Raw genomic sequence first — 72,089 nt, forward strand, 5'->3', positions numbered from 1 at the left:
CTTGTAGTCTCATCAGTGTGATGAACTTTTGAAACTAATTATAACTTGAACGGTGGTAGTTCAAGTAGTATTTGGAAAAGATATAAGTATATTGGAGTATCTTGTAACTTCATCTTTTAAACTTATATCTAGTAAATGATTATCTTATGCATGACAAAGATTTTCAGAAAAATGTTGAGACAAGGTTAGATATATGAGATCACCTTGCAACGGTTTTTTTATACAGTTATACACTGGAACTCTGTGTGTATTATGCATGGAAGAGGACTTCCTATATTTTGAAAAGTATATATGTATATATATATACTGAATATTTTGCGACTTCATCGCATTAAGATATCAACTTGGTTCATTTCTTCTTGACCAAGACTTTCATGAGTACTATGAGAATGCTCATATATTGTAAATCACTATACATATTATTTTGGTGGGCTTGTTGCTCACCCTTGCTTTCTTCTTTCATCACACAACATCAGATAGACAAGATGAACAGGACCAAGCTCCCAATTCGCGAGCGGATAGGAAACGTTCCGCAGTTTACTATAGGCGTTGATGTCGCTGTAGCTGAGGTAGAAACTACCAATAGGCTAGGCTTTCAACTTTTGATGTACCAGATTATGTATATTTATGAATTGTAATAATGACAAAGAAATGTAAATTTATTCAGAAACCTTTTTAAGGTGTATTGACATATAATTGTGGAATAAAATGACTTGTGATTATTTTTGGATATTCATCTCTGAGACTATAACTTGTGGTGTATGTATTTATTGTGGGGTCATAGTACAGATTAGTTGATTGTGTATTAAGATTGGGTGTTATTAAGGGAAATGGAACTCGTGACAACCCGGATCCCCGACCCCGGATTTGGGGGTGTTACAGTCGTCTGATAATATTTTACAATCAGCAGAATTTACTATTCATCAGAGTTTCAAATATTTACAAAAATTGGGGTTATTACAATATTCCTCTCAGCTAGTTCTAAGAACATGCTTCTTCATTTCTCTGTCCAATGCAATTCAAGTTAGATACAACATCTTTGAATGAGCTTGTTTTTCATATAAATGTAAATGCTTTATTTAATCTAAAACTTGTAATCAGGCTGTCACATTCCTTTTGTGCACTATCAACTCATGTGACTCTGTCAGCTTATGTCAAGTCACTGTCAATTGCTATCTTATTGATTATCCGTTGGAGCTTCATAGATGTTATCCGTTGACACTATATTGGTGTCATCCGTTGAAACTTTCTTGATAGCATCCGTTGACAGCTTTATCTGATATCCGTTAAAGGCTTCTTGACTAGTTTATCTGTTGAAGGCATATTGAGTTATTCGTTAAAGCTTGTAGAGTCATCCGTTGAAGCTTGTAGTTTAGCAGTTGAAGATGTTTTCATAGTAATTGATACTCTTTCAGTTATACAAAATTACAATGCATTTTATATTTAAACTTTGCCCGCCTATTTTGTACATCTTGTTAGTAGTCAATATGACTTAGACACTACAATAACTACCAAATCCCCTAGCTATCATAGTGTACAGAATGTGCTACATACTTATTAATATAAGCTACTTCTTCAATGGATAGATAACTGTGGTTATCCGTTGAAGGCTACAAATTGATACTTAATAAATCTACTTAAGGTGTTTTGGTGAATTATCATCAACACTACAACATATTACTAACATTCACGAAACTTGATGTTTTTCAAAACATACTTCAACCGTGATGCTTCAAAGAAATGATCATGAATAAATGTTTCTCTATCCATTTTTAGGTTGCCTCTGTTCACTATATCCCTCAGATATCATAAACATTTGGATCTCAGGCTAATATTTGAATTTCTAAAATAAACTTTTTTCTTAGTGGCCTCAAGTATCTCATGCTAATATTTGACTGAGGAGAGTTCTATATTTAATTTTAGTTTCTTATAGTCATATTTCGGTGATTGGCTATGTAGGACAGGGCCACGCTAATGGACTTGCGAACATACTCAAAAGTGGAACACAGATGTACTGGAGCTGCCAGGATTGTAACAATCAAAGTTGCATATTGTTGTAGTAAGTTATTTTTCATTATATATGTGAAACTAGCTTAGTTTCGTATTATTGTTAGTTAATTTGGATACAGTTTTAGGTTTTGCTGTAGGTGAATACTTATTTTATTTCGATAGAGTTTCAGAAAAAGGATAAGACGACATCTTGGCTCAAAATATCAATATAGCTCTCACACCAAATGAATTTTTAGGACACGGTGAACCATTTGTAAGGAGAGCTCTATTATGCTAATCCTTTCAGTTCCACATCTACCTTTAATATTACTTGCATTCAACGTTGATTTTGAGCTTATTAGTTTGCTAATGTACTTAATATTTAAGCTGGTCGATAGCTATTTACTTTGGTTTATTGGTTGGCTACGTAAGAATAATTGATACTTAATATTTATGTTGGTTAATATAAGTGTAGTGCTAGTTCATTTTCTACTTATTATTTTGGTTTGGTGCTTGCTGGGTTTAAATACATCATACTTTTTAAGCAAAATTTATGTATAAATACTATATATATATACACTTACATACATATCACCTTTTCTAGATAAAAACTGATATCTGAAAACTATTAAAAACATCAATTTTACTGGTTAAGAACTGATGTTTAAAATTAAAAAAATGATTTCCAAGCGGGTCATATATATCGGTAATTAAGTTTAAAATCGATGTGTAAGAACCGATATATGTAATAGACATCACACACAAAAAAATTATTTGACAAATAATATAGACATCGGTAAAAAACTGATGCCTATTAACATTTTTCTTGTAGTGATCATTTCTTTAAGTTTTTAAGTGTAAGGAATAGTTTGTATGTGGATTCCCCTTTGCCATTCCCGACGAGACAGCTATAACTTTGGCTGGATAGAGTGAAAGTGAAAGTCTACAGTAATAATTGTACAGCGTGAAAGGGGAAAAATATATAAACATGAGAAAGAGATAGGAAAATGGAAGGAAAAGGAGAAATAAACGAAGCTAACCACAACTTAACAGAACCACACATTTTACACACTAATCGCTAATTCAGTTACATATAATGCAGTTTACATGATCCAGCCACACAAATTATATATTTGTGATATTTGAGCCACACCCATTATATTTTACTCTTTTTTCAATCTTGTAATAGGCGTGTAAAGGTCAAGATAAGTGCCCATGCCCGTTTCATATATGTGAGCTCAAGGTTTCGCATTATTTGAATATGTGTACTAAAATGATTTTAATTAATTTAAGAAATACCGATACAAATATAGGAGGACTTCACATCAAATTGATGCAAGCACTGATGCTACTAATAGGATTTTGCATTCCAGGAAAAGATCAAATCAAAATAAGATTCTATTTATATTATATAGTCACTTACATTATCTCCAACCCACATGACTTATTAGTTATATTATATACGTGGCAGGAAAATATAATTATCCACTATAAAAATGTAACTCCAACTATCAACCCGTGTTAGTTATAATTATAGCTATCATGTTTTGCTCTTCCAAATATGTTGAATGATGGATGAAATATAAATATTCTCTAAAACACATACAACTCATCATTCCTCTTTATCTTCCTCTTTCTTTCTTTCTCCAAATACAAATATATAATTTCATCACCCATTTTATTTTCATAATAATAATAAAAATTATTATTTTTAATGTATATTTAACCATTATAGCTAACACGGTTGGAATACAACAACTTACAGATTTAAGTTACAAATGTGGTGGCAAAATGGTTCCAAAATTACCAAACGTGTTTTTACGAATATTTTAAAAATAAAATTTTTGTAAAAAAATAAAATACTCCGATATTTATGAAAAAAATCCCTATACTGCTTGACAGTTCAGAGACGTTTTGCGAAACATTTTGAGTAGAGTTGCCAATAAACATAGCCGTTTGTGAACAAAACTCGGGATCGGTTCGTTTAAGTGAACTTGGATTGGCTTGTTTTCTTCAATGAGCCGATTGCGAACATAAAAATAAGCACGGATAATTAAATGAGGCGAGCCGAGTTTTTTGTATGTTCGGCTCGGACTCAGCTCGAACTCGGTAACTCGACTCGGCGCGGATAAATTTTTTATACATAACAAATAATAAATATTTACTAATCACTTGTATAAAGATTTTAAAATTTTCAATTAAAATTTAGTACCTATTTTAAAATAAAATGATTAATTTAATTAAAATTCAATACATATTTTAATAATAAATAAAATAATTTTAATTAATTTAATACATATCACTAGAGATTGATTACTTTAACAGGAGTTGCGTCCGGCCTACAGCTGGTAAGAAGAAAATAATTTCTAATTAAATTTAACCCAAAAATTCACCTCACATTTTTATTAGATGAGTTTATGATAAAATGGACCAAAATTACGATTTTAAATATTAAATAGTGAGTTGTTAAAATAAATTATAATATTATAATATTTTTAAGAAAAATATATAATAATTTTTAATAATTATATTTCTCGACCACTTAAAGGGGCTTGCTTTCTTTATTTTATTTTATATGTCTTTTCTAATCGAAACCAATTTAACTGAAATATCAAAAATTACTAAATCTTTGACAATCGACGTCAATAATTTAAAAGTAATGTACGATTTCTAAAGTTATGAATGTCTCAATAATTTAAAATAAAATTGATTTTGTTGTTAAAACTCGACTTGTGAAATAAACTGATAAAATTATATGGATTAAGAAATAAGTGTAAAGTGTGAGTGTGCGTATATAATTGTAAGATGAAACTAGTATTTTTTATCGTAGGTAACCCACAGTCGCCCTTCGGGTGCGCACTGGGTAAACCCTACGGGCTCACACAATGGCCTGGAAACCACGTGAACCATGGTAAACCGCATTTAAGCGATAGGCTCTGTCTCAGGAGACATAATCATAAATTCTCCTCCCGTGGGATCAGATGAAATTAGTATTTGATCTCCACTAACTTACAAAATTATAAATTATACCTTAAACTTTGTCGATTAAAAAAATATGTGAAATATTAGTGGATAACTCGACTCGACTCGAGTTCGGCTCGACTCGGTTGTTCGTGAGAAAACTCGTGTTCGGCTCGGCTCATTAATAAACGAGCCGATCGCGAACATTTTTTTCGGCTCAGGTTTTAAACTCGGCTCGGCTCGTTTTAAAAAAAATTATACTCGACTCGGACAGAACTCGGCTCGGTTCTGGTTGGGTGCAGCTCTAATTGTGAGGTGTTGACGAAGGAATTTGCTAACAAAATTTGAGCTTCGTAGCCGGAATCAAGATCTACAATGGTGGTTTTTCGCCTGAAAAGTGAGCCGAGTGTGGTGGTTGTGATGAATTGGGGGCTTAGATTGCTTGGGGTTGGTGGTGGCTCCTTAAGGCTCTCGCTTCCAACCCCTTGCAATTTGCCTACGTATCCCTATTTATAGGGAATCAAATCAACATAGTTCTTGGGGAACAAGAAACCTAATGGGCTTAGATTTCTAGTCCCGAGGTCCAGTAGGAAACCTACTGGAAACCGTCTTCTACTAGCTTTAGGAAATTTCGCCGATGAGGCCCAACCACAAAGGCCCAAGGCTCGTCCACAGCTTCGAGACTTCACGGATAAGGCATCTCTCTGGCCAAGGATAACCCTCCGCTACCAGCTGTTTCTCTAGTCCGTGGACGTAGGTATAGCCGTGGTTCACCCCAAATATTGGACGCATTCTTGTCCCCCGGATAAGGAGCCCCTACCATATTGCAGGACAAGTGATCCCAAGCTTTTGGGTGCAAAGTGCAGGATACTCCGAAATCTCCTAACGAGGACACCCGTTGACTACGAAGACAGAGCTCCCAAAACACATAACAGAATTTACCCCACATATCCAATGAGGACACTCATTGACTACAGAAGGAGGCCTTCCGTCCAGGCATAATCCTAGAGGTCTTTGACAATGGACACCGCCTTTCTGTGGTTGCATTACAAAAAGGAGTTCTTCAATAGAGTACCTACAACAAATAGGTTTGTAATAATAATCTCCCTCTTCCTTGAATCATCCAAAGAACCCGTCCAAGTAACCATGTTGAAGTCCCATCCAAGCTATCTTTCTCACTTAGGGCGTGCCCTAATACCTTAGGGGATAACTCCAAGAATCAGTTGAATTTCTTTCTTCATATATCAATAGGGCGTGCCTCCTTCACCAATGAGGGCACGCCTTGATTATGTAAGGCGTCAGCATTATTCTTCTCGTATGCATAAGGGCGCGTCTCCCCATATCTGTGGGGCGCGCCTTCTTCCTTCATGATAAAATAGATGCCTTATCTTTTCCTTAATTTTAGGCACCAAAATCCCAATTCTGACCAATTGACCCGATTTTGACTCGAACAAGGTTTATACCAAATTTTGGGCATAACAACTACCCCCAAAATTCCATATGTTATTGAAAATGGTATTGGAATTTTCAACCCCCTAGAAATCTTGAAAAATATGTATGAGCGTCTATCAATTTGAGGGTGTACCCTTACGAACTTGTTCATTCCCTTTTATTCATCCTGCTCTATTTCTTCTTTAAACATTATAGGGCGTACCCTCGATGAAGGCGCATTTCATGAATCTATACAACAAATTCACACCACACAACATAACATATGTCCTTCTCTACCGCTTCTCTTCTGAGTGACTTTAACCTTTTATTTTTCTAGGGAGGTTTACCACTTATGCACCACATCTCTAAGCTTACATGAGCTAACTCGGCGTAAGAAACAAGATAAATCGTACAAAATAGTGCACCTCGCGTACCTTGGGAAAGAATAATCCATTTAACAAAGGTTTGAGGGTTTCTTCCAACTTTTTCATCCTAATATTGGTCTCTTATAGGCGCGCCTTAAACTGAAAGGGTCATTATAGGAGGGCGTGCTCTAAGGGAAGGCGCGACCAGAATAAAAGAATGGCTATTTGATCTTTAAGTAATAAATAATCTTTGATGCAAGGAGGACTTGCCTTGTTGATGAGAGTGATTTTTTCACCAATGTCACAATACCATTCCATATTTTGATTTCTTGCTTCTTGCCAAATTATAACTCCAAACCGCTGATCTCACCTTTTCCATAAATAGTGTGATTCATTTATTCAAATCAAAATCCAAAACTTTTATGACCTTCTACACTCATCTATTTTTAGAGGGTGCGCCCTTTATAGTGGCGGCTCCTTCCTCAAATAATTAACATTATTTGAGGGCGCATCCTTCTTACGAGGAGCGTCTTTCTCAACAAAATAACTTTTTTGGAGAGTGCGTCCTCTGTGAGAGGAGTGTCTACCTCGACAATTTTTCGTCCTTCGAGGGTGCGTCCTCTTTACGAGGAGCGTTTTGCTCAAAAAAGTTGTTCATCCTTGGAAGGCGCGTCCTTTATATAAGGTGCGTCTACCTTGGCAATAAAAATTCTTTGGAGGGTGCGTCCTCTATAAGTGGAGCATCCACCTCCACAAGGTGAATCATCCTTGGAGGGAGCTTCATTATAGATGATCATCTACCTCGACAAGGGTCATCTTCCTTGGAGGGCGCGTCCTCTGTACGAGGAGCAACTACCTCGACAAGGGTATTCGTCCTTGGAGGGCACATCCTCTATAAAAGGAGCATCTACCTCGACAAGGATATTCATCCTTGGAGGGCGCGTCCTCTGTAAGAGTAGCATCTACCTCGACAAGGGGAATTATCCTTGGAGGGAGCTTCCTTACAGAGAAGCATCTACGTCGACAAGGGTATTCAGCCTTGGAGGGTGCGTCCTCTGTAGGAGGAGCATCTACCTCGACAAAGGGAATCATCCTTGGAGGGCGCGTCCTTTGTAAGAGGAGCATCTACCTCGATAAGGATCTTCTGCAGAACCTTCATGTAACAAAACCAAATCAAAGATAAATATTCTTAGAAGGCTTCTATCTTCTACGAAGCTCAATGGATGCATAAACTATCTCATGTAGAAACATCTCTTAGGCATCTCACGAAGTGGCATCCGATAAAGGGCATCTCACTCTCGAAGACATTTTCTTGAAGTTGAGCATTTTCTTAAACATGGGTGTTTTTTCTGACCTTAAGCATCTCCCTTATTTTTAGGAAATGCCATGTATCTTACTCATGTGGCAATATGTAACACCATAGAACTAATGAAAGGTGACCTACCCCCCGAGCGTGCACCCTGTCAGAAGTACTTTGTAGCTTCATCTGTTTCTAATGCAACTACCATATTTCCTTTTTGCTAAAGACAACCAGATGACCTTGGTAATCAAATCGAAAAAAGAAGCATTAACATATGAATCAGATATGCTTAGGGCGCGTCCTGAAAAATCACTCAGATTGTTGAGGATGTGAGGGCGCGTTCACTGAAACTAAACTCTCGACATACTAGGAAGATCATTGTACTTCATTTTCTTCTTTCTAGATCATGTCTTTAATGTTGAGGAAGATGACATGGGTATTTCAATAAAGGCGTGCCTTAAGAGAGATAGCCTTGGAAAGTTTACTTAAAACTGTTGAGGATATAAAATTACATCCACAGACGGAGGAGCTCATTCATGTCCTGGGGCCTCACCTTGAAAGTCAAGGGGTGCATCCTGAGATTCATGGTATCTCTACTCTAATAGCTTCTTTTCTTTTGAAGTCTCATTTTTAAGATTCTTCTTGTAGTCAGTAAAGTTCATCTCACCATCAATAATTTTTTTAAGGGCGCGCCTTGAGGAAAAGGCGCATCTTGAAAGACGAGGAATTGGTTCCAGACGAGCCATTCTTCAAGTACTGACTATAACTCATCTGATCATCAAGACATCTTCATTGAAAATTTCCATAGACTTTTTCTTCTGAGGGCATGCCCTGGGAGGGCAATTCTCCACTAAATGTCTCACATGCAGAGGGCGCGTCTTAATAGATTGTGACACAACTCTTGGTAACTCATGAGATTTTTTCCAGATAAGATTTCCTACCTGCAAGAAATACAATTAATATGGAACTTTAAATATTACCTGGAGGACGCGTCCTAAAGGGACAGACGTGTCCAATCAGCTAATTCTCCTGAAATTTGTTGGAAGTCTTCTGGGCCTCAGATGTCTTAATAAAGGTGCGTCCTAAGATTTTGTGGGGATCTCCTCCGTGCCAAATCTCTTTCACAATCTTCTTCCTGCACAAGTCCCAGAAATAATTAATAGAAAACACAACAAAACTAGTTGAGTGTTACTTTGAGGGATCGTCTTAAAGGCGATGACTAGCTCATGATAGTAATGCCTTCTTCCTGGAGTGTTTTCCTCCTGATCGTCCTTATATTTGCTCCTGGTTAAGTTCTCTGAACTGAATAGTGTTCTCAAATCTTCTAAATCAAATAGGATTATTTTGTCTTCTAGTTGTAATAGGATTCTCCAATCTCCTAAATAGAATAGGATTCTTCAATCTTCTAATTATAATAGGATTCCCCAATTTTCTATATCGGATAGGATTTTTTAATATTTAAATTAATATAGGATACTCCAATATTCAATACCAAATAGGTTTCTCCCAATATTCTAAAACAAATAGGTTTCTCCCAATCTTTTAAACCAAATAGGATTTTTTGGTAAAAATTCACAGCTGCTGTTTTTCTCTATTTTTGGGCTGCTCAACTTGGATTCTCGTAACTATATCATCCTGAATTAAAGAGAATTCAATAAGCTTCACGTATGTTGTAAGATCGTCCAAATATGATTTACAGAACTCGAGATAAGGCCCAAATAGTGTAAGCAAGTCGCTTAACCCACCAAATCCAAATTTTGCATCCAACTTCGCTCCTTCGTGGCCATGGCTGTAAAATTCAACCCCAATGGCTGGAAATCATCATCCATGGATCTCCCTCATAACCGCAGATACTGCATTTAAATCTCCTTCGACCCCTTGGCCGAATATAGTTATTCACGAATCTCTTTCGTGGTCGTTGTTTGCGACCTCCTATGTGGTTTTTCTTCAATTCTTGCGTTAAAGAACCTTCATCATGATGAGACATCTCTTCCTCCTGAGATTATGATCTTGATCAGCCCCTCTTTCTAGCACCAATTTGTTGACGGAGGAATTTGGTAACAACAAAATTTGAGGTTCATAGCCGGAATCAAGATCTACGATGGTGGTTCTTCGCCTGAAAAGTGAGCGGAGTGTGGTGGTTGTGATGAATTGGGGGCTGATATTGCTTTTGGTTAGTGGTGGCCCCTTAAGGCTCTCGCTTTTGACCCCTTGCAATTTTCTTACGTATCCCTATTTATAGGGAATCAAGCCAATGTAGTTCTCGAGGAACAAGAAATATAACAGGCTTAGATTTCTTATCCCGAGGCCGAGTAGAAAACCTACTGGAAACCTTCTACTAGCTTTAGGAATGTCCACCGATGGGGCCCAACCACAAAGGCCCAAGTCTCGTCCATGGCTTCGAGACTTCACGGATAAGGCATCTCTCTGGCCAAGGATAACCCTCCGCTACCAGCTATTTCTCTAGTCCGTGGACGCAGGTATAGTCGTGGTTCACCCCAAATATTGGACGCATTCTTATCCCCCGGATAAGGAGCCTCTACCAGATTGCAGGAAAAGTGATCCCAAGCTTTTGGGTGCAAAGTGCAGGATACTCCGAAGTCTCCCAACGAGGACACCCGTTGATTACAGAGACTGAGCTCCCCAAGCACACACCAGAATTTACCCCACATCCCCAATGAGGACACTCATTGACTACAAGAGGAGGCCTTCCATCCTGGAATACCCGTGGAGGTCTCTGACTACATACACCGCCATTTTGTGGTTGTATTACAGAAAGGAGTTCTTCAATAGAGTATTTGCAACAAATAGGTTAGTAATAATAATCTCCCTCTTCCTTGAATCATCCAAAGTTTCCGTCCAAGTAACAATGTTGAAGTCCCATCCAAGATATCTTTCTCATTTTTGGCGCGCCCTAATACCTTAGGGGATAGCTCTAAGAATCAGTTGAATTCCTTTATTCATATATCAATAGAGAGTGCCTCCTTCACCAATGAAGGCGTGCCTTGATTATGTAAGGCGTCAGCATTACTCTTCTCGTATGCATAAGGGCGCGCCTCCCCATATTTGTAGGGCACGCCTTCTTCTTTCATGATAAAATAGATGCCTTATCTTTTCCCTAATTTTAGGCACCAAAATCCCAATTCTGACCAATTGACCCGAACAAGGTTTATACCAAAATTTGGGCATAACATGAGGGTAACATCAATGTTATCCGTTTCTAGGATAACATCCTTATAGTTATCTCCAAACCCTTTTAAGGCCATTTTGAATGACATTGAGCTTATTTTCTCAGTGAGAGTTTGCTGGAAGGATGTTAGTAGAGAGTTTAACAGCTCTCCTTCTGCATTCCGCAAAACCATGATAATGACATCAGTGTTGCCATTGAGGAAAGGGGCAAAAAGAGATGTTCCATGAACACTGATCGATGGTTAGGGGTTGGATTTTTAAGAACAAAAAGGAGTTTAACTGAGAAATGGATAATGGAGTGTAATGAGGAAAGAGAGTATTAATAGAAGGGGAAGCTGAATCGATGGGAGTATAATTTGGAATAAATAACATAATAATGACAAGAGAAAATAATCTAATAAAATTTGTAATGCAGAAGGATTGTGATGTCCCATCCGGTAGGGATGGCAAATTAATCTGATCCGATGGATATCCGATCCGAAACCCGAAGTTTTGGATATACCGAACCTGAAATTTTGGATTTGGATTTCAACTATACCGAACTGATACCCGATCCGAAATCCGAAATTCAGTCCAAACCCGAAACACGATTAAAATCCGACACATTTATTATAGATTATATGTAATATTTTAGATGTAATACATATAATTTACATATTTTTCTTGTATTATTTGAGTAATAATAAATTATTATCAAGATTGTCAACACTTATTTACTGAATTATAACTTTTATTTCAAAATCAGCTTTTATTATGTAAGATGTACTTTGTATATATATATATATATAATAATTTGTGATGAAACACTAAATATTATGTTATCAACATATCTTAGATATTACTCATCGTGCCAGCCCGTGCAATATAATGTGTTTAACTACTTATTAGTTGATGTATTTTATTTTAGCTATCATATAAATGTGATTAATAGTGTTTGTATGTATAAGTAATATTAAATTTGACTACATTAGTCATAATTTTTGGATACCCGAAAAATACCCTATCCGATCCGAAACCCGGCGGATTTAGATTTGGATAACCCGAAAATATTTAGATTTGAATTTGGATTTTACAATACCCGATCCGAATCCGACCCGTTGCCATCCCTACCGTCTGGAGGCGTAATAACTTTTCAACTATTAAGCTTGTTTTTTAATAACTAAGTTGAATCATTTTGCAATAATAACTCTATAAATACATTTAAATTAAAAAATGGTATCAAGTGATAATAACATAACAATCTCAAGCGAGCGCGATGAGAATATTAATTGATTAAAATCCCATCTCTTGTAATACCAGATTTTTGGTTCAATTTGGCTCACTCCGAGATCGAGATTTGTTATACAATTAATTTTACGACATATAAGTCTAATTAGTTTAAAAAATAAAACAACCTTAAGTAGAAATCATGGTGCAGAGAAATGAAATTGTGAGACAAAAATAATTAATTAAAGATAAACGAATGTTAAGTACTAATGAAACAAGTCAAACAACTAGATTGTCATATCAATTTCTAATCGGTACTTTCTTGGAAAGACTGAGAGAATGAGATTAGTTTAAATAGATATATGATGTTAAAATTTCATTTTATTTTATAGGTCATAAGTTCAAAATAATATAAATATCATAATATAGCATAATTAAAATTATAGTAAAGATAAAAAAATGAAAAAAACACATTACATCTTTATTAGGAGTGATGTCTTAAATGACTCTACATAATTTAAAAAGCGATGCTTAGTAGCATAAGGTGTCTATTTTTCTCATTCCATACAAAAATATCGCTTGAAAATTAAAAAAAAATCACTTTTTTTTCTCATTCCATACAAAGATATCGCTTGAAAATTAAAAAAAAATGACTTATTAGCCGATTTTTAGTACAGTTTTTCCGTGGTATTATTTGACAATACAAAATATATATTCATAATTAACTTTTTTTTAAAAGCCATTCATTTAAATAACCTCTGCTTATAGTTGGGGGCAGGGTAGATTACATAACTAAGCTATTCATTGAAATAACCTCCACTTATACATTTGAAATAACTTATGTTCAGGATCTCTAATCGAGGCTTGACACTGCTAGCAATCTGGTATAGAGCATAGGGATAGAATTTAATAATTCTATAAACACATAATTCTCTAAAATAGATATAAGGACCGTAATCATCATATTTAATTATCGAGATTAAACCGAAGGTGGAAGCGTACCTGAATTCATAAGGCTATAATTGTAACGATATCTGAATCTGAATAATATTCTTGATTATTGTCTTCCTCAACCAAGTACTCCTTAGGGTTTCTCAATAGCTCTCTCTGATGGGTAGAAGATAAGCCGTTACGTGTACTTGATATATTGGGGACTATAACCCTTTTTATATACCACCTAATTAAATGTCCCATTATAATTTAATTGGGCCTGGTATTATGTATCCACTTATTAGGTCCATACAATAAATTAAAATCTAATTGAGTTTCTTATTCGATCACTTAATTTAACCCAATACAATAAATAGCAAATATAATTGATATATTTATATGTAGCCCATAAAATAATAATTATTATTAAAAATAATAATAACAATCTCCCACCTAGGCTTCATATGAATCCAGAATCAATTATACAAAACTTTAGTGCGCAACTTTATACTATTTATCGTCTTTAGTTTTACCAAAATAATTCGGTCCGTCTACGATATATGTATGAGATTCTGGCAGCATTTGTCATTAACTTTACGTGACTAAACCTTCCAGGGTCACCACACAAATATATTCAACGACATAAATCAATGCATGGATAAGTGGCATGAAAATTACATGTAATGTGTTCTATATAATGTCTATTTCCAACTAGTCCTTAGGCAATCTCTAACGAGATTGATTCCAATTTTCTCAACTCAATGTTAAACCGCAATAAGAAAATTGAACAAAAGTAGAGTGACATTTAATAAAATTTCATCAACTGTATTCTGCAGAACATAAACAACTCAATGTTTATTACATAAAAAACCAAAATACAAACTCTCACTAAACCAAAGTATCACATAAGGTAACACCCATATGAGCAGTATGCTCGTGAAAGACCTTAGGCATTAACGCCTTAGTGAGCGGATCCGCAATCATGGAGTTAGTGCCAATGTGTTTTATCGAAATCTGTCCACTCTGAATCTTTTCTTTAACAACTAGGAACTTAATATTTATATGTTTTGCATCTGTAGTGCTCCTATTGATGTTTGAATACTCCACTGCTGATTTATTATCACAAAATATCTTTAATGGTCTTTCAACACCATCAAGGATACATAAACCAATGACAAAGTTTCGCAGCCATAAAGCTTGATTGGATGCCACAAAACATGTTATATATTCTGCAGCCATGGTGGATGAAGCTATGAGCGTCTGTTTGGCAGACCTCCATGAAATTGCTCCACCAGCCAGTAGATAAACATAGCCCGAAGTAGATTTCTTTCATCTTTGCATCCTCCAATGTCAGAATCTGAATATCCAATGATTTCTAGATGATCTGATTTCCTGTTTGTGAGCATATAGTCTTTTGTTTTCTTCAAATACCGTAAGACTCATTTCACTGCTTTCCATTGCTCCATTCCGGATTACTCAAATATCTTCTTAACATTCCAACAATGAATGCTATGTCAGGACGAGTACAAACTTGAGCATACATTAGGCTTCCTACTGCCGATGCATATCATATCCTTTACATTTCCCTTATCTCAAGTTCATTCTTGGGACATTGTTTGAGACTAAATTTGTCTCCCCAAGACACAAGTGTATCCATTGGTGCACAATCTTTCATGCCATACCTTTCCAGGATCTTTTCGATATAGCTCTTTTGTGACAATCTAATAATACCTCGAGAGCGATCTCGATGTATCTGAATTCCTAATATAAAAGAGGCGTTACCAAGATCCTTCATCTCAAATTGATTAGTGAGAAATTTCTTGGTATCGTGTAATAAGCCTATATCATTAGTAGCAAGTAAGATGTCATCAATGTATAAGAGAAGAAAGATAAATTTGCTCCCACTCAACTTGTGATATACACAATGTTCCATAATGTTCACTTCGAAACCATATGATGTGATTACATGAAGAAATTTGTGATACCATTCATGAGAAGCCTGCCTGAGACCATAGATGGACTTCTTTAATTTGCAAACCACAGTCTTTGGATCTCCAATGACAAAGTTTTCTGGTTGCACCATATAAATTATCTCGCCAATGTTTCCATTGAGAAATGCCGTCTTTACGTCCATCTGATGTAGCTCTAGATCATAATGAGCCACAAGTTCCATAAAAATTCTAAATAAGTCTTTCGTGGAAATCGGAGAGAATGTCTCATTATAGTCGATACCTTTCTTTTTAGTGAATCCTTTAGCGACTAGACGGGCCTTATATCTTTCGATGTTACCACTCGAATCCCTTTTGGTTTTAAATACCCATTTGCAACCAATAGGTTTTGAGCCTTTAGGCAACTCGACAAGATCCCAAACGTCATTGTCTTTCATAGATTGCATCTCTTCATTCATGGCATCAATCCACTTTTGAGAGTTAGGACTCTGCATGGCTTGTTGGATATTTATAGGATCATCTTCCCCAATGCCAATTCCATCTTCATGTTCTTGTAGAAAAATAACATAATCATCTGGACATGCGCTCTTTCGCTCTCTAGTGGATCTTCTTAGTGGCACTTCTTGTGATTCATGAGGTTGTTGAGTTTGTTCAATTGGTTCCTCATGGGGAATTTCAGTGTTGTCTTGAACCGGAGGGCCTTGAACAATGATAGGTATCATAATCTAATCATTGTTCTCGGTAGAGTCATAAATAGGATCATGACTATCTTTTTCAAAGACAATACTTTGACCTATATCTTCCCTCCCAAAATCAACATCCTCAAAAAATCTTGCATTATCAGTCTAAAAAAAGGATCTAGTAGCGGGATCATAAAATTTAAATCCACGAGTACGTTCCGGATACCCAACAAAATAGCAACTGACCGTCCTAGAGTCCAGTTTCTTTTCATTCGGCCTATATGGCCTTGCGTCAGCTAGACAACCCCAAACATGTAAATGCTTAATACTAAGTGTTTTCTTAGTTCAAAGTTTGTAAGGAGTTTCGGCCACTGCTTTAGTTGGAACCCAGTTAAGGATATAAAATTGCAGTCTTTAGTGCATCTCCCCAAAGTGATTCAGGCAAGGAAGAATGACTTATCATACTTCTCACCATATCTTTAAGAGTACGGTTTCGCCTCTCAGCAACACCATTCATATTTGGTTTTCCTGGCATAGTGTACTGAGGGACAATTCTACACTCCTTTAGGAAGTTAGCAAAGGGTCCTGGATGTTGGTCACCTGATCCATCATATCTACCGTAGTATTCACCACCACGATCAGATCTGACAACTTTAATACTACTGTTTAGTTGAAGTTCAACTTCAGCTTTATACTCTTTAAATACGTCCAGAGCTTGTGACTTTTCATATATCAAGTATAGGTAACCATACCTAGAGTAATCATCTATGAACGTGATAAAATACCGTTGACCGTTCCAAGAGGCCATAGGAAATGGTCCACATATATCGTATGAATCAGTTCCAAGACACTCGTAGCTCTATTGGCACCTAACTTTCTCGAGTTTGTTTGTTTTCCCTTAATACATTCAACACAGACTTGAAAGTCACTTAAATCTAAGGGATCAAGAATTCTATCATTCACAAGCCTCTGAATTCTCTGTTTAGAGAATATGACCTAATCGCTTGTGCCACAACATAGCAGAATTCTTAGGTAACTTACGCTTTGTACCTCTTGCACTTGAGTACAAAATTTCAATTATTAAAAGCAACAATATCAAGCATATAAAGATTATCAATCAAAGAACCAGTGGCAACCACATTTGAATTTAAAGAGAAACATACTTTATTATTTCCAAAGGAACAAGTGTAGCCTTATTTGTCCAAACAGGAAATAGAAATAAGATTCCGTCTAAAAGACGGTGTAACAAATGTCTCAAACAAATTCAAATAAACACCAGTTTTTAATAATAATCTAAATGTTCCAACAGCTTCAACTGAAACTTTATTGCCATCACCTACATAGATGAATCTTTCGGCATCAATTGGCGGTCGGCTCCACAGGTAACCGTGCATATTTACACTTATGTGAGTAGTAGCACCAGAATCTACCCACCAAGTATCCTTAGGTACAGAAGTCAAATTAACTTCAGAACAAACAAAGACAGAAGTCTTACCCTTCTTCACACGCCAAGAAGCATATTTGGAACACTCTTTCTTCATGTGTCCAGCCTTCTTACAAAAGTAGCATGTTGTTCCATTATCCTGCTTCTCTTGCAACTGATGCTTGGATTTTCCACTTGCAATATCCTTACCTCTCTTTCTCTTCTTATCATGAGAGCTTGATGCCAAGTGAGCACTCTCAGTCTTCTCTCGCAAAAACCTCTCTTCCTCTTGTACACAGTGTGAAATGAGCTCATTAAGAGTCCATTTTTCCTTTTGAGTATTATAACTCACCACAATGTGTCCGAACTGAGGAGGCGGAGATATAAGAACCAAGTGAACAAGTAACTGATCCGAAAGTTCTAACTTGAGTTCCTTGAGTTTGCCAGCAAGATTAGACATCCCAATCATATACTCCCTTATGTTGCCCTTTCCTTTATACTTCATGGTCACGAGTTTTGACAGAAGATTACTCATTTCCGCTTTCTCATTCTTAGCAAAATATTGCTCAATCACGGAGAGGAACTTCTTGGCACTTGTGTTGTCAGCAATAGAGCCCCGAAAGCCAGTTGGTATCGTTCGCTTTATGATCTTCAGACACATGCGATTAGAGCGTTCCCAATTCTCAATTTGATCCGTCTTGGGATCATCCGTAGTGGGAACTGGTTGCTCTTTCCTTAGCACAAGGTCAAGATCCATATAACCAAGAACGATCTCAACATTCTCTTTCCATGTGACATAGTTTGTCCCATTCAACATTGGAATCATGCTCAACTGAGCGGAAGCAGAATTAACAGAAGCAGTAACTGTAATAGAAAATAAATACACAACATAATGCTTAAAATTAATATATACAATAATGTGATAAATTTTAAATATTGGCCACACCATCCCAAGATACCTAGCGCAACATTAAATTTTAGACTTTGGACAGAAAATTTAATTTACAATTGGCACTCTCCATGCAATAATCAAGTATTAGCAATTAATTTCTATCAAATAATAGGCCTTTCTTTGGACCGACTTTTATTCACATGAAAACCTTAATATTGCTACACACTTATTATCACAAGAATATTTTAATTTTGGCAAAATATTACCTTCCTTAGGGCCGATAAATTTGCATAAAATTAAATATTCTATCGTCATAATAATAATTTTAAATTAATTAATATACACAAAAGAGGTCACTTTGACGATATACTGTTTCAATCAATTAAATTAAAAATATTCGACCACTTAAATAAATAAGTTAATATTAATTTGCCAATAATAAAATTAACTCACAAATATAATATATTCTTTATATATAACTTACTAACCAAATTATGTAAGAACTTGGTCCCATGGTACATCTAAATTGATGTGACTAACCAGAAAATAATATGATCTTTTTCTCTCTGTCTACTATGACAGCTTTAGTCTTTCTTTCATAATCATTAGCATTTATCCATTTTGTTATTAAGTAAAATCATTTATCATTATCAGATCACATCACTAGTTTTCAAAAAGATCAAGTATTATGGCAAGAAATGAGGATTCACTAGAGGATATGTATGCAAAGCTTGTTATCGAGGCGGATGATGAGGGAGGGTTTATAGTGCCGAACGAGGATATTGTGGTACAACAGCAGTCTTATATGTTGGTTGATAGATTCTTAATAGAGAGAAATATTAATTTTAATGCCATGCAAAATGTAATGGCATCCCTATGGAGGTCAAAGGAGGGGATGGAGGTGCATGACATTGGTGGATTACGATACTCCTTCACGTTCTTTCATCCGATGGATATTTAGAAAGTTATTGATGAAGGTCCTTGGTCATTTGAACAAGCAACACTAGTATTGCATAAACTTGCAGAGGGTGAGGATCCGTGTACGGTTAAAATGCAGAGTGTGGAGATTTGGGTGCAAGCCTATGACATTCCAAGGGGATTCATATCAGAGAATAAACTGAAGAGTGTGGGTACATCATTGGGAACATTCATTCGGGTGGATTCAAATACGTTTGATGGAACCTGTAAACCATTTGTACGTATTAGAGTAGCAATCAATATAGAAAAACCTCTGAAAAGAAGAATGAAGATTAAGAAAGAAGGGGGGATTGGAGTTGGATTAGTTTTAAATATGAACGTTTGGGAACGTTTTGTTTTGTTTTGTTTGTGGTGTTCTGGTCCATTCTGATAGATATTGTGATATTGTGTATAGGAACCCAGACAAGGTGATTAAAAAAACATATGGTGTGTGGATGCGAGCTCCGTCAAAGAATGCTGCTAAAGTTAATACGGGGGAGAAATGGTTACGTAACATGAATGATGGGAATAACCCATTGAAAAAAAAGACTGGGCAGAGCACATCGTCAACGATGGTGGACGGTGACAGAACGGAGCTGGAATGATTCATGGAGGTGGATGGAGTGATTAGAGAAATTCACGGGGATTCTGGTGGAGTCCAAATCAGATTCCATGATTTTAGCAAGCAGGAAAGGACGGATAAGATAATGCCATCAAATTTTCAAAAACAAACAACCATGGAAATAGGGGAGAAAATATGCAAAGGGATCAAATTGTGATTGACTCGAAAAGGAAACGTATAGAAGATAAGGAGAAGGAAAGTGTGGAGGGAATTGAGGATGGTTTAAATTTTGTAAATCAAACAGCTGAGCCAAAAAACGTGCAAGTGGCGGGTCCTGGGGTCCAGGCCCGCCTAGAATTATGAGTCTCCTTGCTTGGAACTGTCGTGGGCTGGCCAACCCAGAGACAGTTCGATTCCTAAGGGAATTAAATAATCAGTATAGGCCCAGTATTATTTTTTTTAAGTGAAACATTAGCCAAAAAGAATAAAGTAGAAAAAATAAAGAAGCAATTAGGTTTCAAGTGCTGCTTTGTTGTAGATCCTATTGGACATGAGGGAGGGGTTGCTTTATTTTGGAGGAATAAGGGGGGTTACAGTGGTTAATATCTGCTCTAATTTTATTGACTATGAGGTTATGCATGATCAAGTTGGAAGGTGGCGTTACACGGGTTACTATGGATTTCCGGAGAGAAGTAAACGAAGTGAAGCTTGGAGAATGTTAAAGTAATTGGCTATAGACTCTGCATTACCTTGGTGCATTATAGGAGACTTCAATGATATGATGACAGAAGATGAAAAGAAAGGAGGTCGTTGTCATCCTCGTGCATTATTGCATGGCTTTTCAGAAACAACAATGAAGTGTGGCTTACTTGATTTGGGCTTTACTGGAGATAAGTTTACTTGGGAAAGATGTAGAGGTACTGAACGATGGATTTCTGAAAGATTGGATAGAGGCCTGGCAATATCAGAATGAAGGAGTCTATTCCCAGAAGCAGAGATTAAAGTTCATGCACTGTCCACTTCAGACCACTTGCCTCTATGTTTACATTTAAATAGACAAATTTATGCCCCTAAGAGTAAACGATTTCGATTTGAGAATATATGGGTAAGGGAGAATGAGTGTCGTAATATTATTCAAAGTTGTTGGAATGGGGGGAATAGTAACGATATTTTGGATAAAATGGCTCTTTCTTGTGCTCGTCTCGAGGAGTGAGGTGGGGGATAGATAAAGGAGTTGAAATATCAAATGCGTCAGTATAGCAAAGATATGCAGAGGTTCAGGTCTAGACGTGATGATGATAGAGTTCATTTGTATCGAGAAGCTCGGTGGAATTATCTAATATTTCTTGAGAAATAAGAAGTGTTTTGGCGTTAAAGAGCTAAACAGTATTGGCTTAGGGATGGTGACAAAAACATGAAATTCTTCCATAAGTTTGCGTCTATGAGGAAGGAACATAATAAAATCAAGAAGCTAAGGAATGAGGCTGGAGAATGGCAAGAAATAGATGATGCAATACAGGACATTATTGTGAAATATTTTGAGAACATATTCACTGCTACAACAACGGAGGAGAGAATGTCGGATAGAATCATGTTTAAACAAATTACTGAGGATCAAAGTTGTGCACTTACTCGGAGGTAACTGAAGAGGAGATTAAAGCTGCCATTTTTGCAATACACCCTAAGAAATCACCGGGGATTGATGGGCTTAATCCTTGTTTCTTTCAGACTTATTGGCAAATTGTGAAGCAGGATGTTGTCGAGTTTTGTAGAGATTTTTTTGAAAGTGGCAACCTACCTGATCATGTGAATCAAACTCTTGTGTGTCTCATTCCTAAAGTGAAACAACCCAAGAAAGTATCTGACCTGAGACATATATCACTCTGTAATGTGCTAATGCACATTCTTTCAAAAGTAATGGCCAATCGACTAAAACCTTGTTTGGGTTCAATTATATATGAAGCACATAGTGCATTTACTGAAGAGCGTCTTCTTACAGATAATGCGTTAATAGCATTTGAAATTAACCATTATATTCACAGAAAAACTCAGGGGCAGTATGGGGTGGCAGGGTTGAAGTTAGATGTGGCTAGGCATATGATCGATTGGAATGGAAGTATATCGAGTTGATGATGAGTAAGTTTCGTTTTCCTCAGACTTGGATTAATTGAGTTATGGAATTTGTTAGGACTGTCTCGTACACTTTTTTAAGGGATGGAAAATTCTTTGGAGATGTGAGACCTCAAAGGGGGATTCGTCAGGGAGATCCTATCTCCCCCTACCTATACATTCTCTGTGCAGAAGGGTTGACTGGAATTATCCGTAAATATGAGGATAGTGGACTGATTCATGGATGTCGAGTGGCTAGGGGAGCACCAAGTATATCTCATCTGCTCTTTGCAGATGATTGTTATCTCTTTTTTAGAGCCACGCATATGGAGACTGGCATTGTGCGGGATATTTTAAATAAATATGAATTGCTCTCTGGACAAATGGTAAACTATAATAAGTCTTGTTTTTAGTCCTAATACAGGAGTTGAGGAGCGAGTAAGGGTGTGTGATTGTTTGGGCGTGCAAGAAAAAGCTAAACCAGGGAAGTACTTGGGTATGCCCATGAGTATTGGCAAGAGCAAAATGGAGGTGTTTGGTTTTCTCAGCGACAAAATCCAGTATAAACTCCAGTCATGGTGTAATAAGGCATTGTCTAAAGCTGGTAAATTGACGCTGATCAAATCATCTGCACAAACAACACCTAATTTCAGGATGAGCTTATTTTTAATCCCGGAGACAATTTGCGATGAAATTGAGAGGAAGATGAATGCATTCTTATGGGGGAGCGAATGGAAAAGGAGTGAAATGGTTGTCTTGGAAGAGATTATGTGCCCCTAAAGAATTTGGAGGGTTGGGTCTGAAGAAATTAAAAAGTTCAATATGGCCATGCTTGCGAAACAAGGCTGGAGGTTACTGACTGAAGCAAATCAGTTGGTTAGTGCGGTGATGAAAGCAAGATATTATTCAGATTTGAGTGTTCTAAATGCTCAAATGGGTTCTAATCCTAGTTATGTGTGGCGTGGGATTTACCAAGCATTGGAGATAGTAAGAGCTGGTGCACGTAGAAAAATTAGTGACGGTGAGGATACGATGGTGTGGAAGGTGCTTTGGTTACTAGATGATTTGCATGGTTTTATTACTACGGATGAATATACTCAGCTGGAGAATATTAAGGTTAGCAATTTAATGTCTGCTGACAAAAGTTGGGATGTTGAGTTACTTAATGATTTGTTCTGTGCTAGAGATGTTGATTTAATTAGGAGAATCCCAATTCCTATGAGAGGGACCAGAGATTCGTGGTACTGGCTTTTAGACAAGAAGGGAGCATTTACGGTCAGGAGCAGCTATAGGTGGCTTCATGGGGAGTGTACTGATACTTATACAACTCTGTGGAAGAAACTATGGCATTTGAGACTTCCTAATAAGGTCTCTAATCTGTTATGGAGGTTGTGCAAGGGGTGTCTGCCTACTGCTATGGCACTGCCATCAAAACATGTTGACATAGATGTCCGATGTCCATGGTGTCACTTTGAGATTGAAACAGATGTGCATGTTATGTTTTTGTGCGATTTTGTGAAGACAGTCTGGTTAACATCTGGTGTATGCCACCTGGTGCAGTATACAACGTCTGACTTACCTTGTCAAATATTTACAAGAGTATTTGAGAATGGTACGAGAGATCAGTGGGTTGAAATTGCTATGATTTGTTGGATCTTGTGGAATAGGAGGAATAGATGGGTCTGGGACCGTGTTAATGGATCAGTATTTGGTGTTCGTCATAGTGCAATCAATCTTCTCGCTGAGTGGAAGGAAGCCCAGGTGAAGGATGAGGATCGAAGGCTTAGAGGAGAGTTGGGTCGTAGGGTTCGGTGTCCACCGAAGGAGGGATGGATGAAGATAAACATCGATGCTGCAATATTCCTCGATGACAGTATTGGTGTTGGTGTAGTCATTAGAGATAGTCAGGCTAAATTTGTGGGAGCCAGATGTCGAAAAATTGCAGGAGCTTGGAAACCAAGGGAGGCCGAAGTTATGGCTTTGAAGGAAGCCTTGTCTTGGGTTATGGCGGAAGGATATAATCATTGCGTGTTTGAGAAAGATACGTATGAATTAGCTACTGCTTGCAATGGTAGACCGGGAGAGGCGTACTTCGAAACTATTGTAATGGATTGTATCCATATGTTAAAGCACGTTTGTCCTGTGCTAGTTGGTTTTGCTTATCATTCTGCGAATAGTGTAGTTCTTGCACGAGCTGTCTATTCTATGTCAGATATAGAAGAGTGGGGTGTCACTCCACCTGATTTTCTTACTCATGCACTTGATTTGGATTTGAATTAATGCAAGTACGATTTACTTCAAAATAAAAAACTCGGAAATAATATGTACCCGTAAAATTTAGGCTATTAAAATTACGTAATCATGCATTGATTTACATAAATAACAGGAATAGCTGGCCAACTTAATATATTTGACTAATGGACATTACCTAACTTGCGTCAAGTGCCATAGTCCGTATAATACTTTCTTTGAATTATTATACTCAAGTAATGAATGTACAAGACCCAGAATCCAGATACATGATTGAGCAATTGTTATAAAATTAAGAAACAAAAAAGCTCTATCGTATCCATTAAAAATAGTATAATAATCATGTAGTAAAAATTTAATATTCATGCCATCATTACCAGAAATCTTAGTTCACGGACACATCAAACAAGTAAAAGAAAGTGAACCAGTACATATAATCCGCAGACATGAAAATATACAACCGAATAAAAATTAAGAAAAAAATTACGAATCAATTTCGCATAAATCAATTATCGATAATCAGATGCCAATTGATAGAATTTAATAATTCTATAAACACATAATTCTCTAAAATAGAGATTAAGGACTGTAATCATCATATCTAATTATCGAGATTAAACTAAATGTAGAAGCGTACCTGAATCCATAAGAGTATAATTGTAACTAGGGCTGTCAAACAGATTATTTGAATACAGATATACCTATATATGTATCTGCATCCGCAATCATTGGATTCGAATACGGATAATATCCGCTTTATTTCGGATACGGATAATATCCACTTTTTTCGGATACGAATGCGGATATTTCGGACGAATATCGAATTTTTTGAATTTTTTTGTTGCCTCTACCATTTTGACGATGATTATAGAACATTTTCTACGATTAAATACATATAATATATTTATATATGTATAAAGTATGTGTACAACTATATAAAATTTGTATAAACGTATTATTTAATACTTTTACACACACTATAAACTAAAAAATAAATTATAAATTATATATAATTATATATTTATATAATCTAAATATCATATATGTTTTTAGTTTCAGATTCGAATATCCCGAATTCGGATACGGATAATATCCGCCTTTTCTCGGATACGGATAATATCCGTTTTTTTCTCGGATAAGGATGCGGATTTTTCGGACGAATATCGGATTTTTTGAATTTTTTGACAGTCCTAATTGTAACGATATCTTAATCTGAATAATATTCTTGATTATTGTCTTCCTCAACCAAGTACTCCTTAGGGTTTCTCAATAGCTCTAGAAGATAAGCCGTTACGTGTACCTGATATATTGGAGACTATAACCCTTTTTACATACCACCTAATTAAATTTTTCGTTATAATTTAATTGGGCCTGGTATTAGGTATACACTTATTAGGTCCATACAATAAATTAAAATCTAATTGGGTTTCTTATTTGATCACTTAATTATTATTTTTTTGCCAACAATGAAATAAACTTTCATTAAATCAAATCATTTTCGAGTACATGCATGATTTCTGGGTAGACTTCATCTACCTTCCAGATGCGGTCAGCTTCTGAATAACTACACCTAGCTAAAGCATGAGCTAAGTTATTCGTAGATCGCTTAATAAACTTAAGGATTACACCTTTGCCTCTCATAGACTTTAACAAGTCCCTACATTCCTGAATTAAAGTACCAAAGTAAGAGTCCATTGCCACTTCACTTCGGATTACTTGGACTGCAACTAGAAAGTCAGCTTCGACCACCACATTTTCCAGCTGGGTTGCTTTGATCCAGCTCAAAGCTTCACGGATGCCCATAGCTTCAGCAAAGTCTGGAGATATGGTACCCCCATTGCACTTCGATCGAGCTTCTAATAGTTCCCCTTTGTGATTTCTTGCAGCAAACTCAAAGCTATAGCGATTAGAAGAAACAAACACTGCAGCATCAGTATTTACCTTAGTCTGATTTTCTGTTGGTAAGGTCCATCGCTCATCCCCATCGTTCTGGTTTATCAATCCCTAACAACGATCGAAACTTCTGTCCTGAGCTTCTTTCCACTGATTAAGGGCCACTCTCGCTGAATTAGCAGCTTCTTGCGCTTCCAAACACCTCTGATTCCAAATTAAATCGTTCCTGCACTTCCATATGGTCCAGCAAAGCATAGCTCCCCTCTCCCTTTTAGACACATCCCATCCGTTGAAAGTACTAAAGGCCCATTCTTGAAATGAATTGTATACATACTCGTCGTCACAAGGCATCCCTGCAGCCTACCAACATGATCGAGCAAAGGAGCAATACAGAAAAATGTGGCCTGAAGTTTCTATTTCTCTGTTGCACAAAGAACAAAGAATATTAACATCAACCTTTTTTAGATGTAGCATGTCTTTAGTTGGAAGGCAACCAGTAATACTACGCCACAATTTTTTTTTAACTTTTGGTGGAGTATGAAGATTCCATAAACGCTTCCAGAAACAAGGATTGTCATAAAAATTCGCACCAGGTTTTGTTTCCTGAATAAGTGTATAGGCTGTTTTTACAAAAAAAAACTTTATTTTTCTCCTTTCTCTAATACCAGGAGTCATTGTTCGACTCTGAAAGAGGTGTAGCTAGAATAATATTAACATCTCTTTGGACAAAAGTATCCCGCACCAGATCTTCATCCCATCTTCTTACACCTGAAAGCATCAATGATGACACTGTTTGATTCTGGATGGCTTCACTACTCGTCTCCACATGAGGATTATCACTGCTAGGTAACCATGGATCGTTAACTATACTTATAGACCTGCCATCGCCCACTCTACAACCCATTCCTTGTTTAAGAATATGTTGAGATGCTAAGTTGCTTCGCCAAAACTAAAAAAACTGTCATTTGGGAAGTATCTGGATTTAAACATTTTTATAACAAGAGAAGTTGGGTTTGTAATAAGCCGCCAACCCTGCTTTCCCAGTAAAGCCAAGTTGAACTCATGAAGGTTTCTGAAGCCGAGCCCCCCATACATTTTCGAGACACTCATCCTCTCCCAGCTCATCCAGTGTATACCTCTCTCTTTTTTTCCTGATTTCCACCAGTACTTACACATAAGCTTCTCCATGTCTTTACACATTTCAACAGGAAGGAGAAAAACTGACATTGCATACGTAGGAATCGCTTGTGTAAACGTCTTGATAAGAACTTATTTTCCACTCTTGTTCAATAAATTCCCATCCCAGCTTTGAATCTTACTACTAACTCTATCTTTTAGGTACCCCAGGACTGCTGTTTTGCTTCTACCAATACAGCTCGGTAGACCTAGATATTGAGTATTCGAGTCTTCTTCGTGAAAACCCAGCACCTGCAAAACATCATCCTTTACACCCTGCTGAACATTACAGCTAAAGAAAACACTAGATTTGGCCGTATTAATTTTTTGACCCGAGGCTTGTTCAAAAATCGCTAGAATTTCCATAATCTGCACTGCTTCATCCTTGGTGGCATGATAGTATATGTAACTGTCATCCGCGAAAAACATATGAGATATTGAGGGGGCACCTCTGGCAACCTTAATTCCCTTTATCAAACCGCGATTCTCGTAAGATTTTATAATGGCTGATAAACCCTCCATGCATATTAAAAATAGATATGATGAAAGGGGGTCCCCTTGTCGAAGGCCCCTGCGAGGAATAATGTCACCAAACTCTTTGCCAGAATGAACAATTTTGTATCGAGCAGTAGTAACACATTACATAAATAGGTTAATAACTGAATTATTAAAACCCAACTTACTAAGCATAGCTCGAATATAGCCCCACTCCACTCTATCATAAGCTTTGCTCATATCAAGCTTCAAAGCCGCCATCCTTTTTTACCTTGAGTCTTCCGTTTCATGTAATGAATAATCTCAAAATATATCATGATGTTGTCTGAAATTATTCGGCCTGGAATGAAAGCGCTTTGCTCCTCTGAAATAATTTGATCAATCACCTTTTTCAAACGGTTAGCCAGCACTTTAGAAGCTATCTTATATCTAACATTACACAGGGAAATTGGTCTAAGATCAACCATTTTCTGATGATTTTTCTTTTTAGGTACAAGCACTATATTAGTATCAGTGTATTGATCAACAAACGCACCGTTTTCAAAGAAAAATTGAACCATGCTTACAATGTCACCACCAATAATGTTCCAGAATTTGTGGTAGAAACCTGGACTGATGTCATCGGGGCCCGATGATTTATCCGAGTGCATGTGAAAGATGGCTTGTTTTACCTCATGACCATCAATAGGCTGCAATATCATGTCATTCTGAGCACTAGTGACCCTGTTATCAACACAACTAACAATATTGTGCCACTCAACATCTGTTGCTGTAAACAGATCTGTGAAGTACTCTATCATTAACTCTAGCAGACCATCATCCCACTCTACTGATTGACCTACTTCATTCAACAAGGATTTAATCTGGTTACTTTTTCTGCGAGCTCGGCTGTAGCATGAAAGAATTTACTATTCTTGTCCCCTTCTTTAAGCCATAATTGTTTCGACCGTTGTTTCCAGAATATTTCCTGCTGTGTATAAATCTCAGTCAATTCCTTACAAGCGCTTTGATTTCTCTGAACTGCATCTCTATCCCTGCAACCCTTTGTCCGTCGAATAATCTACTTACATCTATCTATTCGTTGCTTGAAATTTCCTGTAAACTCATGTCCCCAGGCTGAAACTTCTTCTAAGCACCTACTCAACTTTGTATGTAGATTTTCATTAAAGTTCTTGTTCCACGAGTCCTCCACTATACGCTGACAAACAGGTTCCCTAAGCCAGGCATTTTCAAACTTTAATTTGCGAACTCTGGAAGGGATTAGTGATGGAATTTACGGATGAGCGGAAGCGTGAAATAACAATTTATTCCGTAAAAACCATATACCGCACATATAGAAAAATGTATAAAAGGAAAAACTGAGGAATCGAAACCATACCTCGTAAATCGAAGCTTTATAAAATTGGAGTGCTAGCAGTTGCTCCTCAGTGTGTGAAGCACTCTACCGGTATCCACCAAGAACGATCCTCTTCGATGAACCTTTTATAAAACCGAGCTTTTATAAAATGGAGTTTTTGGGAGAGAGAGAGAGAGAGAGAGGAAGAAGATGGAGGCTAGGGTTTTCACAAAACCAAAATTATGTGAATAGAATGAGCCATCTCATTCTATTTATAGGGCTCTCCTAGGATTTTATAATATATATTTATATATATTAACCCCCACATTTTATCTTCATAAAATGCTTTAATAATAATTAAAACTATTTTAATCATTATTTCTTTTTCTTAACTATTTAGATTATAATTCTCTCTCTCATTATTTCATCAAAGAAAATATTCTTTTATGGTGTGACCCTGTAGGTTCAATATTATGCCGGTAGTAGAAATAAATAATAATAAACTTTTATTAATTATTTACATGAATACTAAAATTCACTAAATATAATTAACTGATTAATTATATTTATTCTACATCGTGAGTGATGCTTCTCAACATATCGCGACTATCCGGATAATATGAATTCACTGCTTAGAATATCAAGAACCTGTCAGTGACTAGTTACCGTACAATGAATTCCTTCTACCCTTATAATATCCCGAATAAATACAAGGTATGGATCTCGTGTCAGGCCTATCAAATTTAATCATATGATTTCTTATTCATAATGCAAAGTTCATATTAATGCAAATTAGAAACTCCTTTCTAATTTCATACACTCTGGCAAGAGATTCCAGAACTCGCATACTAAGAATAACATAGGATATTCTCTTCCTATACTGGAAGGGGTAGATCCTCTATTGACGTTAACTATCTTTATACACAAATCCCTATGCCCAGAATAGACCTAATGGATGTCCTTGAGACTAAGGACTAAACCAAAGCACAGTTCATTATATATAAGATACCTTTAACGATCTCAAGTCTAAGGACACTTGTACAACTATCACTCAGTGAATAACTATTGACACGTGAGTAATCTCCATTAGTTGTTCAACTTATCGAGTCATGTTCATTGAACTTATTCCCTAATAAGCACCTACATACCAGCTATAGTGTCACCACACAAATGCCTATGAGAACAGAAATCCTCCTGAAGGGAGCAAACATAGTATGTACCAATCTTTGCGGATCCACTAACATCCGATTAGTTATCCTATGATCAGGAACTGTTTTAAGTCCAGAGTTATCATCTTCTAGATCTCACTATTATAATCTCATTATAATTCTAGAAGATTTACTCTAAACTATGGAACATCTTATTTAATACACTTTAAATAGATAAAGCCCATAAAATATAACAAGTCTTTTATTAATTCAAATGAAATCAAATAGGAATACAAGAAAGTTCTTCCTAATTCATCATATATGATTGGATTTAGGACAAACACTTTCAATCTCCCACTTGAACTAAAGCCAATCACCCTGGTATCTAATACCCATCTTCTCTTTATGACGATCAAAGTGAATCTGAGACAATCACTTTGTTAGTGGGTCTGCTACGTTGTTATGTGTGTCAACTCTCTCAATCTTGACATCTCCTCTTTCAATGATTTCCCTAATCAAATGAAAGCGTCGCAAAACATGTTTGGAATTTTTATGAGACCTAGGTTCCTTGGCTTGTGCTATTGTTGCGTTGTTATCACAATACAACACAATAGGCTCCTCAATGCTAGGAATAACTCTAAACTCAGAAACAAATTTCCTCATCCAAACGGCTTCTTTTGCAGCCTCACTTGCAGCTATATATTCTGCTTCCGCTGTGGAGTCAGCCGTTGTAGACTGTTTGGAACTCTTCCAACTAATCGCACCACCGTTCAGAGTAAACACGTACCCTGACATGGATTTGCTATCATCACTTTCTGATTGAAAACTAGAGTCAGTATAACCCTCTATTTTCAACTCAGATCCGCCACCAAAAACAAGAAAAATATCCTTAGTCCTTCGCAAGTACTTAAGGATATTCTTCACTGCTTTCCAGTGGTCTTCACCTGGATTGGACTGATAACTGCTCGTCACACTGATTGAATAAGCAACATCAGGCCTGGTACATAACATCGCGTACATGATAGATCCTATTGCTGAAGCATAAGGAATCTTACTCATACGCTCTCTTTCCTCAGGTGTCTTAGGAGACATCTTTTCGGAAAGGGACACTCCATGGCTCATCGGTATGAGACCTCTTTTGGAGTTTTCCATGCTAAACCTTTTAAGCACTTTCTGGATGTATGTACCCTGGGTAAGACCTATCATTCTTCTAGATCTATCTCTATAGATCTTCATACCGAGAATGTAGGATGCTTCTCCCAAGTCCTTCATAGTGAAGTTCTTCGATAGCCACACTTTGACTGATTGCAGCATCGGTATATCATTTCCTATAAGAAGTATGTCATCCACATACAATACAAGAAATGTTACCGCGCTCCCACTAACCTTCTTGTAGACACATGGTTCATCTATGTTTTTGATAAAACCAAACTCTTTGATTGTCTCATCAAAACGGATGTTCCATCTACGAGAAGCTTGTTTTAAACCATATATGGTTCGCAGCAGCTTACACACTAGGTGTTCATTTCCCTTAGAAAGAAAAGCCTCTGGCTGTGTCATATACACTTCCTCTTCAAGTTTCCCATTGAGGAAGGCCGTTTTCACATCCATTTTCCAGATCTCATAGTCGTAGTAAGCAGCAATCGCAAGCAAAATTCGAATTGATTTTAACAGGGCTACAGGCGAAAAAGTTTCATCAAAGTCAATCCCTTGTCTTTGTCTGAATCCTTTTGCCACGAGCCTGGCCTTATAGGTCTCCACTTGGCCATCTGCTCCAATCTTTCTTTTGTATACCCATTTGCACTCAATAGGCTTCACACCCTCAAGTGCTTCAACCAAAGTCCATACTTGGTTGGTATACATAGATTCCATTTCGGATTTCATGGCACTTTGCCATTTCTCTGAGTCAACACTACTCATAGCCTCATTATAGGTCATAGGGTCGTCATCATCAATGATTGACAACTCATTGTCATTCTAAAGGACAAGGCCATAATACCTCTCAGGTTGGCGAGACACTCTCCCTGACCTACGAATGGGCTGTTCCACAGAAGGTTGTTTAGTCTGAACAGGTGTTTCCACTTGATTCGTAGTAGTTTGTGCTTCTTGAACTTCATCAAGTTCAATTTTGCTCCCACTGTTTCCTTCAAGGATAAAATGCTTTTCCAAGAAGGTAGCATGTCTGGAGACAAACACCCTATGATCGGTGTAAAAGTAATATCCTAAAGTCTCTTTAGGATATCCCACAAAACTACATTTTACGGATCGAGATTCCAACTTATCTGGGTCAACTTTCTTGACATAAGCTGGACATCCCCAAATCTTAACGTGTTTAAGACTCGATTTCCTTTCTTTCCATATCTCATATGGAGTTTTAGGGACATATTTGGAAGGCACCTTATTCAGTAAATATGCTGAGGTTTCCAATGCATAACCCTACAGGAATACTGAAAGATTCGCATAGCTCATTATGGACCGAACCATGTCTAACTAAGTTCGATTTCTCCTTTCAGATACCACATTCAACTGTGGAGTATATGGAGGAGTCCACTGGGAGACTATACCATTTTCTTTGAGATAATCTAGAAACTCTCCATTCAAGTATTCACCACATCGATCTGATCGAAGAGTTATAATACTATGTTTGGTTTGTTTCTCCACTTCATGCTTATATTCTTTGAACTTTTCAAAGGCTTCAGACTTGTGTTTCATCAAATACATATATCTGAATCTAGATCGATCATCTATGAAAGTAATGAAGTATGAATATCCACCCATGGCTTGCGTAAACATTGGTCCACATACATCTGTGTGTACCAATCCTAGCAAATCTGCAGCCCTCTCTCCATGTCCACTAAATGGGGATTTGGTCATTTTACCCAATAGACAAGACTCGCATGTAGGATATGATTCAAAATCAAAGGGGTCAAGTAACCTTTCCTTATGTAATGTCCGCAGTCTATTTTCACTAATATGACCAAGTCTGCAGTGCCACAAAAAAGTGAGATTTTCATCATCCCTTTTTCTCTTATTAGTATGTTCAATTTGTAGTAAATCATGCTCTACGTCACATACATACAAACCATTATTTAAAATACCACTTCCATAAAGAACGTTATCTCTAAGAATTGAACATTTATTATTCTGAATAACAAACGAAAATCCATCCAAGTCTAACATTGGAATAGAAATAATATTCCTCACAATCGAAGGAACAAAATAACAATTATTTAAAACAATAGTCTTGCCCGTAGGCATATATAAATGAAATGATCCTACAGCTTCAGCAGCAACTCTTGCTCCATTTCCCATCCGTAGAATCACCTCATCTTCTTCAAGAGTCCTACTTCCCCTTAGTCCCTGCAACGAATTGCAAATATGAGAACCACAGGCGGTATCTAATACCCAAGTAGAAATTTGATTTAATGATATATTCACTTCAATCATGAACATACCTGAAGCAGAAGTGGTAGTCTCACTACCCTTCTTCTTCTTCAATTCTGCAAGGTAAACCTTGCAGTTCCTCTTCCAGTGCCCCACCTTTTTACAGTGAAAGCAAACAGCTTTGCTCTTGAGGTCTTCAGCTTTTGGTGGAACAGGCTTTTTCCCACCTACTTTCTTCTTCTTGGAAGGGTTCTTCTTCCTTTTCTTAGGATTGGAACCTTCACCAATTAGAAGAACAGAGCTCTTCTTAGGGGGGAAATTCGATTCCGCAGTCTTCAACATGTTGTGGAGTTCAGCCAGGCTGACATCCAGCTTATTCATGTGAAAGTTCACAACAAACTCCGAAAACGAACCCGGAAGTGATTGCAAGACCAAGTCTTGGCTCAGCTCCCCATCCATGGCAAAACCAAGTTATCCAAGACGTTCAATCAAATTGATCATCTTAAGTACATGGTCATTCACGGATGATCCCTCAGACATCCTACAACCGAACAGCTCCTTCGATATCTCATATCGAGCTGTCCTCCCTGCCACATCATACAACTCTTGTAGATGCATAAGGATAGTGTGAGCATCCATATGCTCATGCTGCTTCTGTAGCTCAATGTTCATGGAAGCTAGCATGATGTATTGAGCAACATTTGCATCATCTATTCACTTACGATACACAACATGTTCATCATTATGTGCATCGTTAGCAGGTTCAATAGGCTTAGGTGAGTCAAGCACATATTCCAGCTTCTCCACCCTGAGAACAATTCTCAAGTTTCGAAGCCAGTCAGCAAAATTAGGACCAGTCAACTTGTGAACATCTAGTATACTCCGGAGTGATAGTGCAGAAGACATAACGAATATAGTAAATCTGTAAATGATAAACACATAACAACACTTAGCAAATATTCAATTTTATTTCAAAACACTATATGAATCGGGTCTTTATTCATAAGTGGCTCCCACTAGTTTATCTAATTTATACAACCCCTAAGTGAAAATTAGGCATTCATAATGCTAGTGGGAATAGGGATCCTACATTCCATTACACAACCTCGGCTGTAGCACGAAACGTCATGTGATGTTCAATAGGCAGACAACTCTTGTCAATTACATCTTATGTTATTCCCTAATATAATTTTAGCCTCTTGAATAATTGAGTCACGGCTGTAGCACGACAAACTCAATATTCTAAGTCAACTCTAACCCAACATTTCGTACAATTGAATCAGTCTCCAAAGGCCCACGGCTGTAGCACGTAACGACCTTTAGATTCTAATTCAATGTACACATCTCTATGTAATAGACAAGTATTTCTTATTTCGAAATCAAAGCCCTCGGCTGTAGCACGAAACGACAATGATTTAAAAATAAGAACCACTTTCTATCATGTTGGAAGGCTATGACCGACACAAGCCCGTTGTGTCATTGGCCAATTACTACTTGATATTATTTAATTTTAGAGGGATTATATTACGTTACAATCATAATCATATTATAAAGAGATTCTTCCTTTTAAATTAAATATTTCAAATCAATAATCGATAATCAGATGATTCCCAGATCGGGTGGAGCATTGTCAAGAGGCGTCACTTAATAACCCTTTCTTACAAATAGAAATCTGTTGTTGACAGTGTCATCCTTTCTCTCAAAATTGAAAATTCATATTTAATTACGTGTTTCATAAACACAAGAATCTCATGATTGTATTCATAATATTACTGTCAAGGCAAGAAACGATTCTTATTCTAGATTTTCTAGAGCACGCCTTATATTGATTTAAGTTCACCTAAATCTATCATCGCATGGTAAACATAGGCATACATCTCATATATAAAAATAAATAAACAAGTAAGCATGCAAGCAATGTGATGTCACACATTGATATAATGATGTATGGATTTATTATAGCATTTAAAAGCAAATAAAACAATTAAAACATGCTTTAAAACACTTTCGGGAATATAAACAGTTCAAAACTTTTATATAAAAAATATTTGACCACTTCATTAGATCAGTCTCGGAAAAACGAATTCAACGATATATTGCACGCCCAAAACGGATTTACGAAACTCCCAAAAAATCAAATTTAATGCGGACAGACGGGATGTAACGCATGTACGTAATGCGTTACAACACTGTTGAGCCATTTACGCGTGTAACGCATTCCGTAAATGCGCAACAGTGTGCAACGCATTCACGGAATGCGCAACAAACCCCTTCCCCACGTGCAGCGCACGCGCCTGGCACAGCCGCAGCAGTTTTTTTTTCTGTCACCTGCCCGTTTGTCTGCCAGCCGTTTACAAAAAAAAATGTAACCCCCTTTCCTTTTACTCCCTTCTTTAATAACTCCTTATTAATTTATTATTTTATTTTTATTATTATTAAATTAATTAACATTTAATTAATAAATTAATCAAAATCAAAATAATATGATTTCTTAAATCAGGGAGTAGCAGAAAAATACCAGATCAGCCATGGGTCCTTGTGCAAATTTTAATCATAATTATTCACATGCATAATTATTCCATGAATTTTAATTAAAACAATTTTTAAAAATTCATAACAAATAATCTATAAATCACAAAATTATGAAAAAAATACCTAGTCAATCTACAACACTTGTAGAACCCAGATCAGTAGTCAAAATCTCATGCAAAAATTATTTTGAATTAATTCATAATTAAATCCAAATAAACTTGCAAAAATCATAATAAATCCATACATGCATAAAAAATCTGAAATTTTTTATATGAATCTCTATATGCAGAACCTAGCTCTGATACCAATGGTGGAATTTACGGATGAGCGGAAGCGTGAAATAACAATTTATTCCGTAAAATCCATATACCGAACATATAGAAAAACGTATAAAAGGAAAAACTGAGGAATCGAAACCATACCTCGTGAATCGAAGCTTTATAAAATTGGAGTGCTAGCAGTTGCTCCTCAGTGTGTGAAGCACTCTACCGATATCCACCAAGAACGATCTTCTTCGATGAACCTTTTATAAAACCGAGCTTTTATAAAATGGAGTTTTTGGGAGAGAGAGAGAGAGGAAGAAGATGGAGGCTAGGGTTTTCACAAAACCAAAATTATGTGAATAGAATGAGCCATCTCATTCTATTTATAGGGCTCTCCTAGGGTTTTATAATATATCTTTATATATATTAACCCCCACATTTTATCTTCATAAAATGCTTTAATAATAATTAAAACTATTTTAATCATTATTTTTTTTTCTTAACTATTTAGAAAATAATTCTCTCTCTCATTATTTCATCAAAGAAAATATTCTTTTATGGTGTGACCCTGTAGGTTCAATATTATGCCGGTAGTAGAAATAAATAATAATAAACTTTTATTAATTATTTACATGAATACTAAAATTCACTAAATATAATTAACTGATTAATTATATTTATTCTACATCGTGAGTGATGTTTCTCAACATATCGCGACTATCCGGATAATATGAATTCACTGCTTAGAATATCAAGAACCTGTCAGTGACTAGTTACCGTACAATGAATTCCTTCTACCCTTATAATATCCCGAATAAATACAAGGCATGGATCTCGTGTCAGACCTATCAAATTTAATCATATGATTTCTTATTCATAATGCAAAGTTCATATTAATACAAATTAGAAACTCCTTTCTAATTTCATACACTCTGTCCAGAGATTCCAGAACTCGCATACTAAGAATAACATAGGATATTCTCTTCCTATACTGGAAGGGGTAGATCCTCTATTGACGTTAACTATCTTTATACACAAATCCCTATGCCCAGAATAGACCTAATGGATGTCCTTGAGACTAAGGACTAAACCAAAGCACAGTTCATTATATATAAGATACCTTTAACGATCTCAAGTCTAAGAACACTTGTACAACTATCACTCAGTGAATAACTATTGACACGTGAGTAATCTCCATTAGTTGTTCAACTTATCGAGTCATGTTCAGTGAACTTATTCCCTAATAAGCACCTACATACCAGCTATAGTGTCACCACACAAATGCCTATGAGAAGAGACATCCTCCTGAAGGGAGCAAGCATAGTATGTATCAATCTTTGCGGATCCACTAACATCCGATTAGTTATCCTATGATCAGGAACTGTTTTAAGTCCAGAGTTGTCGTCTTCTAGATCTCACTATTATAATCTCATTATAATTCTAGAGCTTTACTCTAAACTATGGAACATCTTATTTAATACACTTTAAATAGATAAAGCCCATAAAATATAACAAGTCTTTTATTAATTCAAATGAAATCAAATAGGAATACAAGAAAGTTCTTCCTAACTCATCATACATGATTGGATTTACTGTTTCAAGAAAGATGGGGCTGTGATCTGACGTAGACACCTCCAAATTAACCAATTTTGCATCTTTGAATAGATTCAACCAGGAACCAGATGCTAATGCTCTATCTAATCTGATCTCAACCCATTTGTCTGTACCGTGCCCTCTCTCCCAAGTGAACGGATAACCAGTTAGCTCCATGCCATGCAAGTCGCACTCCTCTAACACTTCTTGAAAACCATTAATCAACCAAGCCGGGTATAACGGCCTTCCTCTTTTATCAGCTTGACCAAGAACATTGTTCATGTCTCCAATCAAAATCCATGGGTTTTGAAATTGTGAGTGCAGATGCCTAATAAGGTTCCAAGTAGACCTTCGTTTTGATCGATTAGGCTCACCATAAAGGCCCGTTAATCTAAACGAATGCCATCCCTGAATAGTAACCAACACATCGATATGGTTAGTACTGTAGGATTGGACAGTGATCTCATCTTTATTTCTCCACAGCATTACAAGACCTCCTCCCTGACCTTGACAGTCAACACCAAAAGCATCTTCAAAACCTCTTTTATTTCTAACATTTTCTGCTTTTTCTTTTTTACATAAAGTTTCACTTATGAAAATAATACTGGGCCTCTTTTGGATTGTTTGATCCTTTAGGAATTGTAAAGCCCACGGGGTGCCAAGCCCGTGGCAATTCCAACTGAAAGTTGTCATAATCCTTGACGAGCCCGAAATTCGGAACCCGCCACAAGCCCGTTTTTTGACCCAATAGTAAGTCCATCTTGATCCATGCAATCATTCTCCGTATCTTGCTCTATCTCCATACTTATCATAACACTTTCTTTCCCATCACAGTCTGTTCTCCTCTTTTTATTCTCAAAAATTATGCTTTTTACACCTGTACTAACTTTCCCGCTTCCAGCATTTTCCTCTGAATTCAAACTCCCTAATTTTTCTCCCACCCTATCTTTCTGTTGTACCCTATCTCCTGTTTTTTGGCTATCATTATCTGTCACCAAGATTTCCGGAGCTGATACCTCTTTCTGAACAACTCTTGCCGGTACCGGAATTAGTCTTTCTCCTGGGTCGCCCGCTTCTGTTTCTGGACCATTGTCTTCTCCGTTCCTCAACCACTTTGATCCTATCAGATTATTTTGCCTTCTCAGCTGTGCTCGCATCCATGCACCGTATGGTCTAGTTATTTCTTTCTCTGGGGTGTCAAAAAGTTTGCTGCAGAATTTATCCGCATGTCCAATAATTCCACAGATGAAACAAAAAGTTGGCACGTGTTCATATTTGAATGTGATCCAGCTCCAATCATTACCAGATGTACGAATTTTCATTCTCCTTCTCAGAGGTTTTGTGATATCTATGGCAACCATTATTCTCATATATTCTCGCCAAACACCTTTGAAATTACTAGGGCATGAGCTGATGTACCGACCTACCTGGTTTCCAGCCTCCTTCATAATTCTTTCTGACATAAAGCCTGGTTTAACATCATGCACTTGAACCCATAAATCCATTGTATCTAACGAAACACACCTCGGGTTCATGTTGTCATTCATACGACCAAATAACAAAGTTCTACGATTGAAAGACCATGGGCTCCCTTCGATCACCCTATTCAAATCAATAGTATGATAAAATTGAAAGATGAACAGATTGGCATCTATATTTTTGATATAGACTCATTTTCCTGGTTTCCACAGAGATGCTAAGATATGTTGCATTGCTGTGAAATCTAAGGGTCCCTCTGTTAAGAATTTCCCCACCAGACAAAGTTTCGGATCCCCTGTTAACTGATGGCAAATAACGTTGTCCACTCCCACCTCTTCCACATCCTAACTTATTTCAAACATTGATTGAGTAATGTTTTCCATTGACATAATGTGGAGGAAAAAACGATAACAGAACTAACAAAGTTTTTAAGAATCAGAAGCTAAAATGACAGAAATAACTTACTTATACGATCAAACCATGGCAAAAGCCAAGACATTTCATTCACTTAATATATAAACTAAAACCCAGGTATCATATCAGTCACATGTTTATTAATTTTGATCACTTAATTTAACCCAATATAATATATAGCAAATATAATTGATATATTTATATGTAACCCATAAAATAATTATTATTATTAAAAATAATAATAACACATAGCTTGCACTTTCTTCCATAACTTGCTGAAAATGTAAAACATTTCAAATCGTGGCCATTTAATCTTTCTTCAACATGTTCGTTGTAGTATTGGTTAGATCAGGGAAAATATTCTATAGTTGCTAAGAATCTGGCCTGAAGAAATGATCCTGGCTCGTAGTTCTCACAAATGGAAACTAATGATTTTGGCTTCTAGAGGCAGTGCAAAATAGTATTTAGTATCATAGACTTGTGCTTACATGTGCAAATAGTGACCAAATCGATTTTTTTTTTCAAGCTAATGAGTTATGCTGGAAGTTTGTATTATCTTGCACTTTCACAAATAATTGTATGCTATAGAGTATTACTACAAGTTTAGAAGAGGATATTAACAAGCTTTAAGCTTGGTTTACTATCTCTGAAAGAACTTGGTACATTGATCACTAATCAATCTTAGTTCTTGGTATAGTCCCTGTGAGTTTCAAAATCTGCAAGTATTACAGCATACTGCAAAATTAGGCCTAAAAGTCCACCATACATGCTCAAATGCTTTTGAATTATGTACAAGATGTAGCAAAATAGGCTTGTCTTATAATTTAAAAAATGAACTTAACTGTACATGGATATTTAATATAGGATCTTAAACAAACTTATGGTCCTATGTTTGTACCAAACAACCAGCTTCACTATCGAAATTCTGTGCCCGGGAGCACTTGACTTCTTTGGACTCCTAGGTCGTGCGATAACTTATCACACAACTGCAAAAATTTTATCCATCGTCAGAGGCGGGTAAAATGTATGTACATTATTGTACAAAATGTGTGGAAAGGGAGAGAAGTTTACCTGTCTGTACTCTTCCACGTCTCCAAAGGTTTTACTAACTTCCACTACGTACAAAGATGGGCTAATTTCAAACACCTATTACAATGCACATCACATACATTATGTAAGAACAAGATACTGCCAATGTTTTGAGCTGCTAAGTAAATTAACATAACTTAGGACTTGGGTTTGAAAACCAACCTCTGCTGCAACTGAAAGACTCGCAGCGCTTTTGTGATCTTTATGCAATTGTACCACTTTCAACTGATCATAATAAGACATGCTGATTAGTTATTTTCATGGCAATCTAGTTGAGGTTCAATGATTAGAATATAGCTTAGATTTGTAGTGTGCTATTTAAAGTTTTCTCTATTGATTTTACAATAGCTATTGGCTGTTATTTTTAGGAATTTGGATGGTTCAAACGTGTTGGCAAAAAAAGATGATTGAAAGAAATATAAAGGCTGAACTACCAGCTCAATGAACTAACCTTTCCACTTTTCTTTTGGACTCCAAATCCCATCTGCGTAACTATGTCCTCAATCCTCTCAACCAATTCTTTTGGGGAATGATGAGATGTAAATCTGATCTTCCTTTCAGAAACATCCTAAAGAAACAAAAAATAGTGTAAATTTAATAACTACTCATATTTACCAGTCCTTTTGAACTTCACAGTAAGTAGTACAGTTCAATAGTCATTTAACCTCTTTCTCAAAGAAGCCTGAAAGATCCAGGCTCGAGGACATTCCGATAAGCTGAAAGGCATTGATTAGGGTGGGCAAATCTGTATCTTTTTCAGTTAAGGGTGACTGCAACATTGAAAAGTTGTCTCATCAGTGGTACTCAAATTAAACAGCAAAATAAGAACGGTCAACTGTTACCTCAGGGAGTGTATCCTGAGACCAGATTGTAAATTACCTCATGTATCGTCAAAGCTTCATCATCTATGGATATATCTTCATCTTCCTCAGGATTTGCTGGAGTATAGTTTTGCTTAAACCATTCATCTTCTTTAATTTCAGCCATTGTTATCCGGGTACGAGGATTTGGATCAAGAATCCTCCTTATCAACTTTTTAGCTCCCGGGGACAGCCCTTTGGGAAAATGTACATCCCCCTTGAATATCTAAAATACATCAAGAGAAGTTCATTCAGAATTTTTTAAATAATAATTGATAATTGCATAAGAGGTTCATGTAAAATAAGCATCATAATTCTCTTATACCTTCTGATAGAGAACTGCAAGATTTCTGTCTTCAAATGGTAGATACCCCGTGAGAATTACGTACAAGATGACACCACACGACCAGGTATCAGATGTCCCGCCATCATAACCTCTGTTGTGGAGAATTTCAGGAGCAACGTAGTTGGGACTACCGCAGGTTGTATGTAATAAACCGTCATCCTAATCAGCAGATAAGAGGTAATTAAGCACCTAACTAGAGTAAACGATGTTAACTTAATTAAGAATGCAGAGGAAAATAGAGATTGCATACTCTAAAATGTTGAGGTAGCGCACTAAGACCAAAATCAGAGATCTTTATGTTTCCTTCTGCATCAACAAGGACATTCTCTAGCTGCATGGGAAGACGATGAGTAAAAATTTAACAACTAAGACCAATATTTTGGAAGCTGGGTCATTTTTTTTGAAGAGTGCAGCTATGAGAAGGATAATACCTTGAGATCTCGGTGAAAAACACCTCTATTGTGGCAGTAGCTAACACCGTCTACTAATTGTTGAAACATTTTCCTGCCTGCATCTTCGGACAGTTTACCTTTGGATGCCTGAAAGGCAAGGACAAGCGCAAGATGGATAGGTCAGATGTGAACAAACCAGTTATAGTTGAATCCAGACATGCAAAGGAAAGATGCTTACGATTCGCTCAAACAGATCACCACTATCCACATATTCAAGGACCATGTAAATCTTGGTTTTGCTTGCAATCACCTGCTTATTAATTACCGTGAAGAAAATCAGTAGTCAGTAAATACGAAAAACAGCACAGTAGTTAAACATTTCAGTTTCAGAAAATTTATATTATTTCTGTATATTCGTAGATCTTCCATCTCCAAACATATTGAAGGAAGATATGATTAGGTAGTGAAGATGCTTGCTGTCATTACTTACTATTACAAAAGACATGACAAATTGACAACTGAAGTTTTAAAAGTTCGGAGTTCTTTAAAGAAATATTTAAAATTGAAGTTGTAATTTCCACTTTCTAGAGCTTCCAACAATATTTAGTTCTTGTTCCTGTGTTCAGAAGCTCAGAAATTAAGCTTGAATGCTGGATGCAGGTTATATTCTTCGATGTCATATCCCCTTAGATTATGCCTCTAAATTATAATAGTAACTTTACGTTAACAAATTTTTAGCTGAAGGTAATAATCGAGACTCTAAGACCGGTGTTCACTGCAGTGTAGATCACCCGAATTTTAATCAGTCAAATGACTTAATATATCTGGTTCACCGAAAAATGAGACAAGAACTTTCTTGATCAAATGAAACAACAAACATAGGGTCCCTCTACCTCTTCAATCCCATGCCTGTATCTGTAGCAGGGAGCTGTATATTTGCATTTTCTTGCTAATTTTGATGTGATTTCTACAGCCTCAACATTCATAGGTGGCCCTACTAGAACATGCATCAACTGGAAACTCTGATAATTTGTTTTAAAATCTATTTATATTGGTCGACATCTTAATGAACATAAGGCTATAACAAGCCCAATCTTGAGTTGCAAATATGTGCACCCAATCTTGAGTTGCAAATATGTGCTTTACATGATGCTGGTAAATTCAGTTAAGAACTCCAAAACAATATAATACATTAATATGACAAAATGGATTAAGATAAGTATATCATATGTCCAATTTAGAAGTATCTTTTCTTAACTTGAGGTTTTGTGGATGTATTGTCCCCATAAAAAGAGGAATCTACTTGGGGTTGGGCTAATGGAGTTGAAGAAGTCAGTAGATACTGTAACAAACCTTAAAGCAAAGAATGGAGTTTAACTACAAGTCCACTCCAATCATAACTTTCTTGAAGCAATCATTGATTATTATATCATAAAAACTGTAACTGTTATATTAAAAATATTTAAGTATTATACGGAAATCAAATCAAATTAAACATACTCGGCGCCTAGATGCCTAGTAGGATATACAACTAACCGTTAGTGACTAAAATTAAATCAAACATACTGGTCACCGAGTAGGATATACAACGAATGTTTGACCGAGTGTTTAAAAAAAATAACCCATGATTAGGCAATCAGATTTAATATAGAAAATTTAGATCATTTGTTTAAGAATTGGTATCATCTGTCTAACTAAGATTCTGGAGAAATTTTAGGGATACTGTTATTAATCAGATTTTCCAGATTTAGTGAAAAAAGATAAGAAAGAAGAGAATAGAGAAATAAACCTCATGTAACCGCACCACGTTTGGATGTCTGAGTAGCTTCAAGGTGCCAATTTCCCTCTTTATCTGAAAAATCCAAACAATGCATAAAAATTAATAATCACACTTTGTTTTCTAGTAGTGTTCATTCCTCTATCTCACAGTTCTTTCCTCTGTAACGTCATTTCTCAATCTAGAAACTTCAGTCAGCTTGCATCTCATGAACTCCACACAAAAGCTCATCACACATCTTATGCTCATCTCATACTCTAAGCGAGCGAGATATAATCGATATGTTTATTCACTTTAGGTTTGTTAAAAAACCAGAAATACTCGATATATTTATTCGATTTATCATTGTAAAAACAACGCGGAAAAATCACATCTTATCGGATATCCCCGTTTAATTTGTTTTTTCGTAAACATAACAATGCGGAAAATTCTAGCACTATTCCGAAATCCAAACACCATTGACATACAATCCTATCATGTTTTCAACAATCTTGAAATCAAATTCACCTCTAACATCATCAAAATCAATAAAATTTTACTAAAAAAATCAATTTTTTTCAAAAAAACAACATGATTACAACCCAAACTCAACAAACAAGATATAAATAAAATGACCTGATCAATGATCCTCTGATCAACAATCCGGGTCTTCTCCAAGATTTTAACAGCAAATGAACGACCATCATCAACACTCTTAGCAAATTTGACTTTTCCGAAATTTCCTTCTCCAAGAGTCCTTCCTAGTTCATATTTCCCCACTTGCATTCCCTTTTTTTGCTCTTCTTTCTTCTCCTTCCTTGCAAATATCACCATCACCAATCACTCTCTTTTTTATAGATACAAATATTATTGTATCTATAAATATTTATGTAGCAACAATATAATGGACTCTCCTTGTAATGAAAAAAGATGTCTCTGTTTAGCTGCTGTTACAATAGAAGAAACAGAGGCTTCAAGAATTATAAGGACTGGCAGTTAGATAATACATACAGAATGAAAAGAGTGGCCTCTTCAATGCATGAGCATATTTATATACAGAGAGACACAACTCACAAGTATTTGTATGTTGTTGATATGGAAAAATATACAGGTGGTTATGTTGATTATATAGACTATTTGAAAAAGAATTGTAGAGAGATCAAAATGCCACAAATTTTAGGAGAAAGTGATAATTAACGAAAAAGAAAGAAAAGATAAATTTCTACTTTTCATCAACTCCATATGTTTTTTTCTACCTCATTATTAGCAGTAAATCCAACTATATATTTACATATTATTATATTTTTATCTTTATCAACTTTTATCCAATTATAAAATTATGTAAAATATTAATTTAAATAAATATTTACTTATTTTATTTATTTATAACAATTATTCAAGATAAATTAGTCAGATGGTTCAAATTTGGTGTTAACGTATGGTGTGTTGTGTTCAATGTTGATTGTTGAATGATACTATAGTCAAGATTAAATACTAATTATCCCGCCAAAATATAGGAAAAAATAAGACCGAATCATATATGTAACACGAATAATGTTATATATTGTCAAAAGTATTTTAAAATGACATGTGACGATATTTTATTAGTAAAACTCGTATTAATATCAATATACACGGAATTTATTTTATTAATTAGAAAATAATCAATAACATGAAAAAACACTTAACAATTTTTTATGCGTGACGGGACGAAAGACTGAACTCGTTTAGTTGACCGCTTCTTTATTTTGATTCGGGTTCATAGTTTATGCCTAGCCTTTAATTTCTTTAAATTACCTTTTTTTATTGACCCTGCAGCTGGAATCTGACGTGTTGCGAGAATATGAGATACCTAAGCTACAACAAGATTTATACTAATAGTTATGCCATTTTTAGATTCGTGCAGATTGCTTTTACTTTATAAAATTATTGCTAAATATGAAAATTTTATATGATATTAAAATATTAAATTCTAAAACTCCAAATTAATACGTTCAAAACAAGAATTTGGTATGTGGTGAGAATTTCGATCTTTAGCAATTGAAGAAGACACGTCAGTAATATCTTGAATCTGGACTGATTCTGGGAATATATACATTTACAGTTAATATTGATATTATTGTCAACAAAAGTTAACATTAATATTAGTAATTATCCAAATTATACGATACATGTTAAAGTAGAATTAGATTTATATTAAATCATCTAATATCTCCTAAATTTACATTCCACGAGTTATAAAGTTAGTGATCACTACAATAAAACAAGACTAAATACGTAAATACAACCGAAATCAAATTCAACTGAAAACGGTTGAAAATAAAGGTGCGGCTAAATACGACCGAAATCAATTGTATAAAAGTCTGGTATTATTTAGCGCGGTCGAATTTGAATTCGACCGAATGTCGGTTGAATTTACCCTTGCCATAAAAATGGAGGGAATTTTCCCACCTATTGAAATATTGGGCACTCCTAAATACAATCAATTTCGGTCGAATTTAGCCATTCCCGTATTTTTTCCAATTTCGGCGCCAAAAGAGGTGGAATTTTCCCGGTTTGTTGTAAAGTACACACTCCTAAATACGACCGACGGTGGCAGAAAATTAAATACGACCGGCTGGAGTGGAAAATTAAATACGACTGATGTTTGTTGAAAATGTTTTAAGACCGATTTCAGTTGTATTTAGCCGCTTCCTATTTTATTCTGGATTCAGTCGAATTTAGTAGCTCTAAATACGACCGTGTTTCGTTTTATTTAGTCCCTTCCTTTTTTCTTCTGAAATCGGTTGAATTTAGTAGCTCCATTTTGGCAACCCTATTGTCCCTTTCTCTTACCAGCCGTAATCATCCATTTTCTTCCCTATCTTCTCTCCTTTTCCACCCAATTTACATTGATGTGATCATTCTTAATCAGCAAGTACGTATAATAGTCTATTTTCATTTATTGTTGTGTTTGTATCTTTTCTTTGATATAATTGCATTACTTTTATACATATAACTTGAATTTGTTGATAAATATTAATTGTTATTTACTAATTTTTCCAATAGGATGATAAATAGTGTAAAATATTGATATTGATAGTGGTTAATAATTATATGTATGTGCGCATTTGTAGATGGTATCCGATCGTAGTTGGATTAGTCGTAACCGCTTTAATGAGTCAAAATATTTAACGGAAGAATATAAAGCCGGTGTGGATAGATTCATTGAATTTTCTATAGAACATAGCGAAAAAGAAGATAACGGTCTTATAAAATGTCTGTGCCGAGATTGTGGAAATAAGTAATTTAAGAAGTCTAGTACCGTGAAAAATGATTTGTATCGATATGGTATCATGCAATGGTATACTACATGGGATTGTCATGGGCAGAAAAATATATCACAAGTCGAGGTTGGAACGAGTTCTGGATATAGAGACGATGATATGTATGATACACATGATGAGGATGATTTTGATGATTGCGAGGATTTTGAGGAAGAACCAAATGAAACGTCAAAACAATTTTAGAAGATGGTGAATACCGCTTCTGAACCAATTTATCCAAACAATGCCAATTATACAACATTGGAGTTCTCAATGAAGTTGCTTGAGTGGAAAAATAAGCATAATTGGAGTAACAATGGCTTTGATGACTTGCTTCTTCTCATTGGATTAGTACTACCCGATGATCATAAATTGCCCGAAAAGTACTACAACATGCGGAAGATGATTAAAAGATTGCATATGAAATATGAGAAAATTGATGCTTGCGAGAATGATTGCATGTTATTTTACAAAGAGCATAGTGGCAAGACAAAGTGTGATATATGCAATGAAGACAGATACCAGAAGCAGAAAGATCCTAAACAACAGAAGATTCCACGAAAAATCTTGCGTTACTTTCCTATTACCATGATATTGCAGCATTTACTAATGGCCGAGACTATTGCAAAAGCTATGAGATGGCACCATGATAGAATTCCAGTTGAAGGTGAATTAAGTCACCCAGCGGATGGAGATGAATGGAAACAATTTGATCAAAGATTTCAAAGATTTTCAAATGAGATTCGAAATGTAAGACTCGGGCTCTCTACAGATGGATTTTACCCCTTTCGCGACAAGCACGTGAAGGAGTATACAGTATGGCCTGTGGTGGTTGTTGTTTACAACCTTCCTCCCTCTATGTGTACAAAGGCTCCATATATGTTCATGCCTCTTCTTATTCCCGGACCGACAGATCCGACAAAAGACTTACATGTTTATCTTAGACCTTTGATTGATGAATTAAAAGTGTTGTGGCATGCCCGGGTTGAAACATATGACATGAAGGCGGCACTTTTATGGACGATTAGTGACTTTCCTGGACTTGCAATGCTTAGCGGGTGGTCCACCAAAGGTAAGTTATCATGTCCAGTTTGCATGGGAGAAGTAAAAGGTAAACAACTCAAACATGGTGGCAAAATAAGTTTTTATGGCACTGCTCGATATTTTTTGGAGTCAGATGATCCCCTACAAAGGAGTACTAAATTTGGAAGTGTAGAGACACGATCAGTTTGTGCTAGACATTCAGGGGGCCGAGCCAAGGTGATGTGTGAGCAGATATAGTTTCCCCCTCCAGGAAAGTCACATAAGAAAAAATAAAGGGATTACGGGGTGAAACACAATTGGACACATTTTTCTCCATTTTTTGAGCTTCCATATTGGGAGACACTTAGCCTTCGTCACAATATTGACATTATGCACACAGAAAAGAATGTCTTTGCTAATATTTTCTACACAATTCTTGGTGATGGAAAGAAGACGAAAGATAACACAAAATCGAGAAAGGATTGTCAAGAATTACGTGTACATCGTGAGTTGTGGATTCGAGGTGATGGCACTGAACCACATGCACCATACACACTTTTAAATAAACAAATTCATAAGTTGTTCAAGTGGATTGAGTCATTGAAACTTCCAGATGGCTATGCCTCAAATATATCTAGGTGTGTGAATTGGGCAAAAAATTGCATTCGCGGTATGAAATCACATGACGACCATATCTTCATGCAAAAGTTGTTACCTATAGTTTATCGTGACCTTCTTCCGAAGCATGTAGCTGATCCTATCATTGAATTATGCAACTTCTTTCAAGATTTATGCTCTTCAGTTCTCAAGTACTCGGATTTAGAAAAAATGGAGAAAAATATAGTGAGGATAATGTCCAAACTTGAAACCTTCTTAACTCCTGGTTTTTTTTAATCCTATGGAGCATTTGCCACTACATTTAGCAACCGAGTGTAAGTTGGGTGGGCCGGCTAATGGGCGTTGGATGTATTTTATTGAAAGATATTTGCACAACTTGAAATTAAAAGTAGGAAACAAAGCTCGAGCGGAGGGTTCAATGGCACAACACTATATTGAGGAGGAATGTGTACACTTTTGCACGTCGTATTTTGATTCCAAAAAAGGAATAATGCATAATAAATTACGAAGAAATGAGGCCCCTCGAATGTTTCATGATGACAATTTGTTAGAAGTGTACACATATCCAATACATTCTAGTCTACGGACTAAAGATAAAATGTTGAGTGGTGATGAATATGAACTAGTGGCATACTATGTTCATATTAATTCTCCGGAGGTTACAAAGTACTTGCGGTAAGATATTTTTAGTATTACTTTTGTATTTAATTTAGTTTTGTTAGGTCACACAACACTGTAGAAGGGGGTTGAATACAGTGTAGAATACAATCAAATCGATTTAAAACACAAGTAACAGAAAACAGATGTATTCGATATAATAAACTCTGTTATAATGGAACTGCTCTCTCAGTGATAAACAAATATCACGAGAGCTGCTAGGTTACAATATATGATCTTCTCGATGATCGTAACTCTTATAGAGTAAACCTATGTCTGTGTTTATATAGACACACAGTTACAAGATAACTTCTAGTTGATATGGAATTTAATTATGTCTCCTAAAATATATCAACCAGATATCTTATATAATTCTTCTAGTCCTCTAACTCTTTCCATGCATATCTTCTTCTTGTCTTAGTCTCGATCTTCTTTCCTGTGAATCAGCTTCCTTCCTTATCTGTTAGTCCTCCAGTACTTAAGTTCTGATATCCATCTTCTGATATTATCTTCTGATAATCTAAGTCCTGATATCCTTAAGTCCTGACTTCCAGTAAGTCATGATTCCAGTAAGTACTGATATTTACTGTTAGTTAAGATCTGAAAACTAAACATGAAACATATTAGACATGACATCTCAAATATATCCAACACTCTCCCCTAACTTGTAAATTATGCAAGAATGTACAAGTTAATAGATTTGATGATGTCAAAAACATTTAAGTTCAAATGTAATAAGAGTTTAATAAGACTATTAATTACAACTTACAAAACATCCAGCTTTACCAATATCACTGAATCAACCTGAATCCATAATGATTCTTAACAAAATCATTTATCAGATTATCTTCAGCTTTCTTCAGAACTTCAGCTAACTGTGCTTTGACCTGCATCAGTTCTTCTTCCTTACTATCACCAATTTGATAAATGGTTGCTCTGAGAGCTTGAATGGATGTTCTTTCAAGTCCATCACTAAGTCTGATAACCTTAGGATGTGAAGAGTTTTTATTATAACATAAGCATCTTCCTTTCAGAATAACTTCCACCTTAGCAGAATTCTTCAGCGTAGGAATTTCTCTTCCATCACCTTCAGTAATCATTGGACTGTAATGAGAAGTCTTTGTACCAGAGATTCTGAATAGATCTCTTATAGCCTTCAAAATTTATTATGACCATCTTCTTGTAACATCAGATTTTACTTCCAGAAGATAGTGAATATGTTGAAGTTCTCTGATAGACTTCTTTAATACATCAGTATCAGATAATCTATAAGTCCTTCCATCATTGAGATATAAGATCAATTTCTCTTTTAGATTCTCCTTATCATGAGCATCTATCACAACTTGAGCAGACAACATCTTGTCAAGGTGCCTTTGTTTGATTTGTTTATATGGTTTGTCTGTCAATATGAAAGGATCTCTTAGAGTAACCTCTACTCCTGTTTGAATCTTCTCTTCATCAGAACCTAATACAGTTCTATCTCTAGGTTGCTTGGCTTTCAACCCAAATGTAGCAAGTTGATTAATCATGAGATTGGATTTTGGTTCAACTGGAGTAGCTTTCTTCCATAACAGCTTCTTCTTATCAGCAATTGTCATTTTATCCAAATCAACTTGAGCATTGTCAATAGTTGATGTCTTGATAGCTTGATCAGAATTTGTTATTTCTTATGTACCTTCCTGTCCTTTATTCTGAATAACAACTTGAGCAGTGTCAGAGGTTGTTTTAGAATCTTCAATTATCTTTCTTCTTTTCAGAATTTGAACAGTTTCATCTTCAACAAGATTATCATCAGATACTTGAATCATTTTACACACTGGTTTCATCAGAGCTTGAGAAGTTTTCTAGTCCAGTGACATGGTTGGTTCATAAATTTTTCTTTTCCCTTTTTTTTGGGATCACTCTCAGTCTGTGATCTAGTCTTAAACTTTAAAGTTTCAGAATTTGACTTTTCCATGATCACAATGCCTTTTTCCTTAGGCCTTGGATGTTTCTTTGTATCAGAAGCTTTAGACTTAGGATTTGTCTTCTCAGCAGCAAATCTAGCTTCTTCCTCCTTGGGAGTTTCTAAATCCATTCCTGGATTGTGTTTTAGAAATAATCTTCTTGCTATCTCATCATCAAGTGTCTGGATTTTAGGATCTTTATAATAAACAGTAGTCTGCTTCCCCTTTAACTTCAGAGTTTGCAATAACTTCTGAGAGTCTTCAGATCCTGACTGAATCAGAATATCAGAACTTGACATCAGACTTTGCTTATCACCACTTGACTTCAATCTTTGAGCATTCACAGCATCAAAACTTGACTTGTTCTGAATAAAAGATTTTCCTTGAACTTTTCTTTGACCTCTGCTCTTTTCAGAGTTTCCCTGGTCATCACCTTTATCATCCTTTTTCTTAGTTCTTGAGTATGTGAGCATTTGGACTTAATTACCTTCTCCCCCTTTTTGGCATCATCAGGATGTAAGAGAGAAAGAAGAAGTTCAACTGAAGATTGGATTTCATCCAATTGAGCTTTCTGAGAAGCTTGATTAGTCAGAACCTCAGCAATTTGGGCATGTTGCTTCTCTTGAGTTTTCTCAATGGTTGCAACTTTTTTAGAAATAGGTCTGATATACATGTTCTTGTCAAGCTAGTTATGTAGATTGAACTTATCAGCTTGTTCCCTGAGTGTATCAACCTTTTCATGAGTAGAAGTATGTAGACCTTGAAGATGTTTTGTAGACAGAGCTGTGATCTTGAGTTGTATCTTGAAATCAGCATTTGTGAGCAACTCATCAGCTTTTGCAATATGCTCTGTCAGAATTTTAGAACATGGAATAAAATCTGATTCATTCCACTTCTTGGTCCACTCAACACCTCTGTGAGTATCCTTCCAAGGAATAGGTGTTTCCTTTTCAACAAATTTCTTCACCAATTCTTCCTTGCCCAGAGTAGGTACTGGAGTCTCAACAGAAACACTATCATCAGAACTTGAGGAAGACTCATTCTTTTCTGATAGCTCAACAGTGTGTGAAGAAACTGGAGATTCAGGAATAACATCATCTAAATTCTGATCAGCAGAAATTATCTCCAGAGCTGGTGTCTTTGATGTAGATGGAGCTTCCAGATAAAGAACTTTAGGTATATTCAAATTATGAATATCTATTTCAGAATTATCAGTTTGTTCTTTAGCATTATTCGTAGCTTTAATATGAGAGACAGGAGGGGTAACAACTGTGTCATTAGCAGTGTCTTTGGCTTGAGCTGGAAGGGCTTCAATGATAATTGGTTCTTGTGAGATCATAGATTCCTGATCCCCTTCCTCAGCTTCTTCAGTATCTTCTGATATAGCCTTAGCCAAATACCTCCTTGCCTTCATTTTCTTCAATCTCCTTGCCAATTAAGGAGTTGCTTCAGTAACATCAGAATTTACAGATTTCCTTTTCAAAGTATCAGAACTTTGAGCTGCTTTCTTTTTGTGAGAAGTATCATTCTCAGCTTCAACTATCACAGGTTCAGATGCATGAACTCGTGCTTCAAGTATTTCCTCTTCACTCTCAGACTCATCTTTGAGAATCATCTTCCTTCTCTTTTGTGGAGGTTGAGGAACAGAATTTTTCCTCTTAGAAGGTTTAGAAGATGAAGGTCTGGTTGTGTGTGCTGATGGTTGAGAAGTCTGAGGTGTTTATGTAGAGGTGGTAGGTGCTGGTGGTTGAGATTCTGATGGTTGGACATTAGGATATAGTGTAGTGTATTTAACTGGATCATAGATTATTAAGGCTTGTTTGACAGATAAAGGAACTCGAAGGGGTCTTAACACAGCCTTCTTATTATCAGTAGATAATAAGTCATTAAAAGCTCTTTTAGCTAGTCTGAATGATGGAATTAATTCAGTAGCTGATTGAGGCTTATCATCTTAATAAAAACTATATATAAGCTGACAGAATCTAGAAAAATAAACAGTGTTTATGTCTTCTGTCATCATATCCCCAATGAAACCTAAGACAACACTTGCATAATCAAAATCAGTTTGATTAATGAGAGCATACCTGATTTGATGACTGAATATGGGGATTGCATCGAAGTTAGAACATTTGTTTGCAAAAGCCTTGGTAATGCAGTCAAAGAAGAAACTCCATTCCCTCCTTATGTAAGGTCTCTTCAATTGACCCAGCTTTGCCAATATCTTTTCATACCCCAGACTAGCCATCATATTTTGAAGAACTGGCTCATCAACAGTAGAGTAAACGCAGTTCTCAGGCAGCTGCAGTGCTTGTCGAACCGTGGTCAATGTCACGACATGCTCGTCCTCCCCTGATGAAAAGATAATAATCGGGGACCCTTGAGCACCACCATCATCATATACTCCACTTCTCCAGAACTCCAGCATTTGAGTTCCAGAGACAGCATCAGGTTGGGTCAGAGCGTACCCAATATCAGAATTAGCGAGAAGATCCTAAATAAAGTGAAGTTTCGATGGAGCTTCAGCCTTGCTAAGAATGGCGGAGTAGTTGTTAGGAACAAACTTAGCTCCATTGAAAATTACGTCTTTTGGTGCCATCTCTGTAAGAAATTAAGTGAGAAAGAGAGTGTTTGCAAAGTGTTTGTTAAAAGTCCTGAAAGAAAACGCTACAGAGAATATTAGAGAGAGAGAGAGAATAAGAGAGATGAAAAATAGAAAAGTAAGTAAAAGATTATAAAATCTGTTAACTCCCATATATATAATCTCTCCACTCAACAGTTATATTTTTGAAGCATAATATACACTTTACACCTGGCACCGTGTGAACAGTCAATAAACGGCTAGAGAGGAGTTAATAGGCACGTAAAATAAGCAATAATTACCGTGCACATGTAGTTTTTCAGGACATACAAGTTAACCACTAACCCATAATGATTATGACTGTTTTTATCTCACCCAAATTTATTCTGATTTAAATATGATTGTTTCAGATTATACCACAAATAAGTCAAGTAAAGAAAAATGCCACGTAAGCATCAAAGATTCCATCAGGATTTAATATTAGAACTTAACTTATATCAGATGTTAATAGTCATCTGAACATGGCTTCTGTACTCAAAAAGTGAATATCTTTTTATGTGATTCTTCATACAAATACTGACTTGTTTTCTTCAGAGCTTAATCATCAGAACTTCCATCAGAACTTGTCCTCAGAATTTATGCAAATGATACTTAACTGTTTGTCAAAAACAACTTAATCACCACAGTAATTTTCATCATTCATATGGAGTGAAAGTGTGTGCATTCAGCAAAATATCATATAAAGATTAAAGTCTGATCAACTTCAGTACATCTTAGAAATAAAGCATAACTAAGAAAAATCTTAAAATCTGTCATCAGTCATGATGTCTACTATAGAACAAATTTATGCATGAGTCCACCTCAACTGTTTGTGCTCATTTTATGTATCTTTTGAAATTCCTTTTTACAGTGGCTTCTCAGTATAAGTGAGTCACGACTGCTTATCATAATTTATGCTATTATCAGAGTATTTCTCCAGTAATCATAGAGTGCGAAAAATCACCAAGAATTTTTTTTGCTTTTCTAATGCATATTACTTAATACCAGCAATGCACTTGGTTCTTCACTTCCACATTTTTACTCTAGATCTCAAAAGAGTACCTGACTTTTATTCTTTTCTTTTCTTTTGATAAGTGAGGCTTATCAGCACTTAGTTCATTCTTAAGATTTACTGACAACAGAATTTGCAGATAAAAAACAAGAATCTAGTTTGTGACTTAGTAATGAGATACACAAAGTAAACTTGACTAAGCTCAATATCAGAATCTTCTTGTGTTAATGAGTTTCCACATAAACAACTAATTCAAACATGGGATTTCTAGTATGTTAAAGACTACTAGGTCATCATCTAGCACAGTTATCCTCATTGGATGGAATAGCCACAGAACATTCAAAACACTTATCAGAGTATATAAATCCATATCAGATAACAATCAGCATTTAATGAATTTTCAAATTAAGCACATATTACATTTAGATAATACAATCTGTAAACACTGATCATAAATTCTGATGCATGAGAATAATAACTAAGCAGATTTAGAGAAAGAACCTGAAACCATTCCAAGTTCATTTACCAATCTTATAAAAGTAGCTTCACATAGTGGTTTTGTGAAGATATCTTCTAGCTGTTGATCTGTTGGAACAAAATACAATTCCACTGTACCTTCATCCACATATTCCCTTATGAAATGGTACCTGATGCTGATGTGCTTTGTCATTGAGTGTTGAACTGGATTACCTGTCATAGCAATAGCACTTTGATTATCACAGTAAATAGGGAGTTTAGAAAATTCTAACCCATAATCCAGTAACTTATTCTTCATCCAAAGAATCTGTGCACAACAGCTTCCTGCATCAATATATTCTGCTTCTGCAGTTGATGTGGAAATTGACTTTTGTTTCTTGCTAAACCAAGAAACCAATCTGCCTCCAAGAAATTGGCAGATTCCACTAGTGCTTTTTCTGTCTATTTTGCATCCTGCAAAATCTGCATCAGAGTAACCAATTAACTTAAAATCTGATTCCCTAGGATACCACAATCCTAGATCAGCTGTACCTTTAAGATACTTGAAAATTCTTTTCACAGCTAATAAGTAAGGTTCTCTTGGATCAACATGAAATCTTGCACAAAGACAGGTAGCATACATGATATCAGGTCTACTTGCAATTAGATAAAGTAAGGAGCCAATCATACCTCTGTAGTTAGTAATATCTACTGATATACCAATGTCCTTATCTAACTTGGTTGTAGTGGCCATGGGAGTGGATGCAGTTGAACAATCTTGCATTCCAAATTTCTTCAGTAAATTTCTGGTATACTTGGATTGACAGATAAAAGTGCCTTCTGCAGTTTGCTTGACTTGAAGGCCCAGAAAATAGCTAAGTTCTCCCATCATACTCATTTGATATCTTAACTGCATTAGCTTTGCAAACTTCTCACATAGTTTGGAATTAGTAGAACCAAATATGATATCATCAACATATATCTGTACCAAAAGTAAGTCCGTTCCATGGTTGAGGTAGAATAGAGTCTTGTCAATTGTGCCTCTGTGAATCCACTTTCTAGAAGGAATTGAGCTAAAGTCTCATACCATGCTCTTGGAGCTTACTTAAGGCCATAAAGTGCTTTATCAAGCCTGTAGACATGATTGAGAAATTTAGGATCTACAAAGCCTGGAGGTTGTTCAACATATTGTGGCGCCCTCCAAACCCGGATCAGAAGTTTGGGGTCCACACTCACACCTTATTTATAACCTGCTTATAACAATAATAAAGATAATGATAATATATGTAGTGACCCCACTTACCAACCACCACGGACCGCAACAGGTTAAAGTATGCACACAAGCCAAACACACTAATATATTACAAACCGTGCAAATCCCAACTATTCCAAACACAAACTGAGTATTAAATATTATTACAACCTTTTACAGACTTAAATTATTCCAAAAGAAGCCTACTAGCTCAGCTTCCTCAACCTGAACCCCTAGCTCTCGCTCTGGACTGGGGATCCTCGTTACCAACTGGTTCCTTTTTAACTGGAAAGAATATAAACAATATCGCACAAATGAGCTAACTAGCTCAGCAAGTCACAATGACAAAACTGAGAATAATGATCATCAGGTGAACATGATTATGATATCAAGTGAACAATGGATTATGATTTAGAATTGGATATTATACTTTTAATTTAAAAATCAAGGTTAGGCTGCTGATCAGTCACGCACTAACCCCGAGCAAGGCACACAACATTGCTCTAACTACTGGATCCAAGGCACACATTGTCCTAACTTGACCATTATATGGTCTGACCACGAATCTGGTCCATAATTTTATAAAAACAATCCAATTCTAACATAATAACATAATATGCAATAATAAACAATAACCAGAATCCTTAACAACAATGAGTGTTTAACAATGAAAGGATTTCAATCTTTGTAAGGATCAATATGGTAATTTAAAAGCTTGGATGTTGGGTAATGAAAGAATTGGATAACAAAGGAATCAACATTTTAGGGTTTCAAAGATTTGGGCTTTCAAAGCATAAAATACAATGGTTTGAAGGTAAAAGCAATCTGGTTCCGTGTTTTATTTTTAATGTGTATGTATTTGTGGAGTAGTATTGTATACTTGAGGTACGTGTTTGGGTATACAACAATCAATGGTCTAGAAAGAATAAGGTTCATGGCTCAAGAACAATAACTGGAATCAGGGTTTGGATTTCAGTGCTTCAAAGCACTTGCAATATCAACAAGACTATCAAGTACTACAATATCTCGAGAAAGTTCAGAACACTTGCCTGATATTAGCTTACTACACTGCACTCGCTTCCAATCACAACCGTCTTACTCCTCAACTATCTGTTTCCCTTTCCTATGTCTTGCCTCTTCTGCTCACATATCATAAGCATCTATTAATAATCGACTTATAGAGTTCTATTCAACACATACTTCTATCTACCCTTCGTTTTACCCAAATCCGATTAACGGATTGAAAGTTACGCAATAAACAGTAAACATCGAATATACAAACCGACAGTCAACCAACATATCACATATAACACATAATACGTCACATAATCAATGACATATCATTTATAAAGATATTTCGGGTCATAAATAGGCTTTCTGGTATTTAAAATGTTTTTTTAAACATTTTTCGGAATTAAAACGGGTCGTTGGATCAATTTCGGATTAATAAACAGGGTTCGGTTGGCCAATTCTGGCTCCGAAATAATTTTAGAATAATTATCGAGCCTTGGAAGTAATTTAGAATAATATTTTAAAGCTCGAAACTATTTTTCGGAATTTTTAAATCATTTTTAAATAATTAAATCTAATTAAATAATTAATTAAAATCAATTAATAATTAATTAAATCAATTAATCAATTAATTTTCGAATTAATTGACCAATTAATCAATTAAAATTAAATGAAATTAATTAACTAATTAATTCAGATTTATTTGTGAATCAAAAATAATTTTCGGAATTAAAATGATAATTTTTTAGAATTTTCAGAAATTAAAAATGAATTTTTATAATAAAAATAAATAGGAAATATGATTTTTAAACATTTTATAAACAGGAATCCTATTTTTGAAAACTTTACAAACTACAGGGACTAAACTTCACCATCTTCAAAAATACAGGGACTAAACTGCAATTTTGCAGTTCCAGTCGCCGGAAAATCGGGGGTGGCCGGAGAACTCACCTCCGGCATCCTCCCACCACCATCACCTCCAGAATTAAACTACAGATTACCAGGAACATATCCATGCAAACAAATCATTCTAATCATCCCTGTTCTGGCCGGAAATTGGCCAAGAACATCGCCGGTTTCCGGCGAACATCGGGAATTTTAAAAACACAACTCCCTACGATTCAAGCATCCCCTGTTAACGAGCTATATATCAATCGATTGCAAATTTCATAAGGAACACAACACACTATAAATCAACAGTTAATAACCCCTGAATCAAAAACCCCCAAATTTCAATTGAAAACATTCATACGGGTTATAAACCCTAATTTTGAAATTCGAAAATTAAACCCATTTTTGAGCATGTTATTGAACTCCAAATCAGACGTATGACATATGAAAATCATCAGGAAAACAAGCTCTACAACATGCAATCATCAAATCATACAAACAATCATCCGAACAAAAATTTATATTTTTAATAAAATAAATTCGAAAATAAATAAATTTTCAGAAAATAAACCTTTGATTCTGCAGGTATATGGATTACAGATTCTGATAGAGCTTTTCAAGACCTTCAAATCCAGTACTCGAGCTTTTCAAACAAAGATCACTAACACCTTCAAAAATTGGTTTGATTCTTGGAACAGTTTATGAATATATGATTTTTCTCTGTAAAATTATATAATTATCTGTCTGTAAATGATTTTGATACAAAATAAAATACGGTAAAAGGCTATTTATATTTATGGAAAATTAGTATCCCGTTGGATCATTCCGGATATAAAACGGTACGTTTATTTATAAAAACTAATCCAAACGGTATCGGTTTTCGGGATAATTATCCAAATCAGTACAATTTGTACTGCGGTCTTGGTCTCAGCGCCTGGTTACACGTACTACGAAGTGATAATTGGGATAGTTTAATAAAAAGCTCCCGTTTATCGAAAATACGGGTTTTATTGATTTACCGAAACGAATATTGTATCGAAAATGTTGCGCCGGGACCCGCGCAGAACGAACCGTACGCCGGATCGAAAAAGTCGAAACATGGAATATGCTCGGAATATTACAATTAGGTTAGGAAGGAGTTTTCGGAAGAGTTTCGGGTTCCAAAAACGTAACAACGGGTGACGTCGGTTGGTTCCTGTTTTTATAAAATAGATTTTAATTACCCGGAAAAAGATTTTAGAAATTTTATATGATTCTTATAAATCCATAAATCAACATAAAAATAATTAGGAAGATATGACAATTATTTATATTTTATTTTGGACATATAAAAATTAAAATACTCAATTAATATTATTTTTGAATATCCAAGTACAGATATCACTTAACAATTAACTCAAAGAATAGATACTGAACACACATAATAATTATTTAATAGCAAAAATAATTACACGATATATCCCGGATATTACATATATACCTCTTCTTCCAATTCTCCATTGAGAAAAGCACTTTTCACATCCATTTGAAAGACTTTAAACTTCTTGTGAGCAGCATAAGCCAAAAAGATCCTTATGGCCTCTAATCTAGCAACTGGTACAAATGTTTCATCATAATCAATACCCTCCTGTTGAGAGTAGCCTTTAGCAACCAGTCTTGCTTTATTCCTTGTAATTATGACATAACTGTTAGTTGTGTTTCTGAACACCCATTTTGTACCAACAACTGATATGTTCTTTGGTCTTGGCACTAAGGTCCAGACTTTATTTCTTTCAAATTCATTTAACTCTTCCTGCATTACTTGCACCCAATCAGCATCTTGAAGACCTTCTTCCACTTTCTTTGTTTCAGTCTGAGAGAGAAAAGAATGATAGAGACATTCATTTGAAGTTGCAGTTCTAGTTCTGACACCTGCTTCAGGATCTCCAATGATTAAATCAGGTGAATGTGTTTTAGTCCACTTCCTTGCAGATGGAAGTTGATCTCTAGAATTGGATCCTCCCCCATGATCCATGATGTCTCCATCAGCATTTTCTGATGCTCCCTCTGTAGTTATGCTCTCTGAGGCTTCAGAAATTGAATTTGATTTTTTAGGAGTTGAAGAATCAGAGCTTCCAGAATTATCAGTATTTGGCTCATCAGAACTAGATGAATCAGAACTTGAAGAGCCAGTGACAGGTTCTGATGCTTCCCGAGAGTCTTGAGATATGGTAGGTTCTTCAGCTTGCTCCCCCTGGACAGGTGCATTTTCCTTTGGAGTTGTTACCACAGTTTCAATATCAGAACGTAATCCATCAGAACTTACAGGATCAGGATTTAAGTCATCAGAATTTCCAGAATCAGAATTTAAATCTTCATTCTCAAATCTCAGCTGATCATGATCATCGAAATCTTTAAGTCCAGTAATTCTCTTATCATCAAAAGAGACATTGATAGATTCCATGACAACTCTTGTTCTCAAATTGTAGACTCTGAAGGCTTTTGTGGAAAGTGGATATTCAACAAAAATTCCTTCATCAGCTTTTAGATCAAATTTGGACAGCTGTTCAGGATGAGTCTGAAGAACAAAATACTTGCAACCAAATACATAAAAGTATTTCAGATTTGGCTTCTTCTTATTCACCATCTCATATGGTGTTTTTCCATGCTTGTTTATAAGTGTAGCATTTTGTGTAAAACAAGCAGTTTGTACAGCTTCAGCCCAAAAATAGGTTGGTAGCTTTGCTTCATCAAGCATTGTTCGTGCAGCTTCAATGACAGTCCTGTTCTTTCTTTCTACAACTCCATTTTGTTGTGGAGTTCCAGGTGCAGAAAATTCCTGTTTGATTCCATGATCTTTGCAGAACTCTTCCATGATTGAATTCTTGAACTCAGTGCCATTATCACTCCTTATTATTTTAAGAGAATCTTTGATCAATTTATCCAGCTGTCTGACATGATCAGTTAGGGTAGATGCAGTTTCAGTCTTCTTGTGCAAGAAGTACACATAAGTGTACCTTGTGAACTCATCCACTATAACCATAGCATATTTCTTATTTGTAATAGACATGACATTGACTGGACCAAATAGATCAACATGCAGTAGGTGATAAGGCTCAAGAATTGATGACTCAATTTTGCTCTTAAAAGAAGATTTTCTTTGTTTTGCCTTATGACATGATACACAAAGGCCATCAGGAGCAAATATTGTTTTTGGCAGTTCTCTCACAAGATCTATCTTTACAAGCTCATTTATATTGTTAAAATTTAAATGAGAGAGTTTCTTGTGCCAATTCCAGCTTTCTTCAATTGATGCTCTACTCAACAGACAGATTGTAGAACCATCAGTACTTGTTGAAAGTCTGGCTTCATAAATGTTACCATGCCTGTATCCTTTCAGAACCACTTTGCCAGTTGAATTACATATAACTTCACAGTATTCTTCAAAGAAATCCACATGATAACCTATGTCACAGATTTGACTTATACTTAACAGATTGTGTTTAAGTCCTGAGACAAGAGCTACTTTTTCAATGATGACATTCCCAAGATTGATCTTGCCATATCCCAGAGTTTTTCCAATATTGCCATCTCCATAAAAAACTTTTGGGCCAACTTTCTCCACTAAATCTGATAGCAGGGCTTTATTTCCAGTCATATGTCCTAAACATCCACTGTCCAGAACTAGGATGTTTTTCCTGTTGCCCTGCAATCACAAATACCACTATTGGTTAGTTTTAAGGACCCAGACTCGCTTGGATCCTTTGGCCTTTTTAAGTTTGTTAACATTTGCAGCGGATTTAACACTAGAGTTTATGCTAACAATTTTCTTATCAGTATTAACAGTATCAGACTTTGCATCATACTTTACACTAGAAGGAATTAAAGCAACTTTCTTCAAAGAAGGTTTTATCTGATAATAATCATAGTACAAACTATGATATTCCTTACAAGTATAAATGGAATGCCATATACTACCACAATGAAAACAAGGATTTTGTGGCTTAAATCTAACAGACTGACTCTTAACTCCTGACTTAGAAGGTAAGGAGTTTATATTCTTATTCTTCCTGCAAAAAGAAGCCAGATGGTTAGAATTTCCACAGTTATAGCATTTCTTTCTAGGAGCATTAGGAACAGGCATATAATTGTTACTTTTATTCACACCTTCCTTTCCATTCCTATTTTTCCTAGCTACCTTTACCTTGTTTATACTGGTAATCTCTTTCAGCTTATGTTTAAGCTGTTTCTTTTTCATTAAGCCTATTTTAACTTCAGTTGGTTTATCCTATTCTAATTTATCAGAAGTTGACTCTACTATCACTTCTGCCTCAATATCTTTCATCTTTTCAGAATCAGACTTAACAGTTTTAGCTACAAATTTAACAGGATTTACCTTTGGCTTAGTAGTCTGTTTAACAATAATTGGCTTAACTTGTTCAGTTCCTTTTTCACTTTTCTCATCTCCATAACCTAAGCCCTCCTTCCAATTCCCACTACTTAGTATATCCTGAGTTGCTCTGCCAGAGTTAGTCCATGTCCTAATAATCTCTCTCTCCTTTTCTAACTCAGTTTTTAGAGATTTATTCATTTTTAGCACTTCATCTCTAACATAAAAAGCATCATCTCTATCCTTCTGAGTTTGATGGAACATAACTAACTCTTTTTCTAAATAATCATTCCTCTTTTTAAAAGCAAGATTTTCAGAAGTTAATCTTTCATATGTTAAAGTTTGATCTCTATAGCTAATAAACATGGTTTTAAGATATAATCTCAACTCAGTAATATCATCAGTATGAAATGCATAAGTTGTTTGAGGTATCTTTAACTCAGCAGCATCAGAATTGCTATTAGCATTTGCCATCAAGGCATAGTTCTCCTCATCTTCAGAATCTGAGGTGTCTGTCCAGTTTTTCTTCTTTATGACAAGAGCCTTGCCTTTATCACTATTTCCTTTCTTGTAGTCAGGAGATATGTGGCCTTTCTCACCACAGTTGTAGCATTTGACATTTGAGTAATCTCCTATGTCAGACTTTCCTCCTTTACCTTCAGATTTTCTGAAGCCCTTCTTATCAGAACTTCTACCTTTCCTGGAAAACTTCTTTCCTCTTCTGAATTTCCTGTAGGCTATCTTTGTGATACCCTTCACCATAAGAGCACACAGCTTCATCATCTCTTTATCAGTATCTACTTCAGGTAGACTTTCAGTTTCTGAATCATTATCATCAGAACTTGATGATTCTGAATCAGACTTTATGATGAGAGCCTTTCCTTTTCCTTTCTTTGAGACAGACATTTTGGGGGATTCCTCCTCAGCATTAAGAGCAACTGTCCTTGACTTTCTCCCATGTCTCTTGCTTCTTTGATCTATCTCAAGTTCATAAGTCTTGAGCATTCTATAAATTTCATCAAGAGTAATTTCATCAAGAGCATAGTTGTCTCTTATAATAGTAGCTTCAAATCCCAACTTTCAAGAAGAGCTAAAAGGAATTTTAGATTTGAATCTTCAATGTCATATTCCTTGTCCACCAGTGACAGATCATTCAAGAGTTTGACAAACCTGTCATATAAGTTAGTTAATGACTCATCACTTTTTGAGTCAAAGTGCTCATACTCTTGAGTGAGTATAGTCCTCCTATTTTTCTTGATTGCATCAGTTCCCTGACACCTTGTCTCAAAAGCATCCCATATCTCCTTTGCAGTCTTGCATTGAATTACCCTATTTGACATGACATTATCAATGGCATTATGCAGCAAATGCCTTACCTTTGCATCCTTGGCAATAGATGAGATATCTTCAGTTGTGTATTCACTTTTTTCCTTTGGTATGGTCTTTGCTGGTTGATCTGCAACTACAACAGAGTGTTTGGTTGGCTTATGCGGTCCTTCATAAATTCTGTCAAGGTATTCTGGATCTGTAGCTTCCAGAAGCATAGCCATCTTCACTTTCCATATGGGATACTCAGAAGGTCTCAACATGGGAACCCTGATAGTCTCATATCGACTATGGGTTTGAGTCTTTGGAGTTTCTTCAGTTTTGGCGGGCTTGGTTGGATTTTCTGCTTCTTCAGACATGATTGTTTTGGATCTTTACTGTATGTGTGTTAACAGATAGGCTCTGATACCACTTGTTATGTCACACAACACTGTAGAAGGGGGTTGAATACAGTATAGAATACAATCAAATCGATTTAAAGTACAAGTAATAGAAAACAGATGTATTCGATATAATAAACTCTATTACAATGAAACTGTTCTCTCTCAGTGATGAACAAATATCACGAGAGCTGCTAGGTTACAATATATGATCTTCTCGATGATCGTAACTCTTATAGAGTAAACCTATGTCTGTGTTTATATAGACACACAGTTACAAGATAACTTCTAGTTGATATGAAATTTAATTATGTCTCCTAAAATATATCAACCAGATATCTTATATAATTCTTCTAGTCCTCTAACTCTTTCCATGCATATCTTCTTCTTGTATTAGTCTCGATCTTCTTTCCTGTGAATCAGATTCCTTCCTTAACTGTTAGTCCTCCAGTACTTAAGTTCTGATATCCATCTTCTGATATTATCTTCTGATAATCTAAGTCCTGATATCCTTAAGTCCTGACTTCTAGTTAGTCCTAATTCCAGTAAGTACTGATATTTCCTGTTAGTTAAGATCTGAAAACTAAACATGAAACATATTAGACATGACATCTCAAATATATCTAACAAGTTTACAATATAAATTTTGATTGTTTTAATTTGAATATATGTAGTGGATTCCAAAAGTTGGTAGAACGACAATACCCACATTTTAATGATGCGGAAAAGGAAAAATTTCAAAAAGAACAATTCAAAGATTGGTTCGAAAGAAGGGTTTGCATTTCATTTAATAAATGCAACATATTTACAAATCTTGGATGAATTAATTTTCTCACATTTATTTTAGGTCAAAGATGATGAGAAGCTCAAGGAAAAATTCATAGACCTAATAAGAGGTCCATTGAATAAAGTGGAGCCTTATAAAGCATGCAAGTGCAATGGTTACAAATTTGATTGCGTAAACACAAACGAGCTCACCACCAAATTCCGGTGTAATTGTCATAGGTGAGAAATTTATTTTTTTTCTTAATAACGTAGTTGTACATTTTCATTTCCATTTGTTCTTAAATTTAAACATTTATAATTGTAGGAACTTCTTATCAAGAATGTTATGGCAATTATTACGGAAGAATACAAGAAATTTTCAAACTTTTATATCATAATGGGCATAAAGTGATGGTCTTCAAATGTCATTGGTTTGATCATACAAAACATGTCAAAGTTGATAAATATCGGATGACAATGGTGAATGTGAAATTAAAACTAAATGTCGAAGACGTTTTTGTGTTGGCTAGTTAAGCCCACCAAGTATACTATGCACCAAATATTTTGAATGTGAAATTACCATGGTACACGGTTTTAACAACGAAGAGACGACTAGTTGATGAAAGTATATCAACTCAAGAAAGGAACAAAATCAATGATGAAGCTCTACAAAATGAAGTGTCGAATGCTTCATCATCACACGTCGAAAAAGTTATTGTTCGGGATCCCTTAAATTTCTTTATTGACTTGAGGATGTTTGAAAATGACTATTCGATGGATGAAAACGAGGAAGAAGAAAATAAAAAAGATGAAAAAGACGAAGACACCAATGAGAACGACAATGATGAATTAAGTGATAACGATGATTTAGTGTAATTTTGAAATTTTTATGATATGTGTACAAAAAAACTATTTTTATTAATTTAACTACTTTAATTTGATTTTAATTACATATATGTTAGATTTATTTATATATGATGGGATGATATTTTTGTTATGTTGAACCAAAACAGAGGATTTATACAGTAGGGCAGAGGAGCCATAATATTATGGTACATTAAATTCGACCACAATTAGTCAAATTTGGTCCTTGGCTAAATTTGACCGCAATCAGTCAAATTTGGGCCTCGGCTAAATTCGAACATTTCCGATCAATTTTATGTTTGATATATAAGCAGAGTCATCTCATTCTTACCATTTCTATCGTCGCCTCTAATATCAGATAAAATTAGGGTTTATTCTCTGCTCAAACTCCGAATAAGTTTACCAGTGATTCTGCTCTATTTCTATGGCTCAAGAAGGCTCGAGTCCGTTTATCAAAGAGATAATCCGTTCACAGGTGATTCCCCTGCTCGCTCTTTCTTTCTCTCTCTCTCTCTCTCTCTCTCTCCCTCCCTCTTATGTGTCATGAAACTCTCCTACTCTGTCTCTATGTAAACCCTATTTTGGGGGTTTTGTATTTGTAAAACCTAATTTGGTAATTTGGGGGTTTTATATTTGTTAACCCTAATTTATTTTTTCTAGTGTCTGGGGGTTTTGGAGGTTTTTCTAATTTGTTTTAGGGTTCAATTTAAGGTACCTTTTTTGTCTTTAAACTGTGATTGCTGTTATATTTTTAGGTTTGTTTCTTGCATTAATACACACAGAAAGAGGTATATATATATAAAAAGAGAGAGGAGGGAGGGAGAGAGAGTGAGAGAGAGAGAAGCAGAGAGAGGGAGGGGGGAGAGAGAGGAGCAGAGAGAGGGAGGAGGGAGAGAGAGAGAGGGAGAGGTGTGTTAATGATATGGGTGATGAAAGAAATGGGCAGTTGCAAAGGTTATGTTAATGCTGGTGTTGGATGCCTACTAGTAGGAGGCTCAGGATGGTTAAATACATACTTGAATGCACATAGCATCTATATTTGATAATTTCCAGCGGTAATAGATTGTCAGCTTATAGTAATTACTGTTTGTTTTGCAGGTGGTCTGGGCTGGTCCAAAATCACGGAAGGGTAAAGAAGACATGGGTGATGAAGAAAGATTTGTGGAAGGGACTAAAGAGGTTGGTGAAAGTAGCCGCAAAATAATATTTGAGAGGAAAAGGCGAAACTGCTCTGAAGGGGACTACTCGAGGAAACCGGCACCAGATGCAAGGCCAACGATTCATTTTCTTCTTAACGAGAAAGGGTAAGAGATTGTATGCAATTTCTATTCTCGAGTAAGCTAGTAGTTTAGATGATACTTGTATTAAATATTTTATATTTTGCTAAGTTATATGCCTGTGATGGTATCATTTAGTATAATGTAAGTTCTTTTTGTTAATCAAATTTGTGTGATCTTGAGTAATAAGTCTTTAAAATCTCGATCTCAGGCACCCGAAACCAGGAGATGGGTTGGTATATTATAGGTTGTTAGTAAAATCAGAAGAATGAGGTTATCTGGGTATTGTGTTGTAATTCTTAATTAAGCCTAATCTGTTTGCTAATCTGATTATTACCTTTGATTAATTATTGTTAACATATATTATATCGTATGACATACATCAGATCAGACTATGTATCAGTCGGCTGAAAAGATTCTATCTACACAGACATAAGCATTGCAAATAATTCTGTGTAAATTGGAATGTGTAAAGCTTTAAAAGCCACTCCTCAATAATGTGAACTCAGGAACATAAGTATGTCTTTTGTGTATTTACTGATCTCGACCTTGTTGTCCTATGTAAACTACTATAAAGGTTTTCTTATATTGTATATCAGATTCATGAATAATATCTTAACTTTTCTCTGTTATAATGGTGTGCTCATGAGTGAGAAATTTATCCGAGAAGTCACTGTGAGGAAATGATCACACTGGTAAAAGTGTTAAGGGTTTAGATTGTTAGTAAAAGTGTTAGTATGTAAAATATTACATATTCTCTTTAGTCTTCACCCTTGTTTTAATGTTTTCTACTTCTGTATTATTCGCGTAGTTATTACAAATAGAATTGTACTCTTCTTTTAATGTATTTCTTCTGTCTCTATGTTCTGATTTATACGATACAGTAAAACTACGAGGACAAGCACAATAGAAGTAGCACATTAACACATTAGATATATTTATAGAAGTTCCAGATTAGTGTTTCATTTCATGTTAAATTTATATGTGCGCTGGTTATATCAGAAACCTCGCTTAACTAATAGTATATATCATTCTGTTTATCAAGATAGGTCTATTCCTTCTTTTTAGTCTCTATTCATATTTTGAGTCCAATGAATATTAAACTTCTAGCTTCTTGCACTTTAAATGTGTGAAAATATGCATCGTAATCTAATCTATTTTTGTTATTTGTTATAGCTTTTTGGAACATACACCGAAAAAAACTCTTGGGCACATTATTCGCATGAAATTTGATGAAGATACGATCTGGACAAAGGGACCTTCACGTGAAGTTTTTTACAACTCATGTATCAAGAACTTTAAAGTAAGTAATTACCTTCGCTTATTTATTGTGCAATTTACTGTTCTGTTCTTTCACCTAAATACTATGCAGTTTTGTTATATAATCTATACCTAAATCTGATATGTGGTCCATTATATGTATTGGTTTCGCTCTCCTGACCTTAAGAAAACTGAGATGTGTGTTTTCGTGTTTTCCAAGTTATCGACATTGTCAAGATCACACGAGATATCAAAACTTTGAGCCCTAGATTTTTTATGCCTTATCTGTGTGTTTTCTTATTACACTGCCTAATTGTTATTTTATAATTATTAAATACATTATTAAAACTAAGTTATTTTTAAAAATGCAGTTGCTTAGTTCATGTATGTACCTTAGTCCTTACAATTTATCTATTTGTTGTATTAGAAAAATCAGTTGATAAAGTATTGTTAGTATTTCCCCCAATTTCTATTTTTATCACTCTCGTTTTCGAATTTCAGTGCTCGGTTCATCTAATTACCTGTTATATACACTTACACCTGTTACACCTGACCCCGATCATATCTTAGTTTGTGCTTACTAATCAAATATGTGCACCTTATAATTACGTAAATCTATTAAACAGTTTTCTGTATACTTTGAATTCTTGACGATATCAAACTGGAAGTGAGACAACTGTTGAAAGTACAAAAGGCATTTAACTTATAATAGATAATAGGTGTAATTTTCGGTTGGATACTAGAAACTGATTCTCCTGTTCCCAACTTGAATAGCCACTAGAAATTGATATTACCTTTTTAACTGTTTATTTAACTTATTCATGATAGTTGTTTTGTTGTGTGTTCTAGTTCAAATAATTATGTAATATCAGTGTTTTGTGAAATTTACGATTCTGTTTTTTTATTAATATTGTGTCATTTGGTTTGGCAGGAGTATTATACTTATCCCTTTCCTTATGATGATGAAGACGGGGACCAATTGTAAGAGCCTATCTGCATAAAAAATTGGAAGTCTTATCTTGGTGCTGAGAGAAGCCGACTTTAGGATAAAGTGAAGCAACTATTGGAATGTGGATATACCGAGAAAGATTTCAACATTAGGGATGAAGGATTGAAGCCCTACTACTACTCGCAGCGCACATGGAATTCTATGTGCGACTATTGGGAGGATGAATCATTTAAAAACATGTCCACTAATTCCCAGATTGCCCGAAGTAAGGTTGATATTGTATCCCGCAGGGGGGCGAAATCATTTGAGCAGAGACGTTAGGTAGGATTCTCTCTTTTTAATTAATCTGCATTTTCATTTTTTATCGCGTCATAACTGTTTCGTGGTATTTTTTCAGGAAATAAATGAAGAAAGAGAGGCTAGAGGAGAGTTGCCTATCTCCGAAGATGAATTCATGGGTATGGTGTACGATCCCACTCAACCCGTTGTCCAAAATCTGCAGGTTTGTAATATATGCAACATTTTCTCTTTCAATTTCTTGTATTTCTTTTTCATTTTCTTGTATTCAATTATTACTTTCTTTAATTATGATATAAGATGGATTTCTTGTTTTTAATTCTTGCAGGAAAAAATGAAAAAGATGCGGGTTGAATTGGCACCTGAGTTCGAGCTTCTTGAAGAACCAACATCCCCTCGGAGCCTAAAGGAATTTAATCAGAAAAAAGAAGTTATTGTGTTGGCTAGGGCAAGATCCCCAAGGAAAGGAAGAATCAGCCTTCATCCCCAAGACAGTTTGGCTGAGCTTCTGGGCGCGCGGGATGCGTCGCAAGTGATAAAAAAACAGAAGGTAGTGAAACAACAATCTGAAGTTGATGTTCCAGATGATATATACAAGATGATGTCGGAGATCCTAGATGCGGTGTAGGAGATGGTTCGCTCTTTACCCACACGTGAGGTGAAGCAAACCATTCTTGACGAGGAGGTGCGTAAATTAGCCTATATTGCCCTTTCGGACCCGAGTCAACAATCATTGCACAGTCATTACGTTCGGGCAACAACTGGTTTGCTTGGTCCGATTTTGGAAAAGAATGACAAGATAATTATTGAGGTAATATTCTTTTTTTAATCGCTAAGTACTGATCTTGGAAGTGATATTTTAATTACATTTTCTAATCGCTAAGTACTGCTCTGATTTTGGGTCTTATCTAAATAATGTATGTATGATTAGTGATTTTATTTTATAAAAATATGAAAACTGTTATTTTGTTTATGTGATCAGTAATTTTTGTTTGTCTTGTTGCATTTTATTTTTTACTTTTGCATGATCTCATTTATACGTTTATATGAAAAGATTAAGCTTTGTCCCTTTTTGATGAATTAAGGACTGTCTCTTATTGTTTAATTTCCATGGCCCATACGTACACCAATACAACATGCACAGTAACTCTAAGTAAGTAGGGTTTATAAAAACTGAGAGCCAACAGCAGCCTTAATTAATTTTAGTATATGTTCAGTTTACTGAGAAATGATATATAAAACTTAAACTAAATTGTAATAAATTTCATATACATAATAAGTATTCTTATCTGCGTGGGTGGTAAAATAAGACCAGGAGGATGCAATCTGCAACATGTAGAATCTAATTTGTAGTTAGTCTCTGTAAATAGTTTCTTAAAATAACCCGTTGATTATTTTTAATCATTTTACAGAACCGCGGAATATTTGATTCCACCCTCTTTGTTGTATTATTAATCCTTATGAA

The 72,089-nt window shown here is 35.6% G+C and overlaps 3 protein-coding genes across 3 annotated transcripts; 1 reads left to right on the forward strand and 2 right to left on the reverse strand.

Annotated features, from left to right (window-relative positions):
- Nucleotides 1–25,675: 25,675 nt before the first annotated feature.
- LOC141680548 (uncharacterized) lies at nt 25,676–26,990 on the reverse strand. Its single transcript, XM_074486743.1, has 4 exons — nt 26,829–26,990; nt 26,543–26,689; nt 26,203–26,446; nt 25,676–26,115 (listed from the first exon to the last, which is right to left on the reverse strand). Exons 1-4 carry the CDS (start codon nt 26,988–26,990, stop codon nt 25,676–25,678), a joined length of 993 nt encoding a protein of 330 aa, XP_074342844.1.
- Nucleotides 26,991–40,623: 13,633 nt separating this feature from the next.
- LOC141678100 (CBL-interacting serine/threonine-protein kinase 1-like) lies at nt 40,624–45,465 on the reverse strand. The gene is made up of 12 exons (XM_074484338.1): nt 44,986–45,465; nt 44,383–44,445; nt 42,832–42,903; nt 42,633–42,740; nt 42,452–42,532; nt 42,181–42,360; nt 41,875–42,081; nt 41,661–41,765; nt 41,447–41,563; nt 41,158–41,220; nt 40,978–41,052; nt 40,624–40,892 (listed from the first exon to the last, which is right to left on the reverse strand). The coding sequence occupies exons 1-12, from the start codon at nt 45,181–45,183 to the stop codon at nt 40,821–40,823; spliced, it is 1,341 nt and encodes a 446-aa protein (XP_074340439.1). The 5' UTR covers nt 45,184–45,465; the 3' UTR covers nt 40,624–40,820.
- A 2,396-nt stretch (nt 45,466–47,861) lies between these two features.
- LOC141680549 (uncharacterized) lies at nt 47,862–49,571 on the forward strand. Its single transcript, XM_074486744.1, has 2 exons — nt 47,862–48,726; nt 49,078–49,571. The coding sequence occupies exons 1-2, from the start codon at nt 47,862–47,864 to the stop codon at nt 49,569–49,571; spliced, it is 1,359 nt and encodes a 452-aa protein (XP_074342845.1).
- Nucleotides 49,572–72,089: the final 22,518 nt, after the last annotated feature.

This window comes from Apium graveolens, chromosome 8 (genome assembly GCF_009905375.1).
Source record: "Apium graveolens cultivar Ventura chromosome 8, ASM990537v1, whole genome shotgun sequence".
Lineage (NCBI taxonomy): Eukaryota > Viridiplantae > Streptophyta > Magnoliopsida > Apiales > Apiaceae > Apium > Apium graveolens.

Excerpts from the sequence above, each read along its gene's own strand:
- LOC141680548 (XM_074486743.1), bottom strand. The coding sequence starts at position 26,990 with ATGGGTTGTAGAGTGGGCGATGGCAGGTCTATAAGTATAGTTAACGAT. Across the intron at positions 26,690-26,828 it reads GAAGATGGGATGAAGATCTG|GAAACAAAACCTGGTGCGAA; the intron begins GTGCGGGATACT and ends ACACTTATTCAG. Across the intron at positions 26,116-26,202 it reads GGACAGAAGTTTCGATCGTT|TGTTTGTTTCTTCTAATCGC; the intron begins GTTAGGGATTGA and ends CTGATGCTGCAG.
- LOC141678100 (XM_074484338.1), bottom strand. The coding sequence starts at position 45,183 with ATGGTGATATTTGCAAGGAAGGAGAAGAAAGAAGAGCAAAAAAAGGGA. Across the intron at positions 42,361-42,451 it reads CGCTACCTCAACATTTTAGA|GATGACGGTTTATTACATAC; the intron begins GTATGCAATCTC and ends TCTGCTGATTAG. Across the intron at positions 40,893-40,977 it reads ACGTGGAAGAGTACAGACAG|TTGTGTGATAAGTTATCGCA; the intron begins GTAAACTTCTCT and ends AAATTTTTGCAG.
- LOC141680549 (XM_074486744.1), top strand. The coding sequence starts at position 47,862 with ATGGTGAATACCGCTTCTGAACCAATTTATCCAAACAATGCCAATTAT. Across the intron at positions 48,727-49,077 it reads TAGCGGGTGGTCCACCAAAG|AAAAGAATGTCTTTGCTAAT; the intron begins GTAAGTTATCAT and ends TTATGCACACAG.